Here is a 72,089-nt window from a genome sequence, read left to right on the forward strand (position 1 = left end):
GATAATGAAAAAAAAACTTTTGATTTAACTTGGATTCAATCACCATTTGCATAGTACCAATTCTACCTACATCTTTTGCACAATAAATGTCTCAACCAACACCTCGAGCAACACATACTGCCATCGTGTTTGTCCCTTTCTTGTCTACAAATCTATTGCATCATCATTGGTGCCTCACACACGAGACATCCTTCCTTGCTTTGCATAAATATCACATGAAACAGCTATACGAATTTCTATGTCTGCTATAAACCCCTTCTTGCATATACAAGATGTCTTAGCCCATTCCATGGGCGTCAATCCCATAGACGCCTTTCAGCTAGAGCAGTAGTCTTGATTGGCTGCATACAAAGACTCAAGCTGTTGACTGTGTCTATGGCAGCATGAAGAAAAACACTAACGTAGAGAGAAAGGAGTAGAGGCACCATGGCCAAGTCCTAAATTGCATGTTGCAAGGGAGCATTTCGCACAGGGCAGGGTGATGCCACGGTACAGCTGGAGTACTGTAGCTTCTTCCGCTCTCGTATTGAAGAGGGGCAAGGTAAAACCTCCAACAGTCTGTTCTTGAGCTTTAAAAAATAAAAAAAATGATAAAATCTCAAAAAAGCGCACCATTTTAATTGGATAAAAAGCCCCTCACACAGAGCATCTATTGCTTGCACATCCGGTCACATTTCCACCCGCCCAAGGCCCTAGGGCAAAGACTCCAAATCTTTGGAATAATGAGAGAGAGAGAGAGAGAGAGAGAGAGAGAGAGAGAGAGAGAGAGGAGGGCACGTGCTCAATTTTGCACTCGGTAATTCGAGAGAGAAGAGAGGGAGGGAAGGTGGCCTCTGTTGTGGGCTCAGGAAAAACGAACCACTTGCATGTTTAGTTGCGTAAAGCGAACTCTCTCTCTCTCTCTCTCTCTCTCTCTTTGGCCAACCCAACTCGCTGCACGCACTGGCCATGGTCTCTCTTCCCTACTGCCTTCAGCAGGCCACAACCAAGCCCACATGTGGCAAGTTGCAACTCCCTCCATCTCCACCGCCCATCTCCACCTATGCACCACTGGAAACATCGTCCTCTGTCTCCCCAACACAGTTGCCCTTGGTCTCTGCTGCCCTAGGCGGCTCTTGCAAGCTCAAGCCGTCGCGGCGTCGCCCCCGAATATATGCACTGCACACTCTTAACCGCCCTCACCACTCATCAATATCTAATTTTGTCGAAACTCGAGCTTTACCATAGTTGAGTGCCTTCACGCTACAATGAATACCCACTCCTGCATCTACCAATAAGACAAAATACAAATTTAAAAATATTAACTCTCCTTTTCCACTATGGGCTCGCTGCTCACCTCTTTGGGGTAGGGCAAAAAAATACCTTCCTCCATCGAGACTAGCAGAGGTGACTACTAAAATGAGCATTCATTTCATATTTCAAAACTCAAGACATGCTATCGTTAGATTTACACACTCTTCATTTAAATGAGTGTCCACTATCTTATTTCAACCAAAGAGCATTTTTGGTCTATCAAAAAATGCCTTAAAATACTACTCAACCTCTTTTCTATTTTAGTCAACAAAAAAGAGAAGGCACCTATAGAGCCTTTGCCCTTTGGGCCGGCCAAAAAGGCCCAAGTCATATGTGGAGTGAGGCTCACTTTGTCTCCTCTATGTGTCAGCATGTCATGGTCTTGAGGATGTAGCATTGTAGGCATTGCCATTTGGGGGGGGGGTTCTCCTTTGTGCTGCTTGCAAATCTGGACAAGTTGCAGTCCTCAACAAACATGGGACTCTAGTGGTTGGTCCAGACAAACGTGGGCGGCGGCTGTAAAAAGATGGCAGAAGGGAAGGAGACGAGAAGGTGCAACGTGTATGAAAGTGCGGGGCATGCCGACACATAGCATGATATGCCGTGAATATTACTCTCTCACACATACATTCTCTCTCTAGGCTAGCTCTGTACGTCAGTTGGTGTGTGTTAGAAGCTTGCTTGAGCGGCGGGTAAAGCGAAAATTTTATAGAGAGAGAAAATTAGAGTAGGGTTTTGGAGCAAGAGCGTCGTAACAACCATAACAGCAGCACACCCCCACTTCGCTGCTTGCGCAGAGGCCCCCCCCTCCCCCCCTCCCCCCTCTTTCATCTTCTTCGGCAAATTGGCAGAGGCAGGTTTTTGGGTAGTTATTTTATTCTGTCGAGATGCTCCCCTCCTCTCTCAACAATTTTCTTGAGCTTTCGTTTCGCACGATCTGGGCGCGTGGAATTTCGTAAAGTGCGACAAGCAGAGAGAGATTTGAGTGTGTGTGTGAGAGAGAGAGAGAGAGAGAGAGAGAGAGACACATAGAGAGAGAGGACAGTGAGCCAGCCCTTTATCTTCTCTCTCCTGCACGACTCTCGAGCGTTAGCTCGCCAGCAGCGGCAGCCGCCCAGAGAAAGGTGGAGAGGCAAATCTGGAAGGTCGGTACCCTCTGGGCGCGAAACCGGATAGAGTGTGTGTGTGTGTGTGTGTGTGTGTGTGTATGTTACGTGTGTGTGTGTGTGAGAGAGCGTCGGGCAAGAAAGGTACACAGACGTTGATCTGCGCTCTGATTCTAGAGAGAGAGAGGCAGGAGAAGGGTACTACAATAGATGGACCTTCCTTCTTCCTCCCCCCCTGCTGCAACCCCTAACACCCACCACCGCCGGCGGCGCCAGCAGCAACAGCAGCATGCAGAGCAGCCTTCCCCTCAACACTCAATCTATGCTTCTGATGGCCCCATGGCTCCGCACGTCGCCCACACTGACACTCCGAAGGATCGGAAGAAAGGTATGCTCTCTTCCTCCCCCCTTTTCTCTTAGGTGCACACGTACATGCACACGCGGACAGACAAGTTTCCGATGATCGCAAGAAGATCAAGCTTTATCCTCTACAGAGTTAACACTTTATGCACATTCATGTTTTGAGCCCTACATGGTGAAGATCCAATCTTTCATCCCATGGATCCAGGCACACCTTGGACAGAAGAGGAGCATCGGCTTTTCTTGGTGGGCCTGCAGAAGCTTGGAAAGGGCGATTGGAAGGGAATCTCCCGAAGCTTCGTCACTACCCGGACGCCCACCCAGGTAGCCAGCCATGCCCAGAAATACTTCATCAGGCAGAACAATCTAAGCAGGGTTAGAAAGCGCCGCTCCAGCCTTTTTGACATCACTTCGGACTTGGTGAGTCTGGCTTTGGTGTATAATATTCTTGTGTTGCCTGCCCTGGCCAAGGGCAAAGCTTTTAAGGATGCAGGGAGACATGTTTTTAATAAGCTCAGCTTGATGTCGGAACGATGAGATAGTTTACTTTGATGCAGGGGACGACTGATGAAAGCGAGTCAGCTCAGCAGCTTCCTTCCTCTTTGTCTGCAGGAGAAAGGGCTATGGTTCAGTTTCTTGAAGACGTTGCAATGAGAGAAACGGTACATAGTGGTGGTCATGCTCAAATGCATTCAAGTGGAGCTCCTCCAGCTTATGCTTTGCTTGTCCCAGGATGGGCAGGATGCAGTCATCGGGACGAGTTTGTTTTTGCATCATCGCCCGCCCCTCAAACGTGCAATGTTGTGCGGCCGACACCTATAATCCCAACCTCTCCCATTCACATGATGGACCTCTGGGGTGGTGTGTCGGAGTTTAGTTTGCCAGCCTCTAGTTGTTCATCCCCACCCCGGTTGTCATTCAAATCATCAGAGCACTCTGCTTTCCAACATGCCAGCCGATCATACTGCACCAAACAGATAAACCCTAGGCATACAAGCAATCCCATTAGTGTTGTGTAAGTGAAGAGCATTTGTTTCTTAAGTTCTTGGGTTCATTGTCCCTCATTGAGAGTTTCAAATTGTGGAGACATACCGTGCCAGCTCCAGGGAACTGGGGGGTTTTTGTACGCTTAAGTAGACAGCGGCCCTCAACACATCAAAATAGATGAGGTTGCCACTGGTCATGTTTTCTATCAACACGATACTGCGATTTTTGGAAGTGAGCATAGTTTTTTCATTAACATTTTGTTTCAGGCAGCACAAAAGGAAGTAACATTTTTGTGCTTTATGTCCCTTCCTAGTGCTGCGTGGTGACAAGGCTAGCTTGCTATTATTGTCTTTGATAAGTATTTGAACATATGTTGGTCATGATTATTTTTGGGCAGTTAAATCTTTTTTAATTAAGGGCCATTCAAGTTTGACGAAGCAACCTTCTGCTACATGTTCTTTGTTGTAAATGGACCTTCTGGTACCTGTTTTTTGTTTGTATAGGAGGGTTAGGGCATGGATTTGACTTGCACTTGAAGAAGATGGCATTGGAAATATTACTTGTGTGTTGTACAGCTTGTGCCACACAATTCCCAGATTTCAAGGTTATCCAGCATGTATTTACACTTACTGTACATTTCAAGCTTATCCAGCATGTATTTACACTTACTGTACATTTCAAGCTTATCCAACATGAATTTACACAGCTTGTACATTTCAAGCTTATCCTATATGAAGTCCGATGATACATGATGACAAGCAGCATCTGGAGTATTCCCAACTGGCTTTGGGGGATTTTGTTTGGTCAACTTCAATGAATCTCAAGTATTCGCAGCTTCAAATAACTAGTTTTAAGAACATTCAAGATTTAGTTTGACTGTTTTCTTCTCTAGCATGTTGGACATCAAGAGACTTTTCCTGTAGCAGCTGCAGGAAGGGACATTTTGACTGCAACTCCTTGACAAGACTTAGCTCGGCTCTAGAAAGAGAGAGAGAGAGAGAGAGAGTGGAAGTTAAAACAGAATGGCTTTGATAGTGAGTAAGGCTGACGAGGGGAGCAACTCAAGCAGGGAAGGGTGTTCTGGGGAAGAACCTGGTTTTGTAGTGTAGGGCAATATAGCTGGTGTAACACATGAAGACCCACTGGATTCCACCCAAGCCATGATACATTGGTGTCATAAAAGCCTCATTTGCTTGCAAGTTTATCAAGGCATCATGTAGCAAGTGTAATGCATCCAAGAGAGTTTTACAAGACATGGTAGTATGGAAATCTCAAAGTTCGCTTCGACACCAGCTGTTGCTTTGCAGTACAATTTCCATGCAACACTAGTTATTTTCATGCTCCATGACGAACAATTGAAAACATTCGTATTAATAATTGATCACGGCTGATTGAAACAAAGGCAGATGGTTGCAATTGACTTGAATGGCAGGTTAAGAACATGATACTGAGATGTATAAATGAGGCTAATAAGTAAAGGCAGAGGATAGACAATTGTGGGTTAATACTTAACTGAGAAATGGAGCAACATTGGTATATGGAGCTAGCCGCAAGATCTGAGTTGCATCAATCCTGAAAGCAGTACAAAGTCACATAAACGACCACTGGTGGTTTTTTGAGGGGATAATTTTTATTTAACTTATGATGGGCAGTCATACTCCATCTCAAGCTTGGATTCGTGACTGCTGTGTGCAGCGAAGGTAAGTTTCACACAGTTTCTGGTAGCATTTTGCTTGCTTAGGCATATTTCATATGGTAGTGATAACCCTGCCTATCAAAACTCTACCCTGCCTATATTTCGTATAGTAGTGAGAACCCTGCCTATCAAAACTCAAACTCTGCGAGAAGTGGCAGACTTGACAACAATCTGCATCTTCTCTCTGCCATCTCTCATCCCCTTGATGGAGTGTAGAAGTCGGAGATGAGCATCTCCCAAGGAATTTAGGTTGTGATTGCTTGCATCAGCAGAAACACTGCTGCGCGCGAAAGCGCTCTAATGGTAGTTTTGTGACGAATCCTTGTACAGGGGACATTTTACTTCAAGCTCTTGATGTGCAGTGTAGGGTTTGGAAATGTCATTGTTGTGATGAAGAAATTTACATCTCAAGTACTCTAGAAGCTAGAAGACACCACTTTGTTGTCGGCCAGCTATGAATAGTTAGAACTGGTTAAGCCCTCAGATAATAGAAGCTCTGCATGATCAATTCAAGCTGTTACTTCCTTGGATGGTTTTAAGGGTGAAGCAAAGAACTAGGGTTGCCTTTTGATTCACTGGATCTTCGTACTTCTTCCTTCAAGGAAAGCTTTCCTGCCTTAACTGTGTCTCTCTCTATTAAAGAATACAACCTTCATTTCGATGTGGTCTTTCAAAAAGAGACAACTCATGAAAGATATTTTCTCTCGTGGGGAATCAAAATATGCTAACTTGGAAAAAATGTGCTCACAAATAATGGAGGAGATTATAATTAAAGATATATTTTACAAAGTTGCTTTCCCTCTATTTTACATAACTGCTCACAGCAGAGTAGAGAAAACAACAGAGGAGACCTTCAACTAAGCTGGAGGCGTGGTTCTGTTGAAAACCATCATCGATAAATCCATTCATTGGCACGGCCACCAGATTCGTCCAAATCAATGAATATGCTGACAGCCTGCCATATTCTCATAGCAGGTTAAGCATAAATATCCTTTATAAAGTAGCTATTCAATGAAGCAAGTAGAACTGGAGTAGCTTCCACCTTCACGCAGATGTCAGATGCAGTAGACAAATCTTTTCTTAAAAACGCACGCTTTGCTGCATAGAGAGGAACTTTACCTTCCCAATGCGAGGCCTTTCCTTTGTCTTGGCAAGACTGTTCCGAACATAAGATACAGCACCCCAACACCTCAAATTGTTGGCCACATCATCCAAGCGAAGCAAATATTCTTCTTCTGTAAGTGGAAATGAACGCTGATTGACAGGAACAGGAGAAATGTTAATTTGTTCATACCTACCTTAAACAATCTATGGGATAGAAGTCCACCTGTTCTCTATATTTCCACATTACATTCATCGCCAGTAGTTGTCTTCCCATAAACTCCTAAGTATGATTAATAAACTCAAGATTCAGTAACAAAGATACTTGAATACAAAATGGAATTTGATAGCAAGAATCATAGATGAAAAACATGATACATCACAAAAGACACAACAACAAATTTGAACACAAGAACCTACAGATTAAAAACATGGAACATTACACTATAATAAGATGCAAATGCTCAATAAGCTCAAGACCCAATGGCACATTCAGCGAAAGCATATAGAGCAACTTGTGCAACCTTTCAAACCGTCTTCTTGGTTAAGCTGCCAGTGATCTGGCAGGCTGCAGCTTAAGCTTTGAAAGATGGCCTTCTTACTTTGAGGTGATAATATAACCAGCAGAGCTGTTTCTTTGTACTCGAAACTGTTTACTGTTTAGGTGCAACTTTACAATCATGAGAAGCAACTGAAATCAGTGGATTATTCCATTTTAAAGAATGCCACTGAAAATTGAACTCAGATTGGTGATAATATAACCAGCAGAGCTGTTTCTTTGTACTCGAAACTGTTTACTGTTTAGGTGCAACTTTACAATCATGAGAAGCAACTGAAATCAGTGGATTATTCCATTTTAAAGAATGCCACTGAAAATCGAACTCAGATTCCTATTCCCTTGAACATTCAAGTTCCTTACGTCCCTAAAACTCCGTTAACCTGTGCAAATCTGTAACCAGGTGGTTGCTTACTTGCATATATATTTCAGATCAAAATTCTTGTGTTACGGTTCTAAATCCTTGTAGCTGTACTTGCGTTTGTAAGCAAGGTCATCGTATTTTCTGATCATGGTTATTTATGCTACATGGAGGGACAGAGTTGATTAGCACCCATATGCACCTCATCTTTCGTGTGCAAGGTCATTGTATTTTTCTGAGCATGGTTCTTTCATGTGTAAGATGGAGGGACAAGTTGATTAGCATCCTTTGTGCACCTCCATTGTTTTCCTTATCATATAGACTAGCATAAGCAATTGGGAAGGTGCATCTGTGATCTACCTCCAAGCTCTTGCTCCACGATGCATCTTCATACTTGCAGACAATACTTGGTACTCTCACACCTCTAGAGAGAATATGTTATTATGGCATGACTATAGATCATCAACCTCGAGACACAAACTGAGTTACTTGCACACTTCGAGTGGTAAATGCTCTATCAGTGAATTTTGAGAATGCTCCACTAAAGTTCCAATATGGTGCAAGCCTAGGCAACATGTATAGCTAATGTGTGATTCAAGGCTAGGTTGAGGCTGATTACATCTGTCATCAACGTCTACTGAAGGCCATAAAAAGGTGGTCTCTGAGACAAATTCATGTACAAGTCTGTATGTCCTCTGGACATCATCAAAAGACATGGAAAGGCCGAAATCTTAAGTGGCCCATGTGACAAGAAGAAGAGGTTGTCCTCTTGAAGCACATGCACCTTGCAGCTTCCACAGGTCTTCTCCCCTGTAAAGACTATGTTCTAGTAATCCCAGTAGATAGATCCCGATGCAAACACGTCAAAATAAAGACTATTTTCAACCTCTCTGATCTCCTAACATATACAACTCTATTAGATTTAAGAGGTGGAAAGTTCTCCTCAGGACTGTGTCACAAGCACAGCCTATCTGAACCACTGGGGACTCTATCAGGCTTGGTGGTGGTACTGCCGCCAAAGAAGATAGAATTCCAGCTGTGAAGTCTAGTTGCCTATATAGCTGTCTGGTCCGAGGCACACATGTCTGCCTCGCCTGTGTACGTCACCTTTTCTTTTCTTTGCTTCCCTCCCTCTTCCTCTCTCTGCATCCATGTCTTTTCCTTGTAAAGTACAGAAGCTGAGGACTCCTGCAGAGCCTCCTGTTCCTCCACATCTAGGAACTCTCTGATGAGTGCATCGCTGCCATCTGCCTTGGGAAGGGGAAGAGTGATAAATCGAGGAGGATCCTCTACGAGAGAGGGGTGCGCATGACAACTCTGAAGAGTGGGGGTTTGGACACCCCCCGGTGGTGCCGTACCCTCACCCAAAAGAAGTCCAAATCGGCTGAACCATCGATTGAACGTATCCTCAAATGGCTGAACCAAGCATCAATGAGAAAATGGGTAGCAGGATCGCCAATAAGTGGGCATGGTGTTCACGAATTATCGGATGACTGTGGCCCTCCTAATGTCCTCTAAGGACAAATGACCTTCTCAATAGCACACCTACCTCTACCTGTGAAAAACACATCCAGCTCCTTCTCAACCTTTAGAGCTGTGGCTTTCCCAACCATATCTAGAGCAGATGGCTACTGGCAGTACCTGAAGCGGGTGTACGCTGCCAATGGTGGATGCAGGCAGGATGGTGAAGCCAATGTGCACGAGGCCTGACGTCAGCAAGCAATAGCTCTGTGGGCAGCAAACAGAGCGCAGCATTGCAAGCACGTCCTAGCACTAGTGGAAACAGTAGCGAGCACGTCCTAGCAGTAGTGGAAACAGCTCTTGCACACTGCAATAGTTGATGGGATGGCAAAGGCCACACGCAAAATTTGCAGACCAACTGCCACAACTCATTAGAAAAATAACTAGTATCCTTTTCTGATAAGTTCATATACCTTATCTACAAATTCGTTTTCCTTTTTAGAACTAAAGATAGCTAGAATAGCGCATTTAAGGATGCGCCGCTGATGAGTAGTCACAAGTTACCGTGGACCGACGCACTGTGTCACATTGCACATGACACACTTTCACTAGCTTTTTCCAGTGGGAGGCCTGACCAAATAATAGGGCACTGAACCCTAAAGCCGGCGCATTAAAAAAAAAAAAACTAATGCAAATCTGCTGATGTGGCACATCTGTACGGACAGCAGGGGGGATTTTGCGCAATGCTTTTGGGGCTCAGCTTTTGGCATAGATGAGAAGCTATTGGGGGCGCCAACTTTAGGGGCCCCATGTAATGTATAAATAAGTGCCTTGGGGGCCTCTCCCAGGAGACAAGCTTGGGAGCATTGCCAAGAGAGGACCCTCGGCCATTGTACCTTGTGATCAATAGAGAGGACCCTTGGCCATTGTACCTTGTGAAGCATCAATAAAGAAAGAAATACCGAAAGGGGTGCTAGTCTTTGCCCTGCATAACCAACAGTGCACGAGGTTCAGAGTTTTCCTGGCTTTGCCACTTATTATCGCCACTTTACTACTCATTTGTCGCTCTTACTCACCTTGGCATAATGCGACAAAAGAAAGGCACTGCCTTCATTTGGACTTCCAAAGAGGTCAGTGCTTTCAGAACTCTGAAAATGAAGCTCTCAATTGATCTTGTACTTATTCTTCCCGATCTACAGAAGTTCTTTGTACTCAATTGTGATACTTGTGGTACCAGTCTTGGAGTAGTCCTCGAGCAAGACGGTCATACAGTGGCCTAAGAGAGTCGAAGCTGACGCCTTGAGGAGCTCTCTACAAGATCTATGAGGAGGAGTTACTTGAGCAATCCTTGAGCAAGATGATCATGTAGTGGTGATTGAGACAGATCATCAGAGTCTCCAATACTTCTTGCAATGAGCGAAGATTTTTCAACAAGTAGATTCAATGGGCCAACATTCTTTCTCGATTTCATTTTCAGATTGTACATGTGAAAAGCACCAACAAACGTTTGGGCCGATGGCCTCATGCCTCTTCCATTACCATTGCCACACATCCCAAGCTAGGTTCATTGAACAGTTTACATTCCAATGAGCCTATTTATTGAATCATGGAAAACTACATGTGACTCCAGCTCTTTAACCGAAGGTTTTACCCCTCCTTAATGCTGGCCATCAAGGCATCCAACCCACCATAATCACAATTGAGACCTACGCTTCCCAACGGCGTGAAAAAGTCCAAAAGAAAGTCAAGTATCATTGCTACAAATCCGCGTGCTTACTTCCACGACTACTTATTCCCACTCGCTCATGGAAAAGCATACTACACCTATAGGCAAGAAAGGATTTGGACCATCTTCGACTGATGGAAAAGCATCGCAATGGAATTCATCTTTTGATTTTCCTACTACAAATAAAAGGATTTGGACTATCATTGACCGATGGAAAAGTGTTGCAATGGATTTCACCTTTGATTTTCCTACTACACCTGAAGGCAACAATCAGATTTGGACTATCATCAAACATTTCAGTAAACAAGCATATTTCATCCCTGTCCGATAAGAACATCAAGTAGATCATATGGCTCAGTTATTTTTGCATCATGTTTTCTAACTCCATGGAGCACCATCTTCAATTGTCAGTGAATGACAAGCCGATTTTAGCGAGCCCTTTTTGATAAGCCACTCTACAATTTTCGTCCTCTTATGATTTATAGATAAACGATCAGTCCGAGTATGCCAATTCCACTTTACTTGAATTCCTGAAGATGTCGTTGTTGATCACAACAGGATGGGAAAAATATATTCCATTAATTGAGTTTCGCGACAGCAACACTATTCACTATTCCACATGTCACAAAGAGATCAAATAGCATGCTAGTACCGGACCGGAAGAGTAGTAGTAGAGCTGACCTGAAGCTAGACCAAATGGCTGGACCAAAGTCTCAGCATAGCAGCCCGCAAATCGCGCCCCGATTTATGGTGCTGACGGGCCCACTTTTTGTGCTAGTTGTGAAAGCATTGAGTTTCTATGCTTTTGAGTATCAGTTTTTGGAAGCTATTGACTTTTGGTGCTTTTGCACTTATAAAAATAATGATTGCTTGTTATTTTGGCTTGTTTTTTAAAGAAAATGTTAACATGTGCATGTTATTTTCCATACTTTCACTCTCTTCTCTATTTCTCTTCTTTTTGCTATGCATCTGCAATCAACGACGATTGCTTTGATTTAAAAGGGTAATATGTGACGGGTCTTTTCATTAGGGTTTCTACGCCGAGGTCAAAGATGCAACTAATCATTTTATGGTGATTGTAGATACTCTCTCTCTCTCTCTCTCTCTCTCTCTCTCTCTCTCTCTCAAGGTGGTCCATTCCTAACTTTTGGTCTACGTTAGAACCATCCTATAACCACACAGACTTTTTCTCTCTAAAACATTACTTTTGCGGAACAGATTGAGAGATTATTGTATAGGAAAAGTGGTATCAAATATATGACAACTTATGTCACATGCAAGGGTGGGCTATCACATTATGAAGAAAGAATTGGTATTCACTGACATTACCGCCCTTCTCAGAAGAGAAACCCAAATCCTTGATCCTCCACCCAAAACACCCCACAACAGCAAAATAGTACACTTGCCAATACATCTACTCTACGATTGACTCCTGAAGAGATGGCACAATACCGGTCAAAAGGAAGATGTTACAAATGTGGCCTTCACGGCCATATTGAATAGGACTCCCCGAAAACCCCAATAACAAAAAATCATCCATGTATAAAAGCAAAGAAAACAAGAAATCCCGACTCTTGTTGGATTGATTTCTGATCTATTGTCGACACATCCAATGAACCATGTAAAGCTATGGGAAAAGTTAAAGATCAAGATGCCCTATCATCTTCGATTCAAACTCCATGCAAAATTTTCTCTCCTCAAAACTAGCCCCAAGATTAGATATTGAGGAATATGCCAAAAGGACCCAAATTGAAGCACAAATGGCTAATGGAACCTACACGTCATCGAAATCATTGATCGGATCACTTTGATTACAAGTTCATACGTTTACACATCCAATTGACTTCTACATGAAGGATTTGGGAGGATGTGATGTACTAGGCATGCCTTGGTTTTACAAATATCATGCCCGATTTGACACCAGAATGAACCATCCAGTTGAAGCACAAGAACCAAGAGTTGGTGTTGAATTTTGGTAATCACGCTACTCAAGGAGAGACGGCAGACTATGGAAAGAAACTATGAATAAAGATTGGTGATGAACTGAGAATTCTTTTGTATGAATTTATGATTAAGAACTATAATCTTGGGTGTCGATCACACACCCAAGAAAGATTCAATGACCTTTTACAGGCATTGGCTAAGAAATAGCCATAAGATCGATTTTCAAATGCAACCGAGGTGTTTGTTGTTGGGTTAAAGGCCTAAATAACCCCTTTTTGTACATTTTTATACTTTGTTCAGGTTCATATTGAACCTGGACACATTTTTTAAAGGTCACTTATAATAAAGTGGGAAAACCCAAAACTCACTTATTGAGTTTTCTCCAAAAACGTGAGCTCTCTCTCTCGCCCCCCTCTTCGTTCTGCTAGCGCTTCCCTTCTGTAGCACAGTGCCTCCGCTTCAAGCCTCAAGGCCTGCACATCTTCGCGTGCTCTATCACTTGCACACACCGCCACGCGCTCATCAACTGGAATCAGAGCCAGATTAGGGTTTCAGAAGCTTTGCGCAGGAAGCTGGACAGTAGGCGTAAGGATTCTCTCGCGTCAAATTTCCGCTTTCATCGCGAAGCCCCTTGCTTCCGGTGTCACGTAGGGTGATTAGGGTTCCCAAAACAGCCTAAAATAGGCTGAAATTAGGTCAAAACAGGTAAAAACCAAAAAATTACAGGTCAAAACAGCAAAACGCAGGTGTTCTAAATCGATTCCCGTGAATGCCCCTTGCTTTTCCCACTCAAAACAGGTCCATTTGATGCAAATTGATGCGCCAAAACAGTAAATTTGCAGAAAATTCAGAATTGGACTGTTTTTATATACACAAATTGAGGTTTATGTACGCCTTTCGTGGGTTTATGCAAGTACGCATTGGGGATACTTGTTAATTGCTGAAATTTTCAGCATATTGTATACAACGTGCGGTACATTGTGATCACTGGAAATTTTCAGATTTTGTGTAGACACTTTCTGCTGTATTTTTATCCGTGCAAATGGCCTCTACTTCCTCGTCGTCTGATGCCAAGAGCTTGATGGAAATCAAGCAATTTGACGGTACAGGTTTCGACCTATGGCAGGACAGGATGCAGGGATTTTGTTCCTCAAGGATTGTGAGGACGCCCTTAAGCCTGTGGATATGCCGGATGAGGATTGGGCCAAGCTCAACAAGAGGGCTAAGGCCTATATCAAAATGGCTGTGACCGATGACATTCTGGTGGACATAAAGGGGTTGGACAGTGCACATGCAATTTGGTATAAGTTGAAGGCGACTTATGAGAATGTCACCCCTGTGAATCAGGTGCATTTGATGCGCAAACTGGTGAACATGATGCTTAACGAAGCCAAGTCGGCTTCTGAGCACTTAAGTGCTTTCACCAGTGTTATGAGTCAGCTACAGGATACTGGGCTTCAACCTTTTGATGACAAGTTGAAAGCCATATTTTTGTTGATGACTTTGCCAGACTCTTGGAAAACGCTTGTGGTTTCTTTGAGTAATAGCCCCAACCTCACATATGATGGAGTACGAGACTCCATCTTAAATGAGGAAATTAGACGCAAGTCTAGTGGTGGGGAAGGTGGCAGTTTTGCTTACGATGCGAGAGGCAGAAGTCAGAAGCAAAATACAAGTACCCAGACTCAAAACAGGAGCAAAAGCAAGTCTAGGGATAAGGATGTGACTTGTTACCAGTGTGGCAGAAAAGGCCATAAGAAGCCAGATTGCAGGTATTTCAAGAAAGAGCAGGAAAGAAAGAAGGAATCACAGGAGAAGAAGAAGACAGAGGATAAGAAAGGGGAAAAATCAGCAAGTACCTCCTCCAAGGATTCGGAGACTGTCAATGTATCCTCTAGTGTGGTTATCACAGAGTTATCCGACAGTGAGGAGATCTTGGTTGCAGCTTCATGCCCCTCAGATTTTGTTGTAGCAAATGCAAAAGACATGCTTATCTCATGTAGAGATGTCATTGAGGCATTGCTAAGTGCAAATGATGGCCTTACACAATCTTGGATAGTAGACTCGGGTGCCTCATTTCATGTGACTCCATCTGTGGAGTGTTTTGCTTCTTATCATGCAGGCAAGTATGGCAAGGTTTACCTTGGGGATAACCATGCTTGTGACATTCAAGGAATGGGCACTCTGCGCTTGGCATTAAACAATGGCCAAGAGTTTATGCTTAAAGATGTAAGGTATGTACCACGCATCAAGAAGAGTCTATTGTTTGTTGGCCAGATGGATGCACAGGGTTATACAACCATTTTTGTTGGGGGTTCATGGAAGTTGCTTAAGGGATCAATGCTCATTGTCAAGGGATGCAAGAGTGGTACATTATACTATTTACATGGTAAATCTTTGCCTGGCAAATTTCTTGCAGTGGCCGATGTTGCTTCTCATTTGGAGTTGTGGCACAAAAGACTTGGCCATATGAGCCAGAAGGTACTTGATGTGCTCTCCTCTTTGAAGAGGGTTGATGTAAAGGGCACCAAGTTAGATTTTTGTAATGACTGTTTGTATGGTAAACAAAAGAATTCTTCTTATTATTTTGGTGTCTTGCGCAAAGCTAATGCTCTTGATTTAATTCACTCCGATGTATGTTCAATGCCTGTTAAGTCTTTTGGTGGTACATTATACTTTGTTACATTCATTGATGATTGCACTAGGAAAGGCTGGGCATATTTGTTAAAGAATAAGAGTGAGACATTTAATGCATTTAAGAGGTTTCATGCTTTTGTGAGCACGCAAAAGGGTAGTAAGCTTAAATGTCTGAAATCTGACAATGGGGGGGAATTTCAGCGTTATTGCGAAGAATATGGGATTAAAAGGGAGTTGACAACCCCTTATAATCCATCTTCTAATGGTGTGGTTGAGAGGTATAACCGTACTTTATGTGAGAGAGTGCGTTGCATGTTGTCCACGGCTAATCTCCCTCATGGGTTTTGGGGAGAGGCTTTGAAAACTGCAGTTCATGTATGCAATCGCTCTCCTAACAGTACGCTGAAAAATGACATTCTAGAGGAGGTTTGGTCTGGCAAACCTGCCTCTTATGATCATTTGAGAGTGTTTGGCTGCGAGGCTTTTGTCCATGTTCGTAATGACTTGAGGACAAAGCTAGATGCCAAGTCCATCCAAGGACTCTTCCTAGGTTACGGGGAAGAGGATGAAATGGGCTACAGGATATGGTTGCCTCAGTTTAAGAGGGTTGTATGCAGCCGAGATGTAGTGTTCAATGAGGCTAAATTGCTGAAAAATGCTACATCTTATGGAATTGACAAGAAATCGGTCAAATTTCAGCCTCTCTTGCCACCTATTGATGTTGAAAAAGAGCCTCAAGATGCATTACCGCAAGCTGAAATTGATAATCAGCCGGTTAACCTTGAGCCAGAAGAGGTAGGACATGATTTAGATGCTCCAAATGAGAATGGACAGCCACCTGTCATGGCTGAAAATGATTTTTAGCAGCATGAGCATGCTGAAAATGAGTTGCCTCCTGATGTAGAACCTGTGCCTGAGAATGTAGATCATTGGGTACGCAGGTCTACTCGTGTCAAAAGATTGATACAGCGCTTTGACCCCTCTTTGCATAATGTTATGTTGACAGATGAGGATGAGCCTCTTACATATAAAGAGGCAAAATCATGTGAGTTAAGCAGTAAGTGGGAGCTTGCGATGCAAGAGGAAATCAAATCTTTGCATGCAAACAATACTTGGGATCTTGTGCCATTGCCTAAAGGAAGAAAGGCTCTTCCTAACAAATGGGTTTACAAGGTCAAATGTGTTGATGGAAAGCCCAAGTATAAAGCAAGGTTAGTTGCCAAAGGGTATGCACAGAAAGAGGGGATTGACTTTCAAGAGATCTTTTCTCTTGTTTTGTAAAGCTTACGACATTGCGTGTCCTTTTTGCTCTCGCTGCAGTGCTTGACTTAGAATTGAATCAAATGGATGTAAAAACAGCTTTTCTTCATGGTGACATTGATGAAGATATCTACATGAAGCAACCTGAGGGTTTTGTAGTTCCTGATAGAAAGGAACTTGTATGCAAACTAAGAAGGGCACTGTATGGTTTGAGGCAGTCATCACGTCAGTGGTACAAAAAGTTTGATACTTTTATGCTGTCTCAAGGCTTTAAACACAGCCATTCAGACCATTGTTTGTATACAAAGAAGGATAATGATGGAAGTCCTATAATCCTTGTGCTATATGTAGATGATATGTTGATTGCTGGGAAGCGTAAGTCTACCATTGATGCTCTTAAACGTCAGCTGAATTCAGCTTTTGCAATGAAGGATTTAGGTGACGTTGAGCACATCTTGGGCATGAGAATCAAGAGAGATAGAAAGCTGAAATTGCTCTTCTTATCTCAAGAAAATTACATTGCTAAAGTACTTGACAGGTTTAACATGGCTGAAGCTAAGTCACTTGGAGTACCTTTACCTCCACACACAAAACTTAGCAAAGCCGATTGCCCAAAGGATGACGTGGCAGTGAATGCTATGAAGGGAATCCCTTATGCATCAGCTTGTGGTTCTCTTATGTATGCTATGGCTGCCACTCGTCCTGACATTGCCCATGCGGTGGGAGTTGTTAGTAGATACATGTCCAATCCCGGCAAAGCACATTGGGAAGCTGTGAAATGCATTCTGAGATACTTGTCGTCAGGTACACAATCTAGGTGTATATGCTATGGCAAAAGTGACCTGAAGTTGCAGGGCTATTGTGATGCAGATATGGCAGGTGACTTGGATACCAGGAAGTCCACTAGTGGCTATGTGTTTGCTATTGCTGGTGGTGCTGTCTCTTGGTGTTCACGACTGCAAAAAATTGTGGCATTGAGTACTACTGAGGCTGAATATATTTCAGCCACTGAGGCTTCTAAAGAGGTCATATGGTTGGGCAGACTTGTCAAAGAGCTTGGTATGCCTGCTAGTACTCCTGTCTTGGGATGTGATAGCCAGAGTGCTGTCTATTTGGCCAAGAATGCCATGTTTCATGCACGGACAAAGCACATTGATGTGCGATACCACTTCATACGACAGGTATTGGAGGATGGTCTAGTCACCTTGACTAAGATTCACACACAGGATAACCCTGCAGATGTTCTCACCAAGAGTCTTGCTAAGGCTCAACATGAGCATTGCATATAGCTTGTGGGAGTTGGTTAACTTAAAGGCGTCATTTATGCCCGATTTTCAAATGCAACCGAGGTGTTTGTAGCTAGCTTTAATTTTGCGCATGGCCGTCATGACACAAGAATGCACGACTGAATGATTAATTGTGAGATTTTAAGTTGCATGAATGTTAGAAGTGAGAACATTTTTATATACTGCAATCGAGGACGATTGCCTTGATTTTAGAAAGCGGTATGTGACTGGTTTTAGGGTTCTGGTTTCTATGCCGAGTTCATAGACGCATCGAATCGATGCATTCGATTGGCCCAATTTAGAATCACACCCCCTAGAAAGGTGGTCCATGTCAATCTCTTGGTCAAAACCACAAGCCTTTTTTCTATGATCAATTCTCTTCGTGTCATGCATCTCTTTCAGTTTCAGTTGTTATTGAAGTGCTAAAAGTCTGTTCTTTTCTACTGGCACGTGGTGCCTGTCTTGTGATAGTCGTCGAAAGTGATTACATCTACCTCAAGGGCTGGTGTCCCATACCACCGAGCCCTCACCAATACGAGTGTGCACGTAGAGCTGCTAAGGGCCTAGAGTCCAAGTGTGGTGATCACACAAGATGTCTTATAAGTGAGATCACAATTCTATTTATAGCACTCTGTTAAATAGTGGCCATGTTCATACTTGGCCACACATAGCTTAGGTGCCCATCCTCATGTCTGGGGACATAACATATCATCTATTTGATTGCTACCATTTCTGCTATCCTCTACTCATTTCTACCACTTTCGATGCCCATCACCCCCCCCCCCCCCCCCGCCCCCCCCAACCCCCTTCTTCTCGACCCCCCCAAAAAGAGGCGTGTTCCTACTCTTTGGTAGTGTCATTATTGGATCCAGGTTTTAATGATGCTTGCCCAAGGTTGTTGTCACAAACTGCTGACGTGTCAAGTCAGTGAAGAGCAGAGCCAACCTTAAGATCACGACCAAGGGGCCTAAACCCTAAGAAGAACAAGCAACAACAGAAGAAGAAGTCCTACCAACTTATGGGATAGCGTCCGATGGGGCCCAAGAGACATAAAGGAATAAAATAAAGCAGGACCCACCAGCACATAGCTCAGATTTTCCGTTGATTGCTGACGTGGCACAACTGTACGGATTTTCGTGTTTCACGCTGACAGTGCTATCGTGGTAGATTTCCGCAAAACGCGCTGATAGGGCTGACGTGGCAGTTGTACGGATTTCCACAAATTGTGCTGGCAGATTTTAGCGTTTTTTGGACCAGTTGCTTTTGAAGCTTTTCATTGTAACTGCTTTTCAGGCCAAGGGCCTTTAAATATGAGGTTAGGGCTAATTCTCTCACATGCTTCCTAGAGAAGGTGCAAAGTCTAGAGTACCGGCTTGTACTGTGTTGATGCAATATAAAGAAATACCGAAAGGGACGCCAAGGTTTGGGGCCAATACTCTCTAGGGTGGAATTTCGCAACTCCGTGTTGCGTGTCGTCTCTCTCTCTCTCTCTCTCTCTCTCTCTCTCTCTCTCTCTCTCTCTCTCTCTCTCTCTCTCTCTCTCTCTCTCTCTTTTTTTTTTGGGAAAATCAGGGCTGTATATTACTGAGTACAATATAATCCCCAGCGGATGCCAAAATAGCCTATCACGTGGGGTGTACAAGCTGAATGTAAGGTTGAGAGCCACTATAGTGACAACTCGACTAGAACAATGTCATGGTGGTCTGTATGATGAGTGGAGGAGAAACCACTGAGGAGGTGCATAACGCCATGTAATCTGTCCACCTGTAAGTGTGAAGAAGAGTGGAGATCGGGCCCAACGCCGAAGAAAGTCAAATCGACGAGCCTCGGCTGCTCTAGATGTACCTGAGGAAGAATCCCACTGCCAAATGAGGGTGTGAATGATGTCCAGCCAAATGGCAGTGAGGATATCCGGTAGGAGCTGTGGAGCCGCACTGAGAATGTGAAGACAACGAGCTCTCCAAACATTCCATAGTGCAATGCTAGTGATGACTGAGAAGATTTCATCACGTGTCTCAGGATCCCCCTGCCAAGCAATCTGTGGTAACATAGCCAAAGTCCCTCGCCGATAACCAGTCGGGGTAAGCATAAGAGCTGGATCTGTGTCTGAGACCTCGTAGAAAAGATGCGGTCCGGGCATCGGCATCAACCAGGAGACAGATCCCCAAGTGAGAAATCCATGCTGAACACCAGCTCTGCTAAGTAAAAAGCAAACTGCTAGCCACACTACATGAGAAGACGAGCATGACCAAAGACAGTGTGCAGGTGACTCAGGTAGGCGCAAAGAACAGCGAGTACATAACGGATCATGACCCATAGAAGCTAACCAAGTCCCAACTGGAAGTCCTGCATGTGCAATCATCCACAGGAAAAAAGAAATACGATGAGCCACATGTAAATCCCAGATGGCTGACCAAAACTGCTGTAGATAGGCATGGGAGAGACCTGAATGTAACCAAAAACGCATACGAGTGGGCTGCTCTGGGTGCTGTCTCATCAATGCGAATCGTCCAATTCTGACTGTGTACTCAAAGAATGATACATGTGCACCGGTGGGGTTAGAGTGCGGCCAATGCCACTCTCCTGGATCCCAATAAAGCTGAGATAGGGCACGACCCTCCCACACCCAAAGCCTCCAAAGTGCAGCATCAGCGGAAGCGAAACGGGGGTCAACACAACGACGCTTCCCGCGGGAGCCAACTACTCGTATGGCCGCCCATCGAGCGCCGGGGTAGACAAGGTGCGGAGAGGTGGTAGCATATGTCAATCTAGCATGCATCCCCGGAGAGTAGTCAGTATGAACTGTGAACAGCATGGTGTCTAAACGAACTAATAAGAGAGTGCTCTGAGCAAAGAGGTCTTCCCAGCCACAGTGTGGAGGCATCTGAACCGTGCCTCGCATGACTGCGTCCCAGTGTGAAGGAATGGCAGAGTCAATCTCAAGCAGTCTGTCTGTTACCCCGCGACCAATGTCATAATGTTCTGCCACAAAATCTGCATCCAGCATACGTGTCTCATGAAACAACCGCATAGAGGCAGCAGGGCCAGTGTCCCAAGCAGCCCAATCAATGTGAGTCCTCTCTCCAAGCTGACCGGGTGGATTAACTGAAGAATCAAGAACTGCATCATTCCAAATGAGAGGCTAGCGCTCAATCTCCTCACGGCATGAGAGAGGTGAGCGTATGATAGCTCGTCGCATGGATACCCAAATCTGAAGGAGCGATCGGATGAAGGGTGAGAGAGTGCTGGTGCACAAGGGGGCATCCGTAAAGAGAAAACGATACCCTGTTTGCCAAGTATGGCCATCTCTACTGCCGAGGCGTGGAGTCGTCGTGGAGAGAGCGGCCTGAAGAAGCATTTTCCAAGATTCTTGGCCGGGAAAAAGACCCCGAACAATAAGCTTGGTAAGAAGGGCGCGGCTCTGTAATTCTGGATCAATAATGCCAAGGCCACCCGCTGACCTAGGACAAATAATTGTGGACCAACGAACTCGAGCATGAGTGTCAGTAGTCCCATCTGTGCCACTCCATAAAAAGTTCCGCACGAGTCTGCGCAGCTGAGCTATCACACCAGAATGTAGCATCCACCAGGCGGCCATATACCATATTGTAGCTGGAATGACCTGGTTGGCGACCAATGCACGGCCAGCCAACGACAGATGACGAGAAGACCAATGACATAGCTTCCTGCGAATAGACTGTAGTATGGGTGCAAACTGCTGCTGTGAGGAAACGTCAAATCCAACCTGAAAGCCCAGATATCTGCATGTCTGACCTGGCTGCAGCCATGTGAAACCATCAGTTACCCCCCAAGTAGGTATGTCATCACTGCCAACCAGTAACCCATAGGATTTATGCCAGTTAATGCGCGCACCACTGGCAATGCAAAAAAACCTCCAGGGCCTCCCACATGGCATCAAGAGCTGCTACCAAATAGCGCAACATCAGCATAGTGTCATCAGCAAACTCCTGATCGATAAGGTCCGGAGCTGAAGGTACTGGCATGGTCAAGCCACGAAATGCATGACTCTGAGCACGAAGAAAGTTGGACAAAGTCTCTCCCACAAATAGATACAGATATGCTGCTAAAGGACATCCCTGACGGACAGATCGAGAGAGCTCAAAACTGCGACTGACACGACCACCAATAGTAATAGCATTGCTGGCAGTCTTGAAGAGAGCGGAAATGCCTCAGATCCATCTCGAAGGGAAACCCATCCTGGCTAATGATCCTTCGAGAAACTCCCACTCAACACGATCGTATGCTTTCTCGAAGTCAAGGATGAAAAAAGCTAGAGGTTCAGAAGATGATCTGGCCCACTCTACTGCCTCATGAAAAGTGAAGATATTATCCAATAAGCATCGATCCATGACAAAGCCTGTCTGAGAAGTATGAATAATATTTGGTAAGAACGGTCGCAAGTGATGGCTGATCAGTAACGCTAATATCTTATAGACCGAAGGGAGTAGGGTAATAGGTCTCCACTGGCGGAGCTGAGTGGTGTCACTCCCTTTCGGAATAAGAGATATGAGACCTGAACAAAGATCCGGATGCATATATCCTGATGCAAAGATATCCTGACAACCACGAAACAGTGGTATATGCAATACATCCCAATAGGTCAAAAAGAAAGCTCTAGTGAGGCCATCCTCGCCAGGACAGGAAGATGGATCTAGACTCGATAGCAGCATAAAGCTCTGCAAGTGTGAATGGAGCCAACAAGATCTCTGCCATAGTGTCTGTACAACGACGTCGGGTGTGTTGCCAGATCTGCTCACGGGCAAGTAAAACCTCAGTAGTGCATACATCAGCAGTGAACAAAGCCTCAAAATAATCTGCAGACATATCAAGGATAACATCAGGATGCATATGAAGTGTTCCCTGAGCATCGCACAAAGTCCGGAGGGTGGTGCCAGGAGGGCGCTCTTTATGCGCAGCGAAGAAGTCCTTATTCATTCGATCAGCTTTAGCTATCCAATGAGATACTGAAGCATGATGAGTGAACTCGGACCTAGCCTCCTGTACGCGACGAATTTCCTCTGTGAGCTCTGCCTATCTAGCAGCGAGATAAGCATCCTGAGGCCACTCCTCAAGCAAGCGCTGAGTGGAACCAGAGGAATGTGGAGGTCAGACTCACGTACTCTCAACTGACGATGAATATTAGCAGTCTGATCACGGCAGTAAATACTAGACTGAGTAATGCAATGGGCAAGGAACTCTACAGGGGGACCACAATAAGAAGCACCCGTGGACCACAAGTCACGAATCTACTGCTGCAAAACTTCAGTGGTGAGAACACTGTCAGGGATCCGACAGCCTCGTATCTGTGCAGAGGATCTAGTGAAAGAGATAAACAATGAGATGGGTAAATGATCTGAGAGGCTGGTCCCTCGCCAAATAGTAGTAAATCCACCTAGAGCTGCTGCCCAAGGGCCAATGTAAAAACGATCAAGTCGCTCTAATAATCTTCTCTGCTGTCTCTGAAACCCCACCGAGTAATGAAGTGTAGCAGGGTGGTGACCAAAAGAGGGTATGTGCCAGGCGTCAACACCTTGAATAGCTAGAAGAAATCGATCCCAAGCTGGCTGCTCATCGGGAGAAATGGATGATAGAACTGGAGGAGTGATCGATCGCCAGTCAGAGTCGCTCTCGACGTTGTTGAAGTCGCCTCCAACAACCCAAGAGTCTACAGCAGGTAGAGCAGCAACCAAGGAGGACCAAAAAGTAGCTCTCTCCCGAGGAGTAGTGGGTGCATATACTAACATAAAACCAATGATAGAGTCCCGAATCCGGATAGAAACATAGACTGCCCTGCCAGCGACAAGGGTGCCATGCTGCTGAACCCCACTGAAATGCATACATCGCAACTCTGTCCATGAATGCCCAGAGCAGGCTCCCAAAAAGTGTGAGCGCCCGAGGGCATGAGATTACCAAAGGGAGTGGCAACCTTATGCTCCTGTACTAGTAATATATCCACAGTGCCTACTACATGAGCGTGTAAATCTCTGCGAAGTAAAAGCTTACGTGAACCTCTTACCCGAGAAGTTTGTAAACCATTAGCATTCCAAGAAACTACATGTAAATCCATAGTCTGCATGAAAGAATTGGTAAAGCATCTGACTAACTGCGCGTCTTCTTGGAGGCAGCTAGGCCATCCAAGGGATGAGTTTCGGACGGAAGGAAAGCAACCCGCAAGCCCTCTCTAAAATATGGTGTCTCATTGCACCAACTGCGAACCTCAGCTTGTTTACATTGCATTACCGATGCTGCAGCTTTGACACCCCAAATGCGCATAGACATAGGAAGCACCACATCTGAGGATACATGAATGATCATAGGCAATGAATAGCAAGCATAAACATCACTCCATTCCATAGCACCAATACATGAAGGGAAGTGTGGAGACAATACATCTGGAGCGGAAGTAGACAACCATAAATTAAGTTGAGCCATAGTTTGTGCATGCACAAAATGCAGAACCTGATCCTCTCACCATTCCTGCGCTGCATGGAATGGAAGGAAAAAGGAATGGGTAGGCTGAGAGCGACTGCCTATTAAAGAGGGAACACAACCTGGCTTGTGATGCATAAGGTAGAGCTGCACCCGCAATGGTCCTTCTGAGTCACCGCACATTTCAGCCCGATGAGTGCCCCAGGAAAGAGGGCAAGAGCTGAGAAAACTGCGTGGGACGTAAGTATAAGCGGCTGAGGGAGGGGGTGGACCAGAAGGAGGAGGGGGGGGAGTAAGGGCGACAGGGAGAGGAGGAAAAGGGAGAGGTAGTAGCGGTGAATGATCCATCTGCATGGGAATAGGGACCTCGGGAAGAGGGGAAGGAGTGTGCAGGGGAATAGCAAGTGAAGGAGGAGCTGGTAGCAGAGGTAAGTGATCCTGGGCTGAAGAAGAAGAATGGTGAGGAGAAGCTGGGGGTAAGGGAGTGGCGGAAACTTGAGAGGGAGCAGGAGAGTTAACACTGGGGGCTGCATGCGGGGTGGGTTGTTGACGAGGACGGAAGGAATGGTTACGACCTACTGTCTGCCAAGCAGTCTCAGTAGGAACTGAAGCAGAGGGAGGAACATGGAGGGTTGAAGCTCTGGGAGCACCCGTAGGCTGCTGAGGTGCTCGAGTCGTAGTAGTAGGAACCGTCTGTGGATGCTGACCACGTGGCTGAGCATGGGTGCCACGAGCCGGCTGTTGTTGTCGCCGATGGCGTGGCTGAGTGGGGCAATCGCGTGCCAAGTGTCCCATCTCGTGACAACGTAAGCACTGTCCTGGGCGGCCAGTGACTACCATTCGGCAAGAGTAGTCTCGATCACGCACAGCCACAGTAACTGTATCTGGTAATGAAGTATCCCCAAACACCAGGACCTGTATGCGAGGTGGACTAGATGAGAAGATGCAGGATCCTGAACTACTGTGCCAAAATGAGCAGCAATCATCTGAAGGAGATGCTCATCAATAAAATGGAGAGGCATATCTGGGAAGGAGAGCGTCAGAGGGAATCTGGGAATAAGATGTCGACTGTCAAACTCCTCAGTGGTAAACTCGGGATACCATCTCGTCAAGTATATCATTCTGCCATCAGAGAGTATCAGAGAGCGAGCCAGGAGAGCTGAGGCAGCGGCGGGATCTCAAAGACGTACCATGAATATACCTCTGCCAAGGAATGTAAGCTCTGAGACCCGTCCCTGAGTAGTGTCCAATGCAGTCTGACACCAATCACGTATAGAAGAGCGAGGTGGAGACTGTCCAATCATCCGGCCAACCAAGGCATGTTGTGCCAATTGTTGAATTTTGGAGTCAATGCGTGTCAACAGGTCACCAATACAATCCACGCGATACGCAAGTGGTGATGGAGCGCCATGTGTAGCACTCAAGACCGGCAAAGCCGCCATGAAGAATGGGCGAGACTGGCAAACGGGAAAAGCAAGATCCGAAGTGAAGCTGGAACTCTTTCTCTCTCTCGCTCTTTCGCTCTTTCTCTCCTTCCCTTGCAGGCAGTAACAAGATGCTCACAGTGAAGGTTTGCGGGCTGTTAGGGTTTCGGGGAATTAGGGTTTCACAGGATTAGGGTTTCACGAAATTAGGGCTTGCAGGTGGGGGCTGTTAGAGTTAGGGTTTCACGGAATTAGGGGTTGAAGAGGCTGTGATGCGCAGGTACTCGAAGGCTGTGCAGGCTGTGACGCGCAAGGCAGGCAGACTGCCGGCTGTGACGCGCAGGGCCGGCACACTGCAGGCAGTAGATCACGCGGCGCCAGGTAGGCTGCAGGCCAGGCAGGAGGGTACGCGGCAGCAGCAGGTTGCAGGCCAGGTAGGCTGCAGGCAGGAACGCCGCGGCAGGCTGCAGGCAGGAACCTCTCTCTCTCTCTCTCTCTCTCTCTCTCTCTCTCTCTCTCTCTCTCTCAGTTCAGTTGTTATTGAAGTGCTAAAAGTCTGTTCAGTCTGTTCTTTTCTATTGGCACGTGGTGCCCGTCTTGTGACAGTTGTCTCTTATTCAACATTCTGGCATGCTTGCATCCTAGTCTTAGGCTCCCCTATCCTAGACCCGACTAGCTAGGTCAATTCATTTGTAAGAGCTTACAACTCCATATTTGACTTAACACAAACCAGAAACATATCTTAAGAGTGATGTCACAAAATGACGATGTGGCGTACACACCCCCGTAAAATGTGCTGATAGGCTGTACGGACATGCCACGTGGCATCAAAACGTGGCAGGGCTGTACGGATTTCTGTAATTTGCACTGCCTTCTTTTTGGGACAGATTTTAGACCAGATGCTTTGGGGACTATTTGCTTTTGAGTTTGAAGCTCTTGGGGCTCTGTTTTTGGCATCCCTTGTAAACTTTATAGGAGCCCTTAGGGCCTCACTCTACAGAGCATCTAGACATAGAGTCTAAGAGCAGAGGTCCCTCGGGAGTTTTACTTTACAATGATTAATGTTAAAGAAATACCGAAAGGGGCGCCAAACTTTGGGGCCAATACCTTTCTGGGCACGGAATTCCGTCCGGCCGTGTCCTCTCTCTCTCTCTCTCTCTCTCTCTCTCTCTCTCTCTCTCTCTCTCTCTCTCTCTCTCTCTCTCTCTCAGAGTTCAGTGATTATGAAGTTTCAGTTCATGTGTTTCTATTGATTTCTCAGTTGGAGTGTCCAAGCCTGTTACAGTGGTATCAGAGCATAGAAAGATTCTTCTTCTACAGAGGATCCGATCCTTTTTTGCAGCACATGTAGTTTTTTTTGAAAGAATCTTCGTGGCTTGACCCCGGACTTATCAGCCACTCCCACCCTTCGTACATCGCTCTGTCTATAGGGCATAAGCCATAAAGAATTCTAGATTACTCATGGGTTCTCTCGGAGAATCTGACAGAGATAACACCTTTAGGTGGGCAGGCAAAAGAAAAGTTGAAATCCCGCGTGGGAACTGAAGAAAAGAATGAAGATTTGGACAAATTCTTGGTGGAAAATTTTGCCAAAGCACAGTACAAACGTCATCTGCACGTTGACACATATGTGAAAAGATTGATTAAGTACTCTAGAGACCCAAGGCTTGCGAAACACCTGAAGAATTACCCACTTGATGAGATTTACTTGAGATGTCGTGAGGCCATTGCTTCCCCTCTCAGGTCGGGAGGAAAGTTGAAAGAACAGACGAGTGTAGAAAAGCGGAACCTGTGCTCGCAGGAAGAGCCGGACAAAATTCTTGAATAGAAGATGAACCAGAGGACCACCAGAAGATAAGCCAGAAAGTTACAGAGTAGTAGCTGAGCGCAAAAAAAAAAAAAAGATGAAAGAAGGATTGGTACCACATTGCATGGGGAATGACCCGAATCAGATGAACGAAAGCACAAAACTTTCCCGCGCATGGGGCAAAGTGAAAGATCAGGAAGCCCTCATTTTCTTTGATGGAGGAGCCAAGGCCAACTTATTGGCGGCTCGACTTGGAATTACGCTCGATAGGCTAAGGCCACAGGTGGAGGCAGTTCTAGCAGCACCCAGACGGGAGATTGGCATTCACCTGTCATTGGCAAACTTCGTTTGCATTGTCAGGGGTATTCAGGGCACGAGGACTTTTATATCATGCCTTTGGATGGGTGTGATATTCTCCTAGGAAACCCTTGGTACCACAAGAACAACGCCGTGGTTGACTATCGGGCTAAGAAAGCGACAGTGACGAATGAGAAGGGCAAAGAGATTGTACTTGATGGAAAAAAAAACTGAAAGGTCGAATATGTTTGACCTCAAAAAGGAACGACAAGATTTTCTGCAATAGAGACTGATTGCTTCTCTACGGGCGTACCAGGTGAGTTGCCTCCTTCACGACCTGAAGATCACATGATTGATTCCTGGTAGTACACCACCGAACCGGCCACCTTAGAGAGTTAGCCAAGGCCAAAATAAAGAAACAATGAACCATAACAGATTTCCACATTACGAAGATCGATGATATACTCGACAGACTTCAGGGTTTTACTTGCCGAATTGATATGAAGAGTGGTTATCATCAGATTTGAATTGCTCCTGGAGACGTCTACAAGACAGCTTTCAGGACGACTTTTGGGATTTTAGAGAGTTTTACAGGCACTACGGAAGTTATAAATGCGAAAAAGAGCGAATTTTTCTTCCCTAAGATACACTTCCTGGGACATATATCTCAGCAGTACGGGTAAGATGGCCCTGGCCAAAATTGAAACTATTTGCTATTGACTTGATTTGAAGACTGTTCATATTATCGGTGGTTCATTCGGAAATTCGCAGAGATAAATTCTCCTTTGCATATGCTGACTCCGAAAGGAGTTCCTTTTATTTGGGACCGACAGAGATTGCAGCCTTTGAGACTCTCAAAGAAAAAGTTGACTACTTGACTCGTGTTGGCCTTACCAAACTTGCAAAAGCCATTCGAAATTTATTGTGATGCTTATGGTCACAGTTTGGGAGCAATCTTGATGCAAGAAGGCCATGTAATTGCTTATGAGAGCAGGATGTTTTTACGTCTTGAAATGGTTGAACAGATTTATGAAAAAGAGCTATTGGCAGTGATCCATACTCTTACTCAGTGGCAACACTATTTACTCGGAGCTGATTATACTGTCTTTACGGATCATTAGAGTTTACGCTACTACTTGTCACAGAAGCAGTTTTCGGAAAAGCAGATGCGATGGGCTACCCTTCTGTCAGAGTTTCACTTCCATATTGTCCATGTTCAAGGACAGAAGAATTTAGTGGCAAATGCATTGTCTCGGAAGCCCTTGGTTCTGGCTATTTCCACAATTCATCACAAAAGCTTCGAGGATATGGTTGATCAGTACGCCACGGATCCTTACTTTGTTGGATACATGATGGGGTGACAGTTTCAGGCTATTCCATACGGGATGGCTATTTGATGCGGAAAACGATGTTGTGTGTTACACAGCCCTTGAGGGAAAGGTTTTGGCAAAGTGCCATTGTCCACCTTTTACAGGCCACCACAGCATAGATACCACCTTGAAGGGTGTGGAGAGTTACTTCTATTGGCCGAGGCTTAACAAGGATGTGGATGACTTTGTTCGCAATTGTTTAGTATGCTAAAAGGTCAAGTTTTGACAGGCATAAGGCACACGGACTCTTACAACCTTTACCCACTCCCACCCGCCCTTGGGAAAGCACTGCGATGGATTTCGTCTTTGATCTCCCCAAGACTCTAAGTGGGCATGATGGCATTTGGACAATCATCGACAGATTCGGTAAACAAGCCCACTTCATTGGTAAAGAAGACAGTTAAGCCCGATCATTTGGCGAAACTGTTTGTCTCACAGATTTTCTGAATAAATGGCATGCCCGAGTCCATTGTTTTGGACAGAGATCCCTAGTTTACTAGGTTGTTTTGGAGGGCAATCTGGGAGAACATTGGCACGCAGTTGCAGTTCTTGTCCTCGTTCCACCCACAGATAGATGGACAACTTGAGATAGTCAATTCAATGGAATTGGATTTGTTGAAGTCTTATATCTTGAATCAAAAGACTTAACGGGAAAAGTATTTGCCCTTGGTGGAGTTTGCCTACAGCAACACACGGGGAAGGCGCCATTTGAAGTATTCAAGGGTGCTAAGAAGGTTCCTCGATTTCTAAGCACCAAAGACAAGATTCTTTTGAAGTAAATTTGAATTTTTTTTTAAAAAAAGTCTAGAAGGTATGGAAGGCCATCTAGCCGTTTAGAGGAGCAGATTTCGTTCTCTTTTGACAGTGACCACATCAACAAGAAAACCAACGAGTTCAAGGAAGGGAGTCAGGCCGTCAAATTTGAGACGTTTTAGACTACCACGACACCCACCGAGCCCTTGAGTTTGTACAATAGTTTGACGTCGCCTTCTCTAGAGAACGGTTCTCAGAACATTCTAGGGTGCGAAACACGGCATCTTACTTCAAAGGAACTGTACCAACATGGTGGTCTACTCTATTGTTATGCAGAGAAGCACCTGCGACATGATTTAGATTCAAGACAATTTTCACGTCAACTTGGATATCAGATGAATATGCAGCAGATGTCATCACGGCTTGGCATCACTTGAAAATGACTGAGAACAATACATTGGATGACTACTGCCAGCGGTTTTGAGATACTTATTTGCCAGTGTCTTCGTTTCGAAAGATTACTTTGAAAGACCAGATTGAGCGGTTTTGTTGTGGTTTGCCAAAAGAGATTCGAGACCATCATTGAATCAGAAGTCTGCCTCTATTCAAAGACTTATGCGACATGCTAAGGAACGATTTGGAACGCATGCCGGCTCATTGACTTATCTTACGGACAGGATAGTATCCACCTCAACAAGGCAAGAGTCCGCCAGATTGAAAAGAATGAATCAAGGAAACCAAATACAAGTTCATCAAAGGATTCCAGAGAAAGAGGATCATATGATAATGCGTCTTAGGGTTCCGATGATTGAGACTGACGTGCCAATGGACAGGGGACACGAAAGATGCTACCCACAGGTCCCAGGGCAGAAGGAAAGAAAGGAAAAAGGGAATCAACTGGTAGATCAGAGAATTCCCTAGACCCAGGATAAGATTTTGGCTACTGCTTTTGCCAAAGTGCACAAGGCTCTTGAGAAGTTTCAAGCACGGCATAAGAGGGCAACCGACAGGATTCGACACAGCTTGCAACTGAGCTTGTAGCTGAAGGAAGATGACTGGGTGCTCTTAAGGTTTGAGAAGGCACGCCTAAGGAAATGAAAAGATTCAAGAGAAGATAAATGATGTATTGTTCAGATTGAAGTTGCCAAAAACTTGGAAAATTCACAATGCTTTTCAGTCTGTTGAAAAATTTCAAGGGTGAGGTGCCAGTCGACAGGGAGCCTGACAAAGTGATGACGTGGCAAAACTACCCGGACACACATACACACGTGGCTGACAAGCTGTACAGACAGCATGACACGCGGCAGCAGTACGGAATCCCACAAAACGCGCTGGAGGTGCCAGTCGAGAGGGAGCCTCACAAAATGATGACGTGGCAAAACTGCTCGGAGACACACACACACACGTGGCTGACAAGCTGTACGGACAGCATGACACATGGCAGCAGTACGGAATCTTGCTGGCAGGCTGATGTGGTAGATTGTACAGATTTTTGCTTTTCACGCTGGCTGCCGACGTGGCAGGGTGTAAGAGCGATTACGATTCTTTCAAGAGGGGGGTATGTCACAAAATGATGACGTAGCGCACCCCCCCGTCCCCGCACATGAGTAAAATGCGTTGACTGTAACAAATTGCTGACGTGTCAAAGCCTAAAGAATGGAGCCAACTTACAGATGTGGCCGAGGGCCCTAAACCCTAAGAAGAACAACTAACAGAAGAAGTGTCATAAAGTTGTCCGAGAGCAAAAACCCTAACCCTTGTGTCTGCCAGAAACCCTAACTGCTGAAACCCTAACCCTAAAACCTGCAAACCCTAATTTTGGAGACCCTAACCCTAAAACTGCAAAAACCCTAACCCTAACCCTAAGGGCAGCAAGGAAATTTCCAAAAATTGCGCTGGCATGATGACGTGGCAAGCTGTACGGATTTCAACGTTTTGCGTTGGCTGATGTCATGGCAGGCTGTACGGATTTCCGTGATTTACGCTGGCAACTTTTTGGCTTTTTACTGTAAACTGCTTTTGGGACCTAGGGCCTTCAAATATGAGGTTAGAGCTCATTCTCTGGCATGCTTCCTGGAGAAGGTGCAGAGAAGGTGCAGAGTCTGGAGTACCGGCTTGTACTGAGTTGATGCAATATAAAGAAATACCAAAGGGGCGCCAAGGTTTCGGGCCAATACTCTCTGGGGTGGAATTCCACCACTCCGTGTCGCGTGTCGTCTCTCTCTTTCAGTTGTTATTTGAAGTGCTTAAAGTTGTTCAGTCTGTTCTTTTCTATTGGCACGTGGTGCCCGCCTTGTGACATTGACAGGTTGTACGGACAGGCCACGTGGCAGCAGTACGGAATCCCGTAAAACGTGTTGGTAGGCTGACGTGGCAGATTGTACAGATTTCCGCATTTCACGCTAGATGCTGACGTGGCAAGGCTATCTGGATTTCTGTAATTTGCACTGCCTGCTTTTAGGGCAGATTTTAGACCATATGCTTTTGAGGACTATTTGCTTTTGAGTTTGAAGCTTTTGGGGCTCTGCTTTTGGCATCTTTTGTAAACTTTATAAGAGCCCCTGGGGCCTCACTATGCAGAACATCTGGATGCAGAGTCTGAGAACAGAGGTCCCTAGGGAGTTTTACTTTGCAATGATTAATGTTAAAGAAATACCGAAAGGGGTGCCAGACTTTGGGCCCAATACCTCTGGGCACGGAATTCCGCCGAGTCTCTCTCTCTCTCTCTCTCTCTCTCTCTCTCTCTCTCTCTCTCTCTCTCTCTCTCTCTCTCAAAGTTCAGTGATTATAAAGTTTCTGTTTGTGTGTTGCTATTGATTTCTCGCTTGGAGTGTCCAAGCCTGTTACAAGTGCCCATAAGACAAGGACCCTTCGAGCTCTTGCTCTATGATCCATATATGTGTTAGCATAGAATATTCGTTAATTGGAATACCAGCACAACATGTGCACGATGCACACACACCTCACCTTCCTACCATAAAATGATGGTTTAATGTAGCATGATTGAAGTTTTAGCCTTAGGTAGATAATTTAACCCCTAAGCTGAACCCGAGCTTCAAAATCACACATTGGGTAGTCCATGCTCTCCAAACAATCCTATTAGGATGATTCCTTGCTACTTTGCACAAATCGTCTAGCGCATCCCAAGCTACCCACCCCCTTCTGTCTCAAGGGTGGCACACATCTTGCCTTGGAAAGAGAGTATATTTTGATTGCCTTCTCAAGCAATTGGGGTGTGGCCCAGGCCCCTGGGTCAGCACCTCCATTTCTCATTATTCACTTCACCTTGGCCTGGGGCAGTCCTCCTTGTCCAACTTGAGGGATTCCTCATGTACTCTTGTAGATGGTCTATGGAAAATAACATCTCATTTGTTATTCTATTCTCTCTCTTTCTCCTCTCTATTGTGGTTAACCACTTGCAGTGGCATTCCTATCTGCAACCGAAGTGACTGATGGTGAATGCTCAAGATGTGTGCTCAGTGCATACTCAAGGTTCCTTTTATTTCATGAGAGAGATGTGCAATAGACTAGAGAGAGAAGAGAGAATGATATTGTGAGTTAAGGTTCTATGAGTGATAGAGAGAAGAAGACTAACATCGGATGGGGTTCCAAATCCCTTTGGGAACACTCCCCAGTGCCTGCACCTAGCACACACTGGTCGTGCTCATGTGCAATTAGAGGGTATGCAGAGTAACTAGACATGCACATCCTGCGTACTGGCTCACAAGGGAGCTGGAACGTTTCCTAGGCTGTCCTAAACCCTAGAGATAGGAGTTACAGCTTGTCCACATGCACATAGAATTAGATGTGCACATGACACGCATTTAGGGTTTGGGCCTGTATGAGGGGTGGCACACGTCTTGCCTCAGAAAGAGGAAGCACCTATTTTGGTTGTCTTCTCAAGGGATTGGGGTGCGACCCCAAGCCCCTGGCCCACCCCTCCCTTTCTCATTCTTTCACTTCACCTTGGCCGAGGGCAGCCCTGCTTGTACAGCATGAGGGATTGGCATCTGTCGTAGCGTCTGGTAGTCTTGTAGATGGTCTATGGAAAATAACATCTCTCTTGTTTCTCTCGGGTCTCTCTTTCTCCTCTCTTTTCTGGTTATCTATGGCAGATCTTTGCATAGCATGGTAGCAGAGCTGCACACTCCTGACTTGGTATCAGGGTCCATTTGCAGAGAACCCCAAAATCCATTTGCGCTTTTTCTGATTCCTGTTGTTGCTGCAGATTCAACCCCTTTGGAAGCGGAGCTAAATTTACCAAATCAAGGCCTGCCTTGGAAACAAAAAACTGAGAAGTAAATAATCCTATAATCGTGAAGGAGGGGGTTCCTGCAGTCACAAAAGAATTGTCTTCAACTCAGTCGTAATGTACATTTAAACCATATGTGTGCAATCTCCCTTCAAAGAGCGGTATATCTGGTAGTAGTTTCTGGTCTGTTTTCCAGCGGATTGAACCTGCGCGTGATGGATCCACAATCCATTGCCTTGATTCACTTGGCTACGTCCACCCTCTTTGCAACAACCCCATTGATCGTGCTTGATGCACAGAATTACAAAGCAGAAGTGCTGCATTTTCATCATGGACAGCCATGCATCTACAAGGGGAATGTTAGCAGTGCCTGGAATTGCTATAAAATAGCAATTCTCACCCCTCTGCACCTGTATTGAGCGGACAACACCACCCTTCGTTGCGTCTTGATACCTTTGCGTCTCTCTTGCTGTTTCAAGCATTTGTGACAAGCATGCCATAGAGTTTACTTTTAATGCAGATGCATCTTGAGGATTTTGTTTGTGGTTTAATTGGTGGTTCTCTGTTGATCTTGGACCTCGATACATCCAGCCCAAATCTTTCAGCCTCTCAAGGGGGTTATGACTAGTGGATTTCTTGGATATACCTATGCTTGAACTTTGTAAACACGAGACCCGATCTTGAGGAGATACTTAGTGTTTCCAAAGACTGATGTTGGTTCGACCAACAATTTGGCATGGAAGAAAAAGATCTGAAACTTGTGTAGGTTAAGGGGATGGGCTAAGGGACGAGTTTCTTTTTCCATTCTGTATTTTTGTACCAAACATTGAGTTAAGGGAAGGATGCATACCCTTTAAAAGGATGCCTTGAGAGAAGTTGAGACATTCTATTCCCAATCTGAGTCTTTATCTGAACTACTACCCATGACACTCAAGCTGGCTCCTAAGCTGCGGCTAACTGTTGTAATTTTATGCCCACTTGATTGTGTTGCTGCCTTTCCTAATCTCTTCATTTCAATAGGGTCTGATTTTTCATACTGCTAGCCAAAGTCTATGAGGAGAGTGTAACAAAAAAAATCCATCCGATATTTTTGTTTTTCTCCTTGGATTCTTTATGCTGTTTCATTGGTATTAAAGCTAAGAGTAGCTGCAAGACTAAGAATCTCGTAAAGGAAAGTCTTGTGCAGCTAAAAATTTTAACAATACCTACTCGAAAACATAATGTCAGACAAAAAGATTACAGTCCTTTTCCTTCAGCAAACAGGTTGAAGAAACTCTTTTGCAAATCATTTGGAGTCATGAAATTTTGGTGCACAAGACTTTTCAAAGTCCTACGGTCAAAGATCCTCAAAGCACAGAATTTTAGTAGCAATAGATAAGTAGAAAGACGAGTACTTTGAGTCAGTTTTGAACCTTCTTGATAAGCTGCACATCATAAGATCTACCATATTTGTTCCTTATTAACATTGCGAGATCTTTCCCACAAAAGCTCCCATCATCAGCACCAATAATGTTCTCTAAGTTTTTTCGAAACGAGTCTTGATTTGCCTGCTTATGAACATCAGGACAACAAACATAGCTTATAAGAGCATACCCCTAATTTATTTACTGTTTTAGACACTCTAAAAATCTGAATTACAACTGGCACTATGGCCTCATATTTAACCAGTTAGGTGCTAAAAGCAACCCTCACAAGCAGAGTGTTAAAAACAAACTCAATCTGTAAAAACCACCATTGACTTTTGCCACATAAAGGCCACCAAAAAGGAACAGCGCAGGCTGCTGCCATGTCATCAACCCGGCGTCCATACATGGCTGCCGTCCATACCGCTGACACGTCCTCAGTCCCATCCGTGCAGATGTACAAATGCCAATCCTCTCCATGCAGTAGTACAGCCACCACGTGCTCTGTGTGAGAGGTTGTCCACCTCTTTTGTATGTAAAAGTCCAGTTAGCCATCCCATGTATGTGTGTTTGACATGCCACATCATCAAGTTGTCACGTCTTCACTCCCATGTTCCTCCCCTCCCATGCAGACACACGCATGCACCCACTTCTATTTCCCTTCCCATGTAGCCTGTGTCAAAATAGGCAGTGGAAGAAGCAATGTAGACACAGACTGGCCTCCAATCTGATGAACACCTCGACTCCAATCTGGCTCGACTCTGATAGGATCCTTTGACACTAGAGAACGCCTGCAATGCCACATACATACACAAGGCAATTGTGGAGAAGATAGATTACTGAGGAAAAAGAGACAGGACATTTGTGAGAGAGAGAGAGAGAGAGAGAGAGAAAGAAGAAGAAGAAGAAGAAGAAGAGAATTTTAACGTCGTAGGAAACTATCCCATAGAACCAAATTCAGTTGCATGGCCAATTCAATCTTGCTAGGACCTAATTCAGATGCATGGCTAGAAACCTAGAGGCTTATGTATGGGAATGAGTTCATTTCAGCGGACCTTCTCGTGGGAAGGTGCTCTAAGGTCAACAAGCTAGAAAAGTTTAATCTAAGTGAGATCAAGAGACCAATGAGAGACAAATGGGTAGACATGAAGTGAGATGGGAGAGAAGCATTGAGACATGGGGAGCATTGCTTGTGAGATGCCACCACAATGTGATAACTCAAGCATGTATGGAATGGAACAATGAAATTCTTGGATAGCATAAGTGGGAGGGGTCGATTGGCATGAGCCCCTCAAAACACATTGATTGGTCCAGAGTTTGGCAAAGTGGTTTGTGTCCATTTTCATCAAATGGCATAATGCTGCATGTGTTGCGGTCATCTATTGTTGCTTCCCATTGGAGAAAAACGTTTTCAATAGATGTGAATCTAGCTGATCACAAACATCCCATAGCTGTGGGGAAAAGTAGAATTGATGACAAGGTGATCTCTAATGCTTTGATTGAGCGGGAAACTCTTCAACCTTTGACAATATCCGAGAAATTGGAGAGGTCAACATTGGAAGGTATAATGATGGATAAGCTCATGGGTCTTAGCTTTTCTGCAAACACTCCCTCAAGAGAAGAAGAGTTTTATGGTTTTCTTGATACCGTTACTCCGCCATCTTCCGAGTGTTAACAAATCTTGGAAACTATCAAAAGAGAAAAGGGTATTAGATCTATGGGTCTTGAGTCAATCTTAAAACTCAAGTATAAGAGTCAATATCCCTACTTGCTTAGTGTTCTTTTCCCTAGTCAACTAGGTGTTGGCCAACAGCCTCATGTTTTCCAGATGTGTCTTTGTTCTTCTTTTCTTCATCTTCATGCCATTATCATTTGTTGTTGTTGTTGTTGTTGTTGTCATCATTTTCATCTTCATGTCGTTGGTCCGGTTTGTTGAGACCTTAAAGATCTATCAAGGAGAGTTGAACTCAAGACCTGTTATTCAAGAGGGAAATGGCATAACCAACCTGTTATGAGAGAGAGAGAGAGAGAGAGAGAGAGAGAGAGAGAGAGAGAGAGAGAGAGAGAGAGAGAGAGAAATGAAATGTTATATTAAACGTCTTCAAAAGGCCAAAATAACCTATGAGACCAACCTGATACAATCTTGGTGTATCTAATACAATGTTTGGGTACAAAATAAAAATGAAGTCAAGTGAAAAACTAAAATCATCATCATCATCAATGTCCGAGGATGCCTAGCACGGGTGTTGTCTGAGAAACTATTGCATCAGTCGTTGAAGAGCATCGTCGATGTTCACCTCTGTAAACAATCATATTGGACGTCTCCCATGTGATAGAATAGCCTTGATCCTCTGATGGAGCCTCCGTTGATGTGGTGGTCGCCCTCATAGACGTGGGCGTCTAGCTCTCCCAAGCTCAATGGCTTTGTCGACTAATATACCTCTGGTGTAGGTGGGCTCTGAGGACTGTTGTGAAGCTTGCTCATATGACTGCCAAGTCCCTGCTCTAAAGAAGTCAGCGATCTCCCTCTATGAATGTCTCCCACTGCCTGATCTCATCAAGAGACCCTCTTTGTGTCTGTGCAGCTCTAGCAAAAACAACCTAAGTCATCTATGATCCTGATATCTCATGACTTGAGCCAATGGTACAAAGTCCTCTTTGAATAGACAATGAGAGCAGCCTCGTATCTCATAGTGTACCAGAGAATGACATATGTGATGTAACTTTGTCTCTGGCTCTATACGACACAGCTGGCAAATCTTGGCCTGTGTCGTCGGTAATCTCCTAAATCTGTCAGTCTTAATCTCTAACTGATGCGGTTATGTGTGCATCTGACCAATAGCACATTGTATCCATGGGATAGATGAGTGTCCATATAGGCAGGTTTGATCACATATCCATCCTCTGTTAGTTGGAGAAGATGCTCCCTATAGAAGGCCATCTTCGTGCCCAACTCCTGTGTCGGCTATATCCATGTGCTCCTGGTATCTAGCTGAATCAGATCCTGACGTATGAGTCTAGTGATCTTTGTCCATGTGAGAGATAGGAGGGGTGCATCTAAGGAGTATTGGAACGGAGGCGGTCTATCCATGCTGAAACCATGTGACTGAAACCCTGATGTCATCTACCCATAGCAGGATGTTGTATCCCCTTGTAGCGCTAGCTGTCAGGAAGACTCAAGGGCTAGCCGAGCATATCTCTCTAGGGAGGTCCCATAAACTATGCATGAAGGATACCGATCTAGTAAGTGCCTCGACCACGAGACGGAGCACAGCTAGCTCGGCTTGAATAATCTCAAGTAGCACTGAGGCCTTAGCCCGAATCATCCAAGAGATCATAGACACTAAAGGCCTCTCCATACATCTCCATCCATCAGTAATACCAGCTCTGCCATGGTGGTCCACTGAGGGTCCCCATATCTGAACTTCGTAAAGTATAGCTGAAGCCACTAGAGCGTCAAAAAGCCAGAGCTTTGATCGAGGCTCTTGAAACTGAACCTGCGAACACATTCTCTCCAATCCTCCCAAGGCTGCATAAGCTCTCGTCAGTCTAGTCTTTGTTGCTCTCCTTAGTGAAAACACCGGTCCACTGAAGACTACCCCAAGATAGGTGTATGCATCTGATGTCCACGACGATGAGGTCGATGCTAATGGCTGGAATCTGAAAACGCTAGGTCTTCTGATGGGATCAGGTCGTACGGCCAAGCTACGGGCTGATATGTCACCCAAGAAGTCTAGGCTGGCTGGAAACTGAAAAACGCTGGCTGTCCTATGGGCTGAAAACTGAAAACGCTGATGGATCTGTGATCTACCGCAACGGGATGACGGCGGCGAGGCTCTGCTACGGTGATCGGGTGCAAGATCTGCGACGCTACTGTTTATGTGCACGTGACATCCCCCCCTTTTCAAGGTGAGGTACTGGTACCGAGCTGTATGGCGTCTGTAGAGTCCACCAACAACTCTTGAGATCTTGCAAAGTACTCTCCACCGGCCACTTTGCTGCGTGGGTCGTGCAATACTTGAACTTCATGAAAGTTTGCAATGCTTGCTTCTTTGGACCGCGCCGAAAGCGACAGAATAATCTGCTACGGCTCCAATGCTCTAAGTTCGTCTATGATCTCAGGTTCATCTCCTTCAAAAATCTCTGCTCAAGAATATCCCTGAAACCACTTCAAACACAAAACCATAAACATATCCGTTCCTTGTCGAGTGCTTTTGGGGGAAAGTGCTTTTGAACTGATTGCTTTTGGGGCATCCCCTTGTAAGAATAAAAGAGCCTGGGGGCCTCACTCTAGAGAGCATCTGGACGTAGAGTTTGAGAGCAAAGGACCCTCCAGAGTTGCACCTTGTGATCAATAAATAAAGAAATACCGAAAGGGGCACCACTCTTTGGAGCCGATGCTTCTAGGCACGGAAATCCGCTGTGCCATGTTGACACTCTCTCTCTCTCTCTCTCTCTCTCTCTCTCTCTCTCTCTCTCTCTCTCTCTCTATTACAGTTCAGTGATTTTGAAGTTTCTCTTCGTGTGTTGCTATTGATTTCTCGCTTGGAGCGTCCAAGCTTGTTATAGTGCGAAGGATGAGCTGTTTGGCTTTGGCTGATGCGCGGGTTTTTTTGACGATCGTGCAAGGGCTTTGATCTTGCATTGATCTGTGGCTGTCGAGGAGCCAGACTTCCCAATTTTAGTCTGTTTTCTTAGCTTGCCCCAAGAGTACCTTCACTTGCTACCTCAACTTGGACATCTTATAGGTACCAAATTCAATCCCCCGAAGCAGCTATGAAGGCAGTAGGAATCCCCACTCTTTCGAAGCAGTTGTGAAGGCAATAGGGCTCCCTACTCTTTTTCTTGTACATGACCACGCTCCCTACCGTGAGTGGCCGACGGGAGAGGCAATGAGTCGAGTACTCGATACTACCAACCAATGCTTTATTGCCGTCAAATGGGACATTTGCGAAGGCTTGCCCTTGTCAAAGACCTCAATAGTGGCCCCAAGCATAGCCACAAAAGAATCATACTCAATCGGAGTCACATTATTACAGCCGATCTACTCATCTACCTCGACGACACATGAAAATGAAAATCCTATGATGGACGATCGTGAGTGGCAACAGGTCCATGGATGTCAGAGGGGCCAATAGTGGACCAACACCACCATGGCGGTGGCAAACCGTTTTGACCCCTTTGAGACATTAGGAGAAGACTACACAAGAGGATGTCCACCAACCATCTAAGCCACCACCTAAGGACCCTAAGAAGTTCATCTTCCCCTCCCGGCTACCTCCTCTGCTCCCTCAAATGTCCGTGTATCCTCCCACAGCTAACCCGTCGTGGGGGCTGGAGGACTGGGTCAGGCAGCCAGCTTTTGGGCCTATATATGAGCAGGGGGGGTACCTCTTCAGAGCATTGCAATAGAGCCCAGAGGGGGGCACCCTCCCTTGCGTGCCCCACGGGGGGGTTGTAGCAGATGTAGGGCAGCCAGTGTTTTGCTGCACATCAGCCAGCGTCTTGCTTTAGATCAGCCCAGCGTTTTTGCTCAGCGAATCAGCCCCAGCGTTTTTCATGGGCAGCAAATGCAGTGCTTGTAGATCGTCTCTACGATGTAGCATTTCCTCAGGGCAGCCTTACACAAGCCTTGTGATCATGCAGTGGCAGGGTTTCTCATCCGAGATCCAAGTCCAAATCTAGATCTAGCCAGGAGGAGGAGCACCAGATCTATGCTCTCAGGGCATGTTGGAGATGGTACCCTGGCAGTGGTCTCGTGTACAGGAGCATGCAACAATGTCAATAGCCGTCACAATTGTGTGTACCTTGGGTCTATCCATTGGGCATGTTAGGTCTATGCAGGACCACCCTTGGTAACTTGCATAAGCAACTTGTTACCAACATGGAGAGCCTTTCCCAGATCTCTCTCTCTCTCTCTCTCTCTCTCTCTCTCTCTCTCTCTCTCAGATGTCCTGTCTTTCTACCTTAGTAATCTTTGTTCTCCACAAGTGTGCCTTGTTCTTGTATGAGGCATTGCAGGTATTCTAGAACAAAGTCTAGGTGTCCACCTGATCACAAGCCAGTTCTTGTCTTCATTGCATCTTCCGTTGCCTCCTTTGACATGGTTTCAGAGCCCTCAGTGATACGACCACCTTGGATACTAGGATTTGGCCGATCAGATGCCGTTTTGGAGTTTAGGGCAGATTTGGGTATGTGGAGGCCTTGGACCCTCGTCTACGACATCCCCGTCCTTACCCTTGTTTACCCTGACCTCTCTTTACCGAGGGGAACCTGATGGAGGTTTCAGGATGTGTAGCAGTATTAGATTGCTTTGGTTTTCCCAAATGGAGTCATCTTGCCGTGCCTTCCCGCAACGGGAGCAAGTATGCGATTGTTGAATCCAGAGGGGGAGCTATTCATTTCTAGCTTCTTCATAGAAAAGTGTTTGGACAGTAGTAGGATCTTCTTCAACAATTCTGGAGTAGGTTTCTATGTCTATGTTTTCTTCGAGGAGATGAATTGGCAGATTTGTTGTGCCTTTTGCAAATGCACGTCTTTCTAGAATTGTCCACGGAGCTACCTATGTAACAGACTTGGACACTCCAAGTCAAGAATCTACCGCGACAGCACCAAATAACCACTTCAATACAATTCACAGTTCACAATTTATTCGACACTGGCCCGACGGAGTTCCGTGCCTAGAGATATTGGCCCCAAAGACTAGCGCCCCTGTCGGTATTTCTTTTTGTATTAATCAAAGTTCAAAGTACAAGAGTGCGGGCAGGCGCTCACACTTAGACTCTGTGTCCAGATGCTCTGAGTTGTGAGAGGCCTGCTCACATATTTAAAGTTACAAGGGATGTCAAAAGCAGAGCCCAAAAAGCTAAAAAATCAAAATCCCCAAAAAGCTTCTAAGTTTAGAAGCTTTCAGTATAAAGCAAAGGCTCTTTCTCTCTCTTTCTCTGCTTAATGTGGAAATAAAGCAATCCAAAAAGCTCCATCTTTCTCTCTCTCTTTAATAAAGCACAAGACTTCCTCTTGCGTAAAATAAAGCAGCAAAAAGCTGCGCCAGATTTTTGCCTAAAAGCTGCCGTAAATCCCGCTGGTGCTTTTGTTCCGTGAATGGCGCCGCAATCTGCGGAAGTCCGTACAGCAGTGCCACGTGTCATGCCGTACAACCTTGCCACGCCATAAGTTTAGCGTTCTCCGGGAGGGTCTCTGCCACTGCAAGAGAGTGTGTATGTGTGTGAATGGGCAGCCACATCACCATTTGTGACATACCCCCCTCTTGAAAGCATTGTAATCGCCCTCGATTATGCCTGCAAAACAGACAGAAGCCATAAATTGTCTTAGCAGACACTGACTGTTAGTACCTATGCACTAGGAACACACATCTAGCACATGTACCAATCGACAGTCACATCACACGACATCATAAGACATCACAGGACATCACATGACGTTCAACATTCATTCGGATCTTAGACCATGATTTATCGGCAATGTAGCTAGCAATCGCATCTAGATCCAGTCGGGACCTCATAGATGCCCGATTGACTAACCCCTATTGCAACCATGTCTATTCAAGATCAATTAGACCAAAATGCTGCAATCATTTCGTCTATCAGTTCCTGCACTTAAAAACAAGTCAAGAACAAATCAGTTTCATATTCAAGAATTCTATTTCATAAAGTCATATAGCAGAATACTGTAAGCTCTTAGTATCCCTGAAGCTCAAAGAGACATCAGTGACTCTAGTATTCTGAAAATCAAGGCATTTGTTGACAAAGGAGAGGAGTAACTCCCCTCTTGTGCATCCGGCTGCACCAGATTTGCGGCCAAGCTGAATTCTAGGTTCCATTTGGAATAGGCTATGCTAAACCAAAAGCTTCGAGGTAAAGTTTCACAATCTGAGAAGTATCTGCTAGGTCCTCCTCCTCCATCCACTTCACATCCAATGCAGGATAGTTCTTAAACTTAACCAAGAATCGCCTTCTTACTTTACCCTTATTCTTTGTGTCCTTATGTGCCAAAATCTGTTCAGGACCAAAGGATCTCCTCGTTTTCTTCCACTTCGGGTTGCTCATCGAGCTCCCCATCATCAGGCACATCACCTTTGAAAGGTTTCAAGACACTCACATGAAATGCATTGTGAATCCTCCAAGTGTCAGGCAGTTTCAGTCGGAAGGAGACATCATTGATCTTTTCAGAGATCTGGAAAGGTCCGTAGTATCTCATACTAAGCTTTGGAAAAAGCCTCTCCTTTCCTTTTTTCTTTCTTAGGCGTGCCTTCTCAAAACGTAAGAGCACCCAATCATCCTCCTTCAATTTCAAATCGCGTGGATAGCGATCCGCTGCCTTTCTCTGTCGTTCTTTAGATTTCTGCAAAGCCTTGGCAAAAGCTGTGTCTAAGTCGCGCGTGTATTCATCCACTTCAAAAATCTTATCTTTCGTGCTTAGGAAGGGTGGAACCTTCGCACCACCTTCAACAATCTCAAATGGCGCCTTCCCCGTCGAAGAGTGTATCGTGTTATTGTAGGCAAATTCCACCAAAGGTAGATACTTTCCCATTGAGTCTTCTGATGAGATGTAACACTTCAATAAATCTAAAACCACTGAATTGGCAATCTCAGATTGCCCATCAGTCTGCGGGTGGAAAGATGACGAGAACTGCAACCGCGTACCAATGTTCTCCCAAATTGCCTTCCAAAACAAACTTGTACATTTGGGGTCCCTGTCGGAGACAATCGTCTCAGGCATGCCATGTAATCTGAAAATCTGGGCCACAAACAGTCTTGCTAAGTGATCCGGCTTGACTGTTTTCTTCACTGGAATGAAATGAACCTGCTTGCTAAATCTGTCAATAACAGTCCAGATACCATCATGACCACTCTGTGTTCTCGGGAGATAAAAAATGAAATCCATTGCAATACTTTTCCATGGGCGGGTGGGTATGGGCAAAGGCTGTAACAATCCCTATGCTTTATGCCTGTCAAACTTCACCTTCTAGCATACTAAGCAACTACACACAAACTCTTCCACATCCTTCTTGAGTCTCGGCCAAAAGAAGTATCTCTCTACCCCTTTCATGGTGGTAGCAATGCCGCGGTGAACCGTAAAAGGTGGACAGTGGCATTCAGTCATAACCTTTTCCCTTAACGGCTTTGTAACGCACAACATTGTTTTTCCTCATCAAGTAGCCATCCCCAATGGAATATCCCACTACTATCTCGCTGTCCAGTATCCGTGTGAAAACTTCTGCAAAATCCGGATCTGTGGCATATTGGTCGACCATATCCTCAAAGCTCCTATGATGTATTGCCGAAATAGCCAAAACCAACGGCTTCCGAGACAAAGCATCTGCCACCAAATTCTTATGTCCCTGAACATGGACAATCTGGAAGTGAAACTGTGACAAGATGTTCGGCCACCGCATCTGCTTTTCCGATATAGCTGCTTCTGTGACAAGAAGTAGCGCAAACTCTGACGGTCCGTAAAGATAGTAAAATCCGCTCCGAGTATGTAATGCCGCCACTGAGTAAGAGCATGGATAACCGCCAAAAGCTCTTTCTCATAAATCTGTGCTGTCATCTCCCGCCTTGAGAACAATCGGCTCTTGTAAGCAATAACATGGCCTTCTTGCATTAAGACCGCACCCAGACTACGACCACAAGCATCACAATATACTTCAAATGACTTCTGTAAGTCCAGCAAAGTCAAAATTGGTCCCGTAGTCAGTTTCTCTTTCAATGTCTGAAAGAGAGTCACCTCTATGGATCCCCACGAGAAAAGGACTCCTTTCTGTGTCAAAATATGCAAAGGGGAAGCAACCTCTGCAAACTTTCGAATGAACCGCCTGTAGTACGAACACAGTCCCAAGAAGCTTTTAACTTCATGGACATTCTTCAAATCAGGCCAATCACGGATAGTCTCTATCTTGGACGGATCCATCTGGACAATGTGTCCCAAAAAGTGTATCTCTGGTAGGAAAAATTCACTTTTCTTCGCATTAATCACTAACTTGTGATCTCGTAATGCCTGAAAGACCTGAAGCAGATGATCTCTATGTTCTGCCTCATTCTTGGAAAAAACAATGATATCGTCAAAGAAAGTGCCAACAAATAGCCTATACTCTTGAAAAATCATGTTCATCATCCGGTTAAATGTCGCAAGAGCATTGGTTAAGCCAAAAGGCATCACCAAAAACTCAAATAACCCAAAAGTCGTCCAAAAGGCTGTCTTGTAGACATCTCCCTGCCCGATTCTAATCTGATGATATCCACTATTCAAATCAATCCTACTAAAACACGAGAATCCCTGAGTATATCATCGGTCCTGGGAATCGGAAATCTATTCTTGATGGTGATTTTGTTGAGAGCTCTATAATCGATGCACATTCTCCAAGATCCGTCTTTCTTTAAAACCAACAACACTGGAGAGCAATACGGTGAAGTACTAGGCTGGACAAGACCCTTTTCCAAGAGGCCTTTCACTTGAACTATGCTCAAGGTTCCTTTTACTTACGGAAGGTAGAGCCTTCCGTTCCTTTAGTGAGAGAGTGCAATGACCACAAACAAAGTGGTAGACACTGTGAATGAAGGTGTTGAGACTGAGAGATAGAGAGAGAAGAATACGACACCAGGCAAGTTGTCAAACCCTCCTCCAAGGGCCCCTCTCTATGGTGAGAGCGGTCTACTATTGATTGCACAATCTGGTACAAAATGCTGATGCAAGTCGTGAGACTATGATGCAAAGTGTCTAGGATAGAGACAACAGTGTCGACAAGGGCGGCAACGGCGACGTCTGGCTGAAATGGCTCTCTTCGGCTGATCCTTATATGCAGAGTTCGCTGACGCTATTGCTGAATTACTGCTATGGCAAAACGCTGAACTGCTGTTGTTGCAAAACGCTGATTTGCTGCTACAAAACGCTGTTCTACTGCTGGCAAAAATGCTGATTTGCCGTCTAAAAACGCTAGATTGGCTGGTTGGGAAAATGCTGAAGTGCTGTTGTTGAAAAACGCTGGATTGCTGGCTATGGAATCGCTGATGTCAAGCTATGAAAGCGCTGAAGTGCTGGCTCCAAAATGCTGGTCTTAGGGGGCTGAAAATGCTGGCTTCTTGCTGAAAAACGCCAGGCTTTTCTGGTTCTTGCTTGAGAAGTTGCCTGTTCAGCAAGTGCTCCTGTTGCTTCTTCTCCCCGATAATGATAGCGTTGGTTTTCTTATATATTGCCTTATGCAAATTGCCCTACCCAGTTTCCAACAAAAGTCACTTAAAATAATAAGTGAAAAATGACAAAAATAGGGAAAATAGGTTCTGTGCATTAGAAATGCTCCTGATGGATTCTGATGGTAATGCTGATGATCATGCTATGTGCAACAAGAGGATATGCATCTAATCTAAGTGGTTGCACGGCCTGCAAACAGACTCACAAAAGTGCCAGATCACTTCCTATCCTAGATTGACTTGACTAAATTGAACCTGGTCATGTTGTAGCTTGTCCACGGACACATAGGGTTAGATGTGTCACGTGACAAGGAACCTCAGACATTGTATTTTGCCAAGCGCTAATAAAAAAAAAAATACCGAAAGGGTGCCAGACTTTGTGGCCAATCTCTCTAGGCACGAAACTACGACGGGCCATGTCGTCTTCGTCAGTTGTGATTAAGTTAATTTTCAGTCTCTCACGTGTGTTGTGTCGGATTCTCGACTTGGGTTGTCTAAGTCTGTTACACTATCATGATCTACGAACTCGTCATCGTGTGCGTCCCCAAGCATTCGTTAAGTGGAAAGATCGACCTCAAGAAGACAACGTTTGGGAAAACATTAGTGTTCCTAAGAAAAAATACCCCACTTTTGTTTTCCAGGACCAAACCACTTCTCCAAGCGGGAAGTAATGTGAGGCCTACGGGTGGGCAAGGCCGAATGGGGAACCTAGCACGGAGGATGCCTGTAAGTAGGCATGAAGAATGGGTGGAAAACGGGGTTCCTTGGGCCTAAGCATCTCGATCTCTCATTTCCCGTGGGTGTGGGCATCCAATGCAAACACAACAAGCTGCTTAGGGAAAGCACTCGGCTATGAGACAAAGCAGTCAGCCTAGCTATTAGGCTCGAGGAACACCGACCTCACCAATGTCCAATGTCTGACTTCTCACAGCAACATAGGAAGGGAATAAGGAGAGAGACCTTAGATGCGAGCTCATCAGCATACACATCATCACTTGATTTTGCAAGTCTACTATCCAATGACATCATGTCTTTCAACTTCTCCAGCCCAAAATGCCTTCATGCTCTCTTAAGGCATCATCCGCCCCCCCCCCCCCCCCCCCAAAAAAAAAAAAACCCACCCAAAACAAAAAAAAATCATGATCCAATCTCTACCTTTCGCATCTTTATTTTGGTCCTTAAATCAAAATAAAAGGATGCTCAATTGGAGGTAAAACTAACATCAAAGACCTATGAAATGTATCATTCAGTATAATTGGTTAAAGAATTACCAAACCAAGTCTTGAGTTCCTGGTCACGTGTAAATGGGCACGAAAAATATTTAAGCCTTAAAATAGTAAAAGATTGTTTTGAACATCCTTTACCTCATGCCAACTCAACCATTTTTTTGCACCTTGATAACTCATATGGCTCTCACAATCGTGCTAAAATCAATAACTAAAGTTTTCGTGTAGCATGTCTCAGCTCGTTTCATCCCCTCATGAACTGTGAAGCTCTTACATTGCTCCCAGCTACAATTCACAACGTAGGGCAGGGAAACTACTGACATGTTATATATACCTAGATAAATCCAGGAAGAGCCCAAATTCACCTATTCACCTATGAAGGAAAGCGCAGCTATAGACTCATGGTAGTCACCCATAGGACAATATAACCATCAACTTCATCATGCATAGTATTGACTGAAATGTTGTTTACCATCTGACACAGATGACTCCTCAGTTCAAGCATAAACTTCTGCATTACAATCAAAGCTTATACCTGAAAGAAGCCATCAGCAGATGGGGGGTTGTTACCCTCGTCGTCGTCGTCATTAGACGGTTGATCTCCATTAGAAATGGCATTCAGCAGCGTGGACTTCTTGCCCCCCAATTGAAGGTTAGTGCAGCAACTGTAATGCTGCTGCAGAAAGCCTCCTGCAAACTGCGCATGATGAAGACCACGTCGTAAGCAGCACAGCCCGTCATGTTGGCCACTACGGGCCGAATGGGCACCCAAGCTATGAACTCCAGAAGCAATTGATGTGGAAGCCATACGAAGATTGGCTCTGCCGACAAAACCTCGAGCTAATTAGCAGCTTCAATGCGTGCCTGCAAGCCCTTAAAGCCAGAAGCTCGAGCTGGTTAATGCTTGTCTGCTGCAATCTGTCTTAGAGAAGAGAAGGAAGGTGCGAGTAGAATGCTACCATCGCCGTAGATGCACTCCCACGCTGTCACGCCCGGCAAATACTATCACCACCACGAGTTGCAACTCTAACAACACCTACGTTGTGAAATAATTTAAGGTAAAATAACCTTATCCTTCTCATTTCGTTTTGGATTACAATGTCTTGTTATTAACAACCTCTGCTTTTCGGTATTGTTTGTAAGAGCATGGTGACACGCTCTTACGCATAGATATCCGTAACCATGCATCATCATTTAAGAAATAAAATAGAGTCGTGGCCCGAAACAGCCCTACTCACACGCAGCTCAGTTTTGGAGATCACCGCCATATGGAGGTCATTAGGGTTGAAGCTCGGAGGCGATGGGGTCCACTCTACGCGCGCATCCACATGTGGGAGAGCCAAGTTTGTGGCAGCACGAGCAGATGCACAAGTATTAATGGATTCGTGATGGGCTACTTTGCACCATGCCAAAATCAGCATAGTTGCCAAGCCTCTTGCATAGTAGTACTTAGCATATCATATTCAATCACGTGACCATGCCAACGACATAGTTATCCCAAAAAGTGATAAAATAATTGTGTCTAGTGTGACCACTTCCTAACTAGCCTACATCAAGTATCCTTTCTCTCTCTTCCTATTATTCTCTTGAAATTTCACACACTATCACCATTATACAAGCCTCTCTCTCTCTCTCTCTCTCTCTCTCTCTCTCTCTCTCTCTCTCTCACACACACACACACACACACACACACACACACGCACGCACGCGCACATGGAAAAAGTATGAGCCAAGCACCAAGAAGTAGTAGTTCAAGCTATAAGTGAATCCGGTGTGTAGACTTGCTACATACATCAAGGCGGCACGTATGAAGAACTAGGCTCTTTTGGTACTCTGAGCTTCTACATTTACTTCCACGAGACATAGATAGTGGATTGTCAATTAGTGTTACTTGGTTGTTCGTGAGTGAGCTATATGTAGTCTCAAATGTCAATGTCCATTGGTGAAAGTTGTTTAGACTCTAAACTCTAGTATCTATTTGACAACATATTTGAAACATTGAAATGACAACTTAACAATAATTAAATACAAACCCTTTTCCAAGCTCTCGATTGCTTCCAACCACATGCAACCCCTATAATCCAGTATTATCTCTTTGCTAGCTTTCTCCCACCTCCATTCCTCCCCCATCTCTTCCCCTTGCCCACCACGTATTTTCACACCAAGCTAACTCCTCTCCCTTCTCTCACCTACATTACATCATGAAACAAGATTCTCCTCCTTCTACTTTCATTCACTCACCCTATATGGAAATCTCTACTCCCGAATGTGGCAAAAGTGCTTCACACCTCATAACATTGGGATGTGATGTTTTTTTTATGGCTTTGGTGCGCCATCTGTCGTTGTGTAGCATGTGATTGAGTCTTGCAATGCAAGTAAGTTATGTTATCTATGGAGAGTTAGCAAAGATTCTCCTTCTAATTTCCTCTTTGTATATTTTTCACTAGATTATCAGAGTGATATCATTTTATACTTTATCACTTTGTGCTCACAAAATCTGGTGTTTACTTAGTCAACTTTTTTGAGAGGACATGAACAAGCAACCACGACAGAGATGGAAAACACTCTATTCTTGGTCCGTGAGGAACCTTTCACTACCATGTTAAAAGATTTTGATAAGAATAGTAGGATCTGTGTAGAAACTTAAACCAATAGGTACTCTCTAGGAGCTCTTAGAAAAGCCCTCCATAAGAATAGTAGGATTTGTGTAGGATCTTGAACAACTAGGTACTCTCTAGGAGCTCTTAGAAAAGCCCTCCATAAGAATAGTAGGATTTGTGTAGAATCTTGAGCAAATAGGTACTCTCTAGGAGCTCTTAGAAAAGCCCTCCATAAAGTACTACCATCTTCCGTAGTGTCATAGACACACAAATACTCAAGTGTATATGAATCTCTAGATGAGGAAGACAAAGACTTGTCAGAGATTCCTACAACAACAACATTGTCTCCCTTTGTAATTGTTTTCATGAGGCTGGATTCCTCTATAAATGCTTTTGTATTATACTCATTTTGGTGCAATATAAAAATGTTGTTTTTTTAAATGGTGTCGTATTGAGTGAGAGTATTTAATTTAGATTACTGGAGTTTCATACAGATTTGAGAAACATTGTTGATCTTTATGGATATTTTGATTTGCCTCTAAGATGTTTCAAGTTTCAAATCTTAATCACTCCACCATGAAGAAATTCAAGAAATATTTTGATTGCAGTTTAATTATTAATGGTTATTCCTATTAAAGTGGATCATAAGCTTGTTGAGATGTCGAGCTCTACACCTTGAGCTGGCATCCACTACGGGTCTTGGTCGCTTATGGCATTTACTCACTGGCGCGTTAGGTGACCGACACGGAGGATCTCTGCCAGTGATTCTACAGTTGGACTACACATATAGTGCCAGCCTAGTACGCTTCTAGCGAGTTCACACTTAGTGACCGCATGTACATATGTGCTACTTTTCAGCTTTAGCACTTAGTCATTTTGTACTCTCTTTTCTGTGAAGAAGAAGAAGAAGCTTTCCATCTCTGTGTGCTTTGTGCTTGTCTTGTGTAGCTCTCTTGCATCCTCATTCTTTACATGGTATCAGAGCTTGGTGCAGGCAAGAGAGGCTAAGAGAGCAAGAGCATCACAATCCCTTCATTCGCAATCCACGACCAGATGCCGAAGGCGCCTCGCGCAGCAAAAAAAAATTTAGGGGTTTTTCGCACAAGTTTCTGAACAGGTCTCCAAAGTGCAGTATATAGAGATTTATTGTACAAGTATAGTGGTTGTATGTACGCTTGATTGTGGACACTCGTTGAGTGTAGAAAGCGTTACAGGTACCACGATAGCAGGTTCAGCAGATTTGCAGGTTTTTGCAGATTGCAACTATTTTGTCTTAGTGCTTCAAGATGTCTGACGGTTTCAGCCAGATTGTTACTGAGAAGCTTGAGAAAAATAACTACCCTGCATGGAAGTTCAGAATAAAAAATTTCATAAAAGGAAAAGGTTATTGGGACTATGTAGAAGGAGACAATGAAAAGGAACCAGAGATTCCCGAGGCAAATGCTACAGCAGAACAAAGGAAAGCTTTGAGGGACTGGCAACAAGGCCAGAGCAAAGTGATGTATTGGCTTTCTATGAGCATCACAGATGGCATGATGGGCTATCTACAGGATGTTGAAACCCCCGCCATTGCATGGAGAAACTTAGGCAGAGTGTTCGAGGTGAACACCAAGGCCAGGAAGCTTCAACTAAAGTCAGAGCTAAATCAGGTTAAGAGGAACAACCTCTCAATCAATGATTATGCCTTGAAGATCAAGAGTATCATTGAGGCTCTTGGATCTATTAAAGTCTCAGTGGAAGACGATGACATTGTCCGTGCATGCTTGGATGGTTTAGGAGATGAGTATGTACATTTTAGGTCTTCCATGAATACAAGAGATGACATCCCCGTGTTCCAAGATTTGATTTCTATGCTTATTCTTGAGGAGAAGAACCTTGACACATCTTCTTCTCATGGCATAAATAATTCTGAACAGGCCTTCTATTCTAACTCCAACAGAGGTAGAGGTAGAGGTCGTGGTCGAGGCCCAAGGGGTTGCAGGGGCCAATTTCTGGAAGGTCAATCAAATCAAAACAATACAGGTGGCAGGGGAAACCAGTCTCAAGGCAAGGGGAGTCAAAGAGGTCGTGGTGCAGGATCAAGCAGGCAGCAACATACTCCAGATAGCAGAGAATGTTGGACTTGTGGTGAAAGAGGTCACATGTCACGTGACTGTCCAAAGGGAAAAGCAAGTGGAAAGAGAGAACACGGCAACTATGCATCTACTAGCAGAGATGCAGATGACAGCAAAAACGAGCGCATGTTTGTTATGCAGCATGTAATGAATACAATGACTGCAGAGAATTCCACCCAAGATGATGTTTGGTATGTGGATTCAGGTGCCTCTAATCACATGACGTCTCGTGGAGAGTGGTTTAGAGATATGCGCAAACAAGATGTGTTAGGCTATGTGCAGACAGGAGATGACACAGCTCACCCCATTGCTCATGTAGGGGACATACCTCTAAATACGAAGAGTGGGAAATCAAAGTACTTAGCAGATGTACTTCATGCCCCAAACATTACAAAGAATCTTGTTTCTGTTGGACAAATGATTGAGCAGGGTTTGCAGGTTCGCTTCAATCCAAATGGCTGTTATGTAGAAGATTTCCAGAATGGCTGTAAGCTGATCACAGAGGGAAAATGTGTGGGCAGAATGTTTACGTTGAATGTAGACATGCCTGAGGTAAAAGCTGCATTATTTGCACAGGGCACAGGTGTTGTGGCTGATGTTGACATTTGGCACAAACGCATTGGCCATGTCAATGAGCAGAGATTGCGCAGCATGCAATCAAAACAGATTGTAAAAGGTTTGCCCAAATTCAAGGTGGATGGTATGCATAAAGTGTGTGCAACATGCCAGTTTGGAAAACAGTCAAAGGGCTCATTTCCACATGAGCGCAATGTATGTAAAAAGCCACTTGAGGTGGTGCACACAAATGTTTGGGGTCCAACCGATTCTGCAAGTATACATGGTTGCAGGTATTATGTCTCTTTCATTGATGACCATACAAGGAAAGTATGGGTCTACTTCATGCGTAACAAAAGTGAAGTGTTTGGTCACTTTCAAGACTTCAAACTCATGATTGAGAAGGAGACAGATATGCAAATCAAGACATTGAGGTCAGATGGAGGGGGAGAGTACTTCTTCAATGATTTTTCAGATTTTCTGCAAATGCATGGTATACGCAGACAGTTTACATGCAGATATACTCCACAACAGAATGGGGTCGCAGAAAGGAAAAACAGGCACATTGCAGAGGTTGCACGTGCATTGATGAATGAGAAGAACATGCCTCATCATTTCTGGGCTGAAGCCGTAAATACAGCTGTGTACATTATGAACAGGACACCTACAGCTACGGTGCATGATGTAACACCTGAGGAAAAGTTTACAGGTACAAAGCCTAATTTGGCACACTTGAAAGTGTTTGGCTGCATAGCTTATGTGCATGTACCAGATGAGTTGCGTAGGAAATTGGATCCTAAAGCAGAGAAATGTATTCTTGTGGGATATTCCCTTGAACAAAAGGGGTACAGGTGCTACAATCCTACTACACGAGAATTACGAGTGAGCAGAGATGTAGTCTTTGATGAGATGAGCAGCTAGTACAGTAATGCACATGGCACTATTGGGGCTGATGTAAAAGATGATGTGGTTGTACAAAATGTGAGGCCACAGTCACAGGTTTTGAGTGGACCACAAGAGTCCTCTTCTCGTGGCTCTGTTGAGAAACCATGGAATGGTAGACTACGTACGCAGGTTACTCCACCAACAGGTACAGGGAATGTATCACGAAAAGGAAAGGAAAAGGTTGATGAACCTCCCTTTATGGCTGATGCATCATCAGGTTTTTCACATGTAGACATGGATTTAGATGGTTCTGAACAAAGTCTTGATGAGGAATTTGGAATTCCGGCTGTCAGGACACCTGGTGTAAGGAAAGTACAAGAAGATGCTAGAGGGCAAAGGAGTGACCCAGGACCGCGCAGATCTAATAGAGTCAGAAATCTAGTTCAGAAATTGACTTATGATGGGTATCTAGCGCATCACCAAGCCTACATGGCTAAGGTGATACAGGATGTGGAGCCCACATGTTTTGAGGATGCAGTTGGAAATGTGCATTGGGATGATGCAATGAATGAAGAGATGGCTGCATTGGAAGCAAACGACACATGGAAGTTGGTGCCATTGCCAAGTGGCAAGAAAGCTATTGGCTGTAAATGGGTGTATAAAACCAAGCATAAGGCTGATGGTAACATTGAGCGTCACAAGGCAAGGCTGGTCGCAAAGGATTATGCACAGACGTATGGCATAGACTATGAGGAGACCTTTGCTCCAGTGGCAAAGATGACGACTGTGAGATCTGTCATAGCAGTGGCTGCATCTAGAGGATGGATTATGCATCAAATGGATGTAAAGAATGCCTTCTTGAATGGTGAGTTGCAAGAGGAAGTGTATATGGATCAACCACCTGGTTATGTCGATCCAGGTTACCCAGATTATGTATGCAGACTTCTCAAAGCTTTGTATGGTTTGAAGCAGGGCTCTAGAGCATGGTATGACAGGATTTCCAAGTATCTTATCAGTATTGGTTTTAGGAGAGCTCATGCTGATCATTCACTCTATGTACGTGAGAGTGATGTGGGGATTGTGGTCATTACCATATATGTAGATGACCTTATTATTGTTGGTGACAATGCTATGGAGATTGACCATGTGAAGGGTCTTCTCAAACAGGAGTTTGAAATGAAAGATTTAGGCGAGTTGCGCTACTTTCTTGGCATTGAGGTGATCAGGACTCCAGAGGGTGTATGGCTATCACAGAGACAGTATGCTTTGGACATGTTGTCAAAGTATGGTATGGCTGATTGTAAGCCAATTTCTATTCCCTTGGATGTGAATGCAAAGCTGAGTGCAGAGAAGGGTGATGTTGTTGAGGATGTCAACATGTACATGAAGATTGTGGGTAGTCTAATCTACTTGACTATCACGAGGCCAGACTTGAGCTACACAGTAGGCTTGGAGAGTCAGTTCATGCAGCTTCCGAGGAAGCCACATTTAGATGGAGTACGACGCACACTTAGGTATGTGCAAGGTACTCTTGACTACGCATTGTTCTATGCAGCAGATGCACCATTAGCATTGTATGGGTATATAGATGCAGATTGGGCAGGTAGCATTGTTGATAGGAGATCTACGAGTGGCTTCATGTTCTCTTTTGGGAGTGCTGTTGTTACTTGGAGCAGCAAAAAGCAGCCTACGGTTGCTTTATCGAGCACAAAGGCCGAGTATAGAGGTGCAACAGTTGCGGCGTGCGAGGTAGCTTGGCTACGCACATTACTTGAGGACTTGGGAGTGCAGGTGGACCAGCAGATTTTCATCCATTGTGACAACCTCAGCAGCATGCAGTTGGCTAGGAACCCAGTGTTCCATGCCAGGACCAAACACATAGAGGTCCATTACCACTACGTTCGAGAGCGAGTGTTGGCGGGCGACATCGACTTGGTCTACGTCAACACAGAGGAGCAGATAGCAGATATCTTTACCAAGGCCCTCGGTGCTGAGAAACTTCGACGTTTTCGGACTATGCTTGAACTCTGCGACATGCAGAGCTCGAGGGGGAGTGTTGAGATGTCGAGCTCTACACCTTGAGCTGGCATCCACTACGGGTCTTGGCCGCTTACGGCATTTACTCACTGGCGCGTTAGGTGACCGACACGGAGGATCTCTGCCAGTGATTCTACAGGTGGACTACACATATAGTGCCAGCTTAGTACGCTTCTAGCGAGTTCACACTTAGTGACCGCATGTACATATGTGCTACTTTTCAGCTTTAGCACTTAGTCATTTTGTACTCTCTTTTCTGTGAAGAAGAAAAAGAAGCTTTCCATCTCTGTGTGCTTTGTGCTTGTCTTGTGTAGCTCTCTTGTATCCTCATTCTTCACAAAGCTTTGTCAAGATGTCATCAATTTGGGATGTTGAATATATCCTACTTCATTAGCAATTATTCACAAGTTGAGAAATCAAAATTCTTGCTTTCCAACATGTTATTGTTTCCATACTAGTATGCCTATGCCAAGGCTTACTTAGAGAAAGGACAACTTGAGATGGAATGTCAATGTATAGTGGTGATTGATAGGTGAACAATTAACTTATTATTGATTCATGTTTCAACATACATATATTGTAAAGCCTATGAGTTTCCACCTTTTTTGAGTAGTGTTGACAAGTTTTTGGTATCAAATCTTCTTAAATATCCCTATTCATTGGCTTGTTGTTGCTAAAGAAGATACCAATAGCTATCACCCTTGTGAACTTAATTGGTAAATTGTGGATTTGACTTCTACTATGTAGCTCATTTGGATAGAGAAAGTGTAAACATAAATTATGGATGCAAGTATTTTTAACATAGAAGATATGTACCACACGAGCCTATGTAAACTCCTAATCAAGAAACCTTTGGTTGGATACTATAATAGGAGGTGTCACATGTGGTTTCAAATACCAAAGAAATGGCTTTACCAAAACATCCCAAGAACAGGGTGGACACAAGGAAGTAAAAATTGGCTCCTTGTTTGGCCAATTTCTAATGTTGAGTGTTTATTGCACAAGATTTGTAAGGCCTTTGAACACAGAGCAAAATGAGGGAGGGGGGGGGGGGGGTCTTACTCTTAGTATATCAAACACCACATCTCTATCTCATGGCCATGCATGAAAAAAAGGGCATGTTTGCTATTTTAAAGCCCCAAGGACCCTTAACAAGAGGGGCCATAAGGGTGCACAAAATGGCCGAATAGGGACCCCTGTTTGGAAATTATGTGTGTCCTTGTCGCTCCTCTTGTTGAGGGGCCCTGGCACCTTAAAATGGCAAGTAGATACAAAATTTAGGTGTTTGGCCATGATACAAACAGCTTGTAGCTCCCAATCAGCTCCGAATTTGTTCAAGCTTGTCTCACATGAACTTGTTCATCTTGTTGCGCTCTTTGATCATCGTGTGATGCAAAAAAGTCATATCTTGCTTGTATTCTCCAAAAATCAACCTTTTAGTTGGCAATTTCTTAAAAAACGATGTAAAACAGACATTTCTTACTTTTTCCTTGATCTACGGACTTAACAAGCATCAAAACCATAGAATATGAAAATACTCAAAGAACCAATGTTTTTTCTTGCGTTAAAAATAGACCCCCTTAGATCCCCCACAATGATAGAAATCAAAGGGCTCAAGGAGAGAGATGGTGTCACAAGTGCATGATAGGAATCTCACCAAGGTTTATTCCCTTAAAGATCTCTTTTACTTCATCATGTCTTCTCATGTACAATCTTACCAAAAAAAACCAAATTTACACTTTAAAATGACTACAAATTTTATTTAACTTATCAAATAATCTCAAAATATGGTAGAGCTAGAGTGCTCTTACACAATCAACAAACAAAAAAGTCCAAATTTCTTCTCATTGAATTTGATAAACATACACTCATGAACAACTTACAAGGGGTAGTGCGGTCATAGTTCTTGCATCCATTCCAAGACATGGTATGCTCATGGGGTGACCTATTACATAGAAATATCTTTGGCGGGGGTGCCCCCATGTTAGGAAAGGGTGTGTTGCTTGATGGAAAGCTATTGTATTGTCCTACTAGGGATCCCTCCATGTTAGCATAATGGTTCTTGGTGTAGTGGGAGCCACATTGCTTGAGGATAGCTTTGTGCCACCATAAAAGATTCATATTATGCCAGTTTCTTGAGCCATTGGTGCAAACACCACCACACTCAATTCTATCATAGTAAGAGGTCACCTTGTACCATGACACGATAGAGACCTGTTCTTCAAACAAAAACATATATGAATTCAACATTTGCAAGCTGTATAATAAAGACACTTGTTAAGTATATGATGTACAAATTTGCAAGCACTTCCATCCAATTGGGAATAAAAAAATCCTAAAATATACATTATGATGAGATTACCCACCTCTAAATAAGCATGAATTTGAAGCACCTACCTGCAAGATGTAACAAAGAAGGTTGTTTTAGAGGAAAAGTGGTGTTTCAGATCTATTATGTCAAAGATTATAAGGTTATGCAAGCTCTACAATGAAAGAGAAGGAGATGAATGAGTGCATGCGTGTGTGATGGGTATACACATATATACATAGAGGAGATTTTGGTGAAAAATTGTTCAAATTTGAATTGAACATTTTAGGAGAAACAAAGACATTATAAAATGAATTAGAGTGTATAGACTATCACTTACATCCACCGAACAATCAACATTGGTGTCAACGTGTAGCACAACCTTGTTGTGATGATCTTTGGTCACCCACGTTTGTGACTTTTGATGCAACTCTGTGGACAAGAAAATATACACACTTGTGGTGTGCGGGATGCATGGTTTGTGATATTGTTGAGCAATATGGTTGTTAAACCTAAGGACGCAAAGGGGGAAGGCAATCGAAGGGAGAAGAGGGAGATAGGGGAGAGGGAGAGAGGGAGGAGGAGAGGAGAAGGAGAGAGTTAACTTTTTGGAGAGAAAAGAAAAAGGCCTTGTAATGAATGTAAGTCCAAAAAAGCTCAAAAAAAGCTTTTTTTTATGTGTATAGAGGTTGAGATGAACTTTTGAGAAAAAAAAAAGATGAAAATGGATTTTTTTATAAAAAGTTCTTTTTTAGCTTAAGGTTATGCACACTTTTGATGATGTGGCATGGGAAAGGGATGGAAGGAGGTAGTTAATGCGACAACACCTTTTTTCCTTCACTTTTCAAGAGCTAGAGAGAGTAAGGGACCTCTAGGAGGACCACAACCTAGATGGCCCTAAAAAAAGGCTAGAGAATCCTACTCAAAAGTAGTCTATTAAATACAATTGTCCCCCAAAGTCTACACAAAATTAGATTTAATCTCTTAAAATTAAGGATCCTTACAAGGCTCATGCAAAGTTCAAAATTAAATACACTTGTCCCCCAAAGTCTACACAAAATTAGATTTAATCTCTTAAAATTAGGGATCCTTACAAGGCCCATGCAAAGTTCATATTTTATCTAATGAAGCGTGCATCCTGAGCTTCAAGTCCGCCTGCTTACCCCGCATTTAGACTATCCGATGACCTTGAACTATGCACTCCATATTGACTCAAAATCATCTGATCTAATGCGGCCGCCACGATTATCAAACTTCAACTTGCTATAACTCGACAACCATAAGCCCGATGGATGAACCCTCAAATCCTACTGACTTCTCATGATGTGGACCACCTCCTAGAACCTTGTCAATGCAAAAAAATGACTAGATGACGCATCTCCCAATGTGACTAGATTGGCTCAGAACCAACCCCTGGCAAACATTTAACTACCCATATCTTGGCAACCAGGACTTCAATTGTGGATCCATAAAGACCAACACTCTCCACATATCAAGCACTTCATATCTATCCGCTAAAACCAGCTCTGACCACCTGCCATCCAACTTCAAACTTCCATATATTTCAATCCATAGCTCCGTTTGATGAGCCGTCTAGACCAACTCCTAAAGCACTTTAAGCTCTACATCCCCAAGTAAGAAACCAACACTTCAAACATCCTTCACCTCCCATCCATCTGGCTCTTTCTAGAGCCCTTTTGGCCTAAGAACCCTCTTTAGACATACAAAGCTGCTACCACCTACCTACCCAGGATCTTGGTGCCTGCAACAATTTTCCATGCATTTGCTAGCCCATCCATACTTTCTTGTGCTTTCTCCTGTGGTCGACACACTTTGGCTGCACCCATGTACAATATGAAAAGAGTGGAGAATATAGTAAGAGAGTAGAGAGAGGTGGCCCTCCCTTCTTCCTTTTCCTATAAACAAGAGAGAGATGGTGATGGAGAGCTTGCACCACCTCCCTATAGTATGCATGTTGAGTTTCATTATATTCTATGCTTTCGTCAACACGTAGAACTGAGCACTAATGCTCCTTATATGCTTTTCCTACAAGCAAAAGTGCTCCCCAAGTAAAACCAGGGTGTCCCCTATCTGGCTTGGAATAGCTCCATGCCTTTGGGAAAAGCTCCCCCCTTTGATAAAAACATCCCTTGCATTTGAAAAGCGAACTTTTGGCTAAACCATTCATTTTTTCTTGCAGCCACTCACTCAATAAAACGGTATATTCTAAGAAACTACTGTGACCTTAAGTGAACTAGACCGCAATGTCGTGATTATGCCACAGCACTGTGGTGCTCCGACATAATCACGACACTCATCGTACTGCTCCGACATATTTATGGAGCCATTTTTTATAAAAATGATTCTCGTGACAACATAGTTTAGTCCCGTTCCTTTGTCATATGTTTGTTTTGCACTTATACTGTGACTATAAATAAATTTTTGGGACTAAACAATATTAAAAAGCACATTACTTTTCAAGATTTCCAAAAATCACACAAAGTAAAAAAAGGCACAAAAAACTAAAAAAAGAATTTTTTTAAAAAAATTGAACCATCGTTTCACCTAACCTATTGGAACTAAGAAACAAACTTGCTTTTCACCAAAAAGCGTCAAAAACATGAAAAGCACTGAAAAAACAAATTTTTACAACCTCAAACCTGGAGCTAGTAGATTAAGGATTTGGCTCTACTTTTCTGAAAAAAATAATAAAAAAGCAAGATTAAAAAAAAAAAAATTGAACCAAGTGGTCATCTGACCTACCAGAACATAAAAACGATCTTGCTTTCTACTTAAAAACCTCAAAGAATTGCATACTAAGCATTATAATCCAAACATAAAGTAATGTTCACTGAAAATCTATTTTCCTTATTTTTAAAAGAGGCCCAAAAATTGGAGATCTTATAAAGAACCAAAACCCAACAGTGAAGTTGTGATCAGCTCTCTACAACCATACAAGAAGTAATTTAAGGAGCTACAAGTGAATCCATTGGAGCTTATGCAGTGACATCAAACAACTTTAAAAATAGGAGAAATATGAAGTGCACTGATTGTAGTAGAACCAATCGTCTCTCCAAAAATTGTGATGAAGTAAATTCTTGCAAAACCTATGGTCAAAAGAACCATGCCACCAAATACTGGAGACTCAATGACAGACAAGTCAAGTTTTCTAAAAACAAGAATAGAAGCAACTAGAAAGAAATCTACAAAAATAAAGGAAAAGCCAAAATCAACCTTGTTGCTGAAGCTTCTAGTGATGAATGTGATGACAATCAAGTTGGCAAAGTTTATGATGATGTGTAGTGAAGCACTATCATTTGTAGTTCCCTCATTTGTGTTGTAGGGGAGGATTTGTCTATCCCAATTTGTGTTTGGGCGATTTTGTGTTCCATACCCTACTTTGTTTTAGGGGAGTCTTTGTGACCATGTGTACCCACCCCTGGTGTGTTTTGAGGGGAGGAGTGTATGTGATAGTACGGAGGGTTGTTGAAGTGCGGGATTTTTTGCACCACAAGAACTCACTCTAGCCATGTAGCTTGCCATGTAGAATGACATGTGTGTAGAGCCATGCGACAAACCATGTGTTGACATGTAATGCCTTAATAGTCATGTGATGAGCCAAGTGGAACACTTAAGTTGTGTTACCCTCTTGAACCTCCATTTTTTTGTGGAATCTTTGTTGATACTCACATACTGTGGCAGCTAGAGAGAGAGAGAGAGAGAGAGAGAGAGAGAGAGAGAGAGAGAGAGAGAGAGAGAGAGAGAGAGAGAGTGAATTAGATAGACTAAATTATCGTCCATGGAGGTCAGATATGACCTATGGGACATAAACACAAAACATTACAATGCTTGCTTTCAAATGAAGCATGGATACATATCAGTTAAGGACTGAGGGTCCATCAAGAGCACAATGAAAAAGAAAAAAGAGAATGAAACCTAAGAAGGCTCAGGTGAGGGGTGGGGCGGTTTGGGAGTTCGAAACTCCTGGATGACGGCTTTTCCACTTTGATAGACTGCCCATTTACCTTGTTTACGAGCTTCGCGCATCTTCTTGAGTTCACTTGCTTTGGTCTTAAGTTGGCTTGGGGTCAATTCTTCGGCGACCCATAGCTTTGTTCCCTTTAGGAGATGAGGCTGGCATAGTAGCTTCCGTCATTCTTCTGTGTCCTTGAGAGTAAGGATACAATGCTGGGGTGGCACCTTTCTATGTGTGTCGTTGATCCACAAGATGGTTTCTGGCTTGATAGTTACTGGTTGGAGAATGTCATTGAGCTTGGTGATTGCGTCTTCAAGAGTGTCTTCCTCTGTGCACCATGGTGAGGGAAGTCCTCCAATTAGAACCTTGAGGCCAACAGATTCTTGTAGCCGATTTTCTTGTAATGCTGCTTGAACTTCGTTGACTATCTCTTTACGTGTTGCTTCGTGGACTTCTTTCTGGGCTCCTTTGACAGTTTCGGCAAAAGCATTTTCGAACTCATGTGCTTTCACAAGTAGAGCTTGGCTCTCTACTTCCTTCATTTCCTCAAGCTTGCACAAACGCTGCTTGAGTTGTGCATTCTCTTCGATGATCTCTTGAATTTGAACTTCAAGGTTTGTGATTCTCGCATCTTGGCGAGCAAAAGGATCCTTCTTCGGTGCCGCTGCCACCGCAAGAAATGACTTATGGGTGCGTGAGATCGGCGTGGTGGACATCTTACCACGAAGGGGAGAACACATCCTTGCTTTTTTCTAGGGTTATGAAGGGGAGAACACACCCTTACTTTTTTTAGGGTTACGAAGGGGTATTGTAACACCTACACTGCGTTGTGCAGGGGCTATCGAGCAGGGCGAGTTTCCTGTGCAGGGGCTGTCGTGCAAGCTACGACATGCTGCCAACACACCGAGCAGGTGGGGGGGAGAGAGAGAGAGAGAGAGAGAGAGAGAGAGAGAGAGAGAGAGAGAGAGAGAGAGAGAGAGAGAGAGAGAGAGAGAGAGAGAGAGAGAGAGAGAGAGAGAGAGAGAGAGAGAGAGAGAGAGAGAGAGAGAGAGAGAGAGAGAGAGAGAGTTGAAACTTGGATGGATGCATGAGAATAAGATAGAGAGACAGAGATAGTTAAGTGGGTGGGAGTTGTGGTGTGTGCCACAAGGGCAACGACGCAACAACAACGACTATGCTGGCCAAAAATAAAAATTTAGGGATGAGAGTGCTTATTTTACCGAGGCCACTACTGCTATGTGGCATGGGTGATTAATGGGTTGGGTCATGCACAGAATGACTGGTCGAGGGAGAGAGAGATACTGGTTGTTAATGAATTGCATGGGCGGATGTGAGGTGCTTGATGAGCGGTGGGTGAAGGCAAAAAAACTTGGCTACTGCTCTCAGCTTGGTGTGTGGGCAGCACCACTAGCTGATGGTGCACATGAGTCTGCTCAAGGCAAAGAGTGGGCCACAAACTGCAACAAAAGGCTGTGAGGAGTGAGGGGATTACCAACCACCAGTGTTGAGTTCTACTGCCGCCCACCATTGTGGTTATCTATGCTCCAGGTCATTATCGACTACTGCCATCTAGTGGTTGCATGTTGTCGAAGCTGTCAATGTTGTTGTTGTTACGACATGTTTCCCACAATGTCATTGTTGCCTACTGTCTCAAGCAGGAAGGCAAGGTGGTTGGGTTGAATATTTTCTCGGGTTCATGGTGCAAGTTCACTACACGCTGCCATTGCTACTGCTAACCCTGTTATGGTCATTGTTAGGCTTGCCTTGTGCTATTGCCACAATTCCTTTGATATGGGATGGTTCCTATGAGTTGAAGAAAAAGATTGTGGTCGCCTTTTAGCTCCCTGTCACCCCTTATATCGTGTAGCCCCATCAATCGCGGTATGTAGCGATGGCCATGAAGATGCTACACCTTCCAATTCATCATACCACCTGGACCTACTAGAGAATGCTAGGATTAATGATTACAAGCACGAACGACACAAGGATCACTCGAAGATATCATGAAGACTTGGCGGTTATTTTTCTAAATGATGGTTGTTGACAACGAATCCTGTGATGTTTCTCGTTTTTTTAATAAATAAATTATAAACAACTAGTGGGATGATACTTACAATAGTAGAGCTTCTTTCATTCTTCTACTACTCCATGATGCGTACAGGTCTCTCTAAGATAAAATATTATTAACTTTTCTTCATCATCGTGAAGAGGTCACTCTCTCCCAGTGAGTCTTTTTTAAACAATTGATTATGCGTAACTATGCTATAACATTAATTACTTGAGATCGACTATAGATCTTAGTCAATAGACATATACATCATGTTATAAAAACATACATAAATTATGCAGCTATGCAATTTTTTTCTCTTAAGTATATCTATATGGAAACATTTTCACCATGTGAGAGTGAAATTAACACATCAGAGGGAAAAAAATCTTAGCTCTAGCCCTTGGAGCTCTCCATAGTCTAACTTGTGTCATCATGAACGTCGCCAAAGCTCTAATACCATTGCTACATTAAAAAATGTGGAGTGCCTGCAAAATACCAAAGCTAACATGCTCCAAACCATTAAACCATAGATTTACATACTTGACATTTTACACGAACTCGTTATCCACACTTTAGGTGATAAGAGAGAGACAGAGAGTGAGAGGGAGTAAGAGAGCCCGTGCAAGTGTACCTCCTAGAGTGGAGTGCTACACCGGCACAAAAGAGAGAAGGGAGGGGAGGAGAGAAGAATAGACATGGGCACTGGGTGCGATCTCCCCCCGTGTAAGAGTGAGCATTTTCCTCTTGCACGTATTTATTTATAGATTTTCTTGAATGCTCAAAGTGAATACATACTGGTCAGCCGGACATATATAGCCATAGCTCATAAAGAGAACTTGAATAATAAAGTATACATAAATGTGATGTCCTTTCGCATATTCCTTAGCTTTTTCCATCTGTCACTTGCAATAAATAAGTTATTTTCCATTTTCATTACAATGTGCACCTCAAGGGCACACAAGCGAAATGCTCGGGGGGGGGGGGGGGGGGGGGATTTGGTCACTTAATAATTATGTGACTATCATGTGAGTCATAGCAAAAGGGGTTATTGAATTTTATTTTATTTTTCAAATTTTCACATATAGAAGGGTATCGTAAAAGAGAATTGGGAAAAAAATTTACAGATTGAATAGGAAAAGGGTGTATTTTATTTGTGAAAAATTCACAGATGAGGAGTTTTCCTTGAACGTACGTGATATATAGAATTTTTACATAGTGACCCCCCCACCATAGAGAAACCACTAAAGAAGCTAACGAATGATATACAAGGGCTAAAGGAGATGCTTAGGTCCAAAGATGACCATCGGTTTTGTATTATTTTACCATATTCCACTAAGTGGTTGTAACCATTTCAGCCCATTATCTAAGATTTTGTTATTGTGGCTATGTGAAAGCTTAAATTTTGGTATATAGAACCCTTGGAGATGATCATGAAGCCTGGGCAATTTCACAAATTAGTATCCTTATTGATTGTGGAAGAGAAGGAACTTAAGGAAGAGTCCACTACGCAAGGCAGAAATAATTTCAAACAGGTCCTCTTCAACAATAAACGAAGAGGAAGAGAAGGTAGTACAATTCATGGAGGTGTTCAAGGATGAGGTAAACATCAAGTGCAACAACATAATAATTACTGGAGATAGAACATATGGTTGAGGAAATTTTTGAGGCAATGGGAGTCCAAAAGGTCATGGTAATGTGCAACATAACAATACAGGTCAACATCGGAATGTTGTATGCTAGAGTTCTGGGAGACATGGCCACTTCAAACGTGACTCTAGATAGGAAGTGGGAAAATAGTCATGCAACCACAAGCAAGAATGTAGATGAGCCTAAGAGGAAATTTGTCGTGCATCACATGTTAAATACTATACTTGCAAATATGACAAAGTTTGATGATAATGTATGGTATGTAGATTCAAGTGCGTCAAATCACATGACCAATCATGGTGAGTGATTCAAGGAAATACAAACTTTGTAAAGTCCTAATTGTGTAGAGACTAAGGATGATACTACACATCCTATTACACATGCAAGAAATGTACCATTTTCTATAATAGATGGTAAAGTGAAATTGGTTTTTGGTGGGAAAATGGTTGAGCAGGGTGTACAAGCTATCAAGGATCTCTCTCTCCCTCTCCCTCCATTTCTCTATCTATCTCTCTCTCCCTCTCTCTCTCTCTTTCCCTATCTCTCCATCTCTCTCTCTCTCTCTCTCTCTCTCTCTCTCTCTCTTCTCTTTCCCTCTATCTCTCCCTTTTCCTCTCTTTCCCTCTTTCTCTCCATCTCTCTTTCTATCTATCTCTTTCCCTCCATCTCTATCTCCCCCCCCCCCCTCTCTATCTCTCCCTTTCCCTCTCTCTCTCTCTCTCTCTCTCTCTCTCTCTCTCTCTCTCTCTCTCTCTCTCTCTCTCTCTCTCTCATCGGGATCTCTTCCGATTGAGGTTATGGGCACGGAAAGGGTTGTGGAGTACTTGATAAAGATGCATCAAAACCCCTCGCATCGAATTCCTACAATTGCATGGGAAGCAAGCAAAAAAGTTCAAAAGATGCATAAAAGCAAGACCTTGAGCACGGGATGGATGCAAGACATAAAAAAGTGGTTTCGGAGATGGGATGCATTAGTCTGACTTGCTACATGATGCTTCAATTGACTCCCAAGTGAATGAAGCTTTTCTACAACACCAATGTATTACGGCTTGGGAGAAATCCGGTGGGTCATGCTTCATACATTACACCACCATATTGTGCCCAACTATAAAACCATGTTCTTCGCTGAAAGAGGAAACCGTACTCACACTTACATGCTTGAGCCTATCCCCTTGTCGGTGATATGCACTATCACAGCCATCCGGCTTTGCTCCCATTCCCTTTGATGCGAGACAGGGTGTTGGGGCAATTGAGAAGAGTCAAATCGATTGTGCATATTATACTCACTGCAAGTTCGAGAGTTAGAGTACCACACACTACTAGAGTGCTTAGCCTTTGGTCACATCTGAACTTTCTTCTCTCACATTTTCAGCCATGACTTAGACCTCCACACTTACCTCTCCCAGCCACAATGTGGACTCTCCATTACGACTCTCATCACCATAATTTTGGAGCATTGAGAGTCACTCATCAGTCATACACATACTACATCACATGTAACTTTGGTCCCATAGGTCATATTTGGCCTCCGAGGGCGATAATAAAATCTCTCTCTCTCTCTCTCTCCATCTCTCTCTCTCTCTCTCTCTCTCTCTCTCTCTCTTTATCTCTCTCTCTCTCTCTCTCTCTCTCTCTCTCTCTCTCTCTCTCTCTAGAATAAAGATGCAAAACTGACAAACTTATCTCAACAAAAGTGAATCGACAAAAGCAATCGAATGATAAAATTATACATATCATAGGCAAAATCAATCTATTGTTAAGATTTGACCAAAATGTGATACTTACAACACAATTGTCATTATTGAGAAAATACATCGTTGACCAATAGTTACAAAAATGATGTACACACATCATCTCATTATACATGCTATGAGAAAAGAAAACTAGTGCTATCTGGCTACAGCTAGATTGATGTCGTCTAGTCCGATGTCTCATCACGTCCAAGCGGCGTATCTGTCGGCTTTTGTAGAAAAAAACAATAAGACTTTCTGTAAGTATAAACATATAATTACAAAACAATTTTATTTTTTAGCTTATTATTAAAATAAAACAAATCTAAGAGAGTAAAGTTAAATACTAACCAAGCCGGAGCGAGAACTGAGAATGTCCATAAGGGCCTTTAAGCCCTTTATGCCCGCATACTCGCGCTCGTACGGTGTGGGATCACGTCCTATCATCGACCACTGTTCAAAACATACAAAGAATACGTTATGTTAGAATTTAAAAGTACAATTACCCATAACTATCAAACCTAAAGGGCAATGCAAAAACACTTATAAAGTTGGCCTCAAATGATGCTCATCCACCGCTCCCTAAGTGGCACGAGCTCTCTGCCTCTACTCACGCTTTGGCTGCCTACTTTTGTTGCTTCCACTTGTCAGGATTCTCGCACGCTGCTCGCTTTGCATTTTTCCAATCTTCTTTGGCTAGCCAATCTAGCATGTTCCACCCATGATTTATTGCTTTTTGCACTTCAAAATGCTTGTGCTTGCAGTATTCGCACATCCGCACCTTCATCAGGTCTTCATTGAAGCACTCATTCTGATTTGACATGGGAAACTTGTCATGCTGCACGTTGATGACTCTGTCTTTTAATTCATTTGGCACTTCACTCCAGGTGTTTAGTATGTAGTGTCGAAACACCTGAGAGCAAAGGCCGCGCATGCACGAGATCACCTTCTTATCGTCGTCATCCAAGATGATGCTGCCGCTGATGTCGATCGAGTACGACAAGCCCTCTCGCCTGTGATGCATGAACATGGGTGTCTCGACAGGGGTCTCGAGTGGTGTCTCGAGTGGCATCTTGATGGGGGTACGGACGACAGGTATCTCCACTGGAGTATGGGTCTCGAAGAGAGGAGTGTCGAGTGGCGTGACTCCAGATGGAGTGCGAGTGGTGTGTAGCCAAGAACGGCCAATAGTTGCGCAAAACCTGGAGTAGAGGGCGATGTCGTGGCTGGTGTGGGGGCGGGCAAAGAAGAGGAAGATAAGGAGCCTAGACGACTACGAGGCAGTGTGGAAGCATCAGCAACGGCTCCTCCATAGCAGCCGCCACCACCACCACTAGAGCGTCGACGGCTAGAAGAGTGTGTAGATCATCTAGTAGACACCGAAAACTCGGAGTGTGCTGATCGCTTCGAAGCAGAGGGAGACGCTAAAGGAATGGAACGACACGACGGTGCTCTAGAGCGATGGCGATCCTTGTATCACCTCCTCTATTCAGGGTCCAAGGAAGAAAGAAACTGATCATCATCCATACCTGCATTAAATACACAAACATTAAATCTAATGGTGAATGGACAAAAAAAATTGAACAAGTTATAATTTGATTTATCACAAGTTTAGCATAGAGACAAGAATGGACAAAACTCCACGTGAATACAATCTATATTATAAAAAGGAGCAATATTTCTTAGATACAATGTCTATGGCTTTAAGAGGCCTCTCTCTCATCCTTGCATAACTCAGTATAACTCCCTATGTCTATATAGAGTTCTCTGTTTAGGCAGATGTCCTCCGTTTCATTTTGTAGGTCCTCCGTATGCATCCCATAGAGAGTAGCAGCGCCAAGCTTGTCTGGCACCACCTCAACGGCTTCCGAATCAGCATCCTCTCCAATCTCCTCCACTAATGCCACTGTGATTGACACATTGTAGCCCTCATACGTCCGTGCACTACGAGGGGCTACCTCTATGACATACCACCAGTTTGCTATAGACTTTGTAGAATGAAATACCACTTGCAAGATCCACATAACTTACATGAGTGCTTCCAGACACCAATTCTCTAAAGTTAGATATTAAATATTATAGACCTACTTGTCCACAATGCTCAGGTAGTACGAAAGTGTCTCGAAGGTCAGTCCATTTTTTGGTTGAGCCCACCTCAAGGATCGAGCAAGTGATTGATCATGAGCCTGGGTCAATATGGTAACAGAGAATCTCTTCATCCTTGGGAGCAAAACGTCATCACACATCTCCTTCTGCTCTAATCATGCTCGAGTAGACATCCTCGATGGCTCTCTTCCCCAAAAAAACCATCGCGTAACTCGTGATTCTCTAGAAGATGCGCTTGATGAACTTCGTAGATTTGCTTCTTTAGTGAGGGCACCCAACATGCATTAAATCTAGGTCCACATGTGACACATGCTTTATATCCGCTTGTTTGGAGCCATGCATGTATACACATGATAATAGATAAGCTTGAGAAAAGCAAAGGTTTATAGTGTTTGAGTTTGAGTATATATCACATGAGCATTATGTTAGTCCGGGATAGTCATGCATGGTCCACATAAGAATGCCTTTGATCAAACCATTGCGTCGACCTATGTGTCGGCTCATATCCACCACTTCTATGCCTATCCACACTTGTTGTAGCTCTTCCGATAGTGGACGAACATACACATCCATATTCTTCACTTTATACCGTCCTGGCACAATCAAGCTTAGAAATAGGTGCCCTTTCTTGGTAGTCAACCACGGGGGAATGTTGTAGTTGACACTGACAGCTAGCCATACACTATAAGATACTGACCTCTAACCAAATGGATTTATGCCATCCATAGCCAAGCCGAGGTGCAAATTTCAAGCTTCCCTGGCAAAATCCGGCCATGTGTCGTCTATATGTTTCCATGCCATGTAATCGGCAGGAATCCGTAGAACACCATTCGAAGATCTATTCCACTCGTGCCATGATGCTAGGGTGGCCAAGAACTTACATTTGAAGACATGCTTGATGTGAGGCAGCAGAGAGGACAATGTTACAAAACTTCTCCATGTTTATGTATTCCCCTCTGAAAAGATTGCACTTGTTAGGACAAGCGTGGATAGAATTGTAATCCATCCCCAAGTTTTGCAAGATCTTTCTTGCTTCCTCTCTGGAATCTGGCATCACATTTTCAGCTGGCAGTATGTGCTCTTTGAGCAATCTACACAGCGAAAAAATTACAGTACACTAGTGTAAGTAATTTGGTGCATTATACATTTAGGGTTTTTTATTGAAGTAAACACATTGTAATAGATTACCTGAAAAGTGCTGTGACACTAGTGTCACTCCATCCAAACTTTGCCTGAATGTTGAGAAGAACCAGGAGCACCTTCAATCTAGACACACATGCTCCACCATACAATGGCGTATCGGCTTCACTTTTCATGTCATCATAGATAAGCCTTTTTGAATCCATGATCGTCTCGATCACTTCGTCGATCTTGGGCTCAAACATAGCCTTGTTGGGAACATGCTCTACATGATCACCCTCCGAGCTGTCCGAGGCTACATATTGTGGCCTCACGTATATTGCTTGAGTAAAGCGCTTGTGAAAACGTCTATTGGGTTGCAAGATTGCTGCTTGTTGGCCAGTGTCAGAGTCCAACGAGTTGTAACTGGCAATAACTCGATCTATAATAGATGAGTCAAACTCGCCAAATTTGCGAATGTGCTGCAAAGAAACGCGTCTTGTCTGTCACACATCATGCTTGCATTGATTACAAGGACATTGAATCCTCGTTGAGAGATAGGTGTTTCTGTTGGACGGCCCCACATCGTCATCACTACTCATAATGAATGTAAAAACCTTATAACCTGAACATAAATTTAATCTTCTATTGGCATCCTCCATCTCTTATCTCTCTCTCTCTCTCTCTCTCTCTCTCTCTCTCTCAATCTCCCTCACAATCAAGAAACCATAGATCACACTGTAAATTAACAACCTCAAATTCTCTAGCCATGTTCGATCCCCACACCTCGGTCTAGAGGTGCACGGAGATCAGAACCACTGGGTTATAATCTTGTCTTTATTGGTCAATTCCTATATTTGTGGGTACGAGAAATCTACACACCCACATCTACATGACAATGCATGTAGTGGACAAAACCCCTTTGCTTCTCGTTCAATTGTAGCCATTCACAGCAGCTTAACATCTCTTCACAGCAACTCCTTGTTCGAGGGATTA

At 44.0% G+C, this 72,089-nt stretch overlaps 2 protein-coding genes across 4 annotated transcripts; one reads left to right on the plus strand and one right to left on the minus strand.

Moving 5' to 3' along the window:
* Nucleotides 1-2,091: 2,091 nt before the first annotated feature.
* On the plus strand, nt 2,092-3,981 carry LOC147420787 (transcription factor MYBS3-like). The gene is made up of 3 exons (XM_086504186.1): nt 2,092-2,787; nt 2,968-3,179; nt 3,317-3,981. Exons 1-3 carry the CDS (start codon nt 2,610-2,612, stop codon nt 3,776-3,778), a joined length of 852 nt encoding a protein of 283 aa, XP_086360312.1. The 5' UTR covers nt 2,092-2,609; the 3' UTR covers nt 3,779-3,981.
* A 2,202-nt stretch (nt 3,982-6,183) lies between these two features.
* Nucleotides 6,184-49,054, minus strand: LOC147420788 (uncharacterized). Of its 3 annotated transcripts, none has more exons than XM_086504189.1 (6): nt 48,926-49,054; nt 48,502-48,830; nt 35,540-35,674; nt 6,770-6,826; nt 6,562-6,696; nt 6,184-6,397 (listed from the first exon to the last, which is right to left on the minus strand). In XM_086504189.1, the coding sequence occupies exons 2-6, from the start codon at nt 48,772-48,774 to the stop codon at nt 6,332-6,334; spliced, it is 666 nt and encodes a 221-aa protein (XP_086360315.1). In that variant the 5' UTR covers nt 48,775-48,830; nt 48,926-49,054; the 3' UTR covers nt 6,184-6,331. The 3 variants fall into 3 exon arrangements, with proteins under 3 accessions (XP_086360315.1, XP_086360314.1, XP_086360313.1); XM_086504188.1 differs by having other exon boundaries at nt 48,502-48,839; nt 48,926-49,048; XM_086504187.1 differs by having other exon boundaries at nt 48,502-48,983.
* Nucleotides 49,055-72,089: the final 23,035 nt, after the last annotated feature.

The sequence above is a fragment of the Adiantum capillus-veneris genome, chromosome 28 (assembly GCF_014529385.1).
Source record: "Adiantum capillus-veneris isolate H3 chromosome 28, ASM1452938v2, whole genome shotgun sequence".
NCBI classification, from domain to species: domain Eukaryota; kingdom Viridiplantae; phylum Streptophyta; class Polypodiopsida; order Polypodiales; family Pteridaceae; genus Adiantum; species Adiantum capillus-veneris.

Bases quoted from the DNA above. Each gene is read 5' to 3' on its own strand.
- LOC147420787 (XM_086504186.1), top strand. From the start codon at position 2,610: ATGGACCTTCCTTCTTCCTCCCCCCCTGCTGCAACCCCTAACACCCAC. The intron at 2,788-2,967 runs GTATGCTCTCTT...CCATGGATCCAG, and splicing joins TCCGAAGGATCGGAAGAAAG to GCACACCTTGGACAGAAGAG. The intron at 3,180-3,316 runs GTGAGTCTGGCT...ACTTTGATGCAG, and splicing joins TTGACATCACTTCGGACTTG to GGGACGACTGATGAAAGCGA.
- LOC147420788 (XM_086504189.1), bottom strand. From the start codon at position 48,774: ATGGCTTCCACATCAATTGCTTCTGGAGTTCATAGCTTGGGTGCCCAT. The intron at 35,675-48,501 runs GTATAAGCTTTG...GTTCATAAGCAG, and splicing joins CTGCTGATGGCTTCTTTCAG to GCAAATCAAGACTCGTTTCG. The intron at 6,827-35,539 runs GTTCAAAACTGA...AATCATACTTAG, and splicing joins ATGTGCAGCTTATCAAGAAG to GAGTTTATGGGAAGACAACT.